The 60,948-nt window shown below is 44.9% G+C and overlaps 1 protein-coding gene and 1 long non-coding RNA gene across 2 annotated transcripts; one reads left to right on the top strand and one right to left on the bottom strand.

Moving 5' to 3' along the window:
* Nucleotides 1–463: 463 nt before the first annotated feature.
* Nucleotides 464–49,176, bottom strand: Adra1b (adrenoceptor alpha 1B). Its single transcript, XM_047556596.1, has 2 exons — nucleotides 47,733–49,176; nucleotides 464–1,123 (listed from the first exon to the last, which is right to left on the bottom strand). Exons 1-2 carry the CDS (start codon nucleotides 48,679–48,681, stop codon nucleotides 516–518), a joined length of 1,557 nt encoding a protein of 518 aa, XP_047412552.1. The 5' UTR covers nucleotides 48,682–49,176; the 3' UTR covers nucleotides 464–515.
* Nucleotides 49,177–50,023: 847 nt separating this feature from the next.
* LOC124987242 (uncharacterized) lies at nucleotides 50,024–56,802 on the top strand. The gene is made up of 3 exons (XR_007109159.1): nucleotides 50,024–50,421; nucleotides 51,168–51,267; nucleotides 55,534–56,802. It is a non-coding gene; the product is annotated as an uncharacterized LOC124987242 (long non-coding RNA).
* Nucleotides 56,803–60,948: the final 4,146 nt, after the last annotated feature.

Here is a 60,948-nt window from a genome sequence, read left to right as displayed (position 1 = left end):
GGAGAAATGATCTTTAATGTCTGACTTTGTTTCCAACCCCATCAAAGTGCCATCATTCAGTGAAGAACAAGGAGGGGCTTAAGAGGTACGAGGTCACGAGACAAACAACGCCCCGGCTGGCTGGCTGGCCGGCTGGCTGTCTCCGGGGCGCACACTCGCTCTGCCCCGCGCGGGCGGCCCCCAACACACGCACACATGCAGACCACACGTACACCGCACAGACACACGCACGTGTACCCACAGTTAAATACATGGAGAGAGAGACTCGTTATATATATACAGAGAGAAGAGAGAGAGACGTAAATCCCGGCCGGCGTCGGGTCCCCCAGGCTCTCAGCATGCTCGGCCCAGCTCTGTACCTGGCACCCATGCCCCTGCCAGAAAAGCAGCTGCCCCTCTCCCGCCCCCCTCCCCCGCTCCCTCGGCCGTGTCCCCGGCGCTGACACTCCCTCCCGCCCTCCGCCCGCCCTCCCGCACGGTGGCTCCTCCCCGGGACAGGAAGCTGCGCGCGGGGCCTAGAACTGCGCGGGCGCCAGGGGCATGTTGCTCTTGAAGCCCGGCTGCCCGTTGGCCACGTCGGCCGCGGCCTCGCAGCCCCCGCTGCCGGCGTCCCCATCGGTCCCGGGGCTCTCGGGCTCCGCCAGCAGCTTGAAGGTGAAGAGCGGGCCCGAGTCGTGGCGGCCGCGGCGGCCGGGCGGCTCGGGCGCGGGCAGGCTCAGGAGCGCGCCGGGCGCCTTCCACTCGGGGAAGGCGTACAGCTCGACGGGCGGCGGCGCGCCGCGGCCCAGGTAGCCCGGGCTGGGCGACGCCGAGGGCAGGGTCCGCTGGCTGCCGCTCAGGCAGCTGCCGCTGTCGTCCAGCGAGTCCTTGCGCGACTGCGAGCGCTCCAGCGAGCCGCCGCGCGTCCACGGCCGGTAGGTGTAGGCGCAGCCGCCCAGGCGGCGACGGCGACGGCGGCGGCGGCGACCGCGGCACTGGCACCCGAGGATGCGCACGAAGGCGCGCTTGAACTCCTTGCTGGAGCACGGGTAGATGATGGGGTTGAGGCAGCTGTTGAAGTAGCCCAGCCAGAACACCACCTTGAACACGGCGTCCGGGGGCTTCAGGGTGGAGAACAGGGAACCTGCAGCGGGGAGGGTGGGGAGGGCGCGGGCAGAAACAGACAGCATCGGTGACTATTGCGGGCCACTCCTAAGGACTGCCAGCCGGCGCCTTTCCTGCGCCCTGGCCTTGCCCCAAGCCAGCGTCTGCCTGGAAGGCCCGCCTTCCCTTTCTAAATCAAGGAATCCGGGCTGGAGTTGTGGCTCAGCGGCAAAGCGCTTGCCTAGCATGTGTGAGACCCTTGGTTCAACCCACAGCACGGCCCCCTCCCCCCAAAAGAGTAAAAAACTGAAGGAATCCTACATCCCTTTGTAGGGAAACCTCAATGATTTCCCCTCTGTCCTGAAACCTTTCCCGATGGACTGTACCCCACTCTACCCACGTGATGATGACAATCACCCATCACTGCACACCTCTTTGAGGGACAGGCTCTATAGTAGGCGCTTTACCTATATTTTAGGCTTCACAGATGCCATGAAATATATGCTGATGTGTTTCCATGGCAAATAGGAGATGTTCAAAAGTCCTAAATCCAAAAGGCAGACTTCTAAAGGTAAAAAAAAGGCAACCTAAAGGACTATCTTTTTGATCTTGGGGGTAAAGAAAAATGACTTAGCACTTCAAAAGGATTAACTACGAGGCAAGAATGGAAAGAAGTTATTTACAGTATCCCAAAGAATTAAGGGATTGATGTTTAGAAGACAAGGAACTCCTTAAACCCACAAGAAATAGCCTTCCCAGGAGAAACATGGGCAAAGAAAACAGCAATTTACAAAATTAAGAAGCCCAAAGGCTAATGGGCATATGACAAGGTGCTCAAAATATTAGGCAGTCAGATGAATTACAGTGAAAACCACAAAGAGATGTAACATATCTGGTAGGCAGGCACACATTAGGAAACCGTATAGGCCAGGGTGTAGGGACATGGGTAGCCTTCTGCATGGCTGGGGACCAGACATTCTGGGGAAGACCTTGGCATCCCTTGGTCCAATTAAGTGTACATTTTGTGACCCAGCCTTTCTGCTCTAGGCTACAGATCTCCATGCATTTTCACAAAAGCCTGTAAGGGGACATGTGCAAGGATGTTCAAGGCAGTGTTATTTGTGGTGACAGGGAGTTGGAGAAAACCTGGGTGTCCCTCCCTGGGAAAGACAAAATGGGCTTAGATACACTCATGGAGATGATGTAGCTCTTAGAGACCCAGGATGACATGTCCACACAGCAATATTGAAGGATCTTAAGTACATTATTCCTTATGAAAAAAGTAGGAAATAGAATGAGATTTATGATCTAATATAACTTAAGTAATTCACCACACAACCATAAGCATTTTGTGAAAACACTCTCAAATTAAAATGACATGTTAAACACAGAATGTTTGCCCAAGGGTGAAGGCAGATGGACATGGGAATGGGGAATGGGAACAAAAGGAAATAAATCAATAAAATAAGAGAGACTGGCATAGACTGATGTGGATGAGATGTTATGAAACCAGAAACACGATTAACTCATCTCTCTGAATTCAAGATCCAAAAACATTTTATGGCAATATCAAATTAAAAACCATTTCCATTTTAAATATAAGGCAACCAAGACTTGGAGAGGGGAAGTGGCTTGCCCCGGGTCACACAGAATGTTTGTGATATAGCTGAGATTTAAACTGAATTCTATTTGAATACAAAACATGTTTTTGAAATAAAAAGACACTCTAAGTAATATCTTTTTGGAAAAATGGGAAAATGCAAAAAAGCAAAAAAAAAAAGAAAACATAATTTAAAAGGCAAACATAACCCTGCAATGCAGAAACACGTCACATTTTGGCAGATATACTTTCAGATTTTTTTCTGTTGTATACACACATTTACATATTAAAAATGGGATTACACTTTGCAGAATATTTTGTATCTTTTTTTTTTTTTTTGCGGTGCTGGGGATTGAATTCAGGGCCTTGTGCTTGCAAGGCAAGCACCCTACCAGCTGAGCTATCTCCCCAGCCCTATTTTGTACCTTTAAACCACGTCTTAACCCTGTCACCTGGCCTGTGGCATATGAACTTTTTCTATTCCTTTCTTAACTCTGGCGGACTGTGAGTTGCCCTAGGATTTGATCTGTGGGATCCATTTCGAGTCCATTTATTGAATGAAGATTGAGCACATCTGGTTAACAGTTGTCAAGACCAACCATTTTGCATATGGACGCAATGGGGCCCTGAGAGTAGCTGAACATTTCACAGGTGGTGGCACATAAGAACTCCTGTTTTTGATTTTGAATTATGCTTGAATTCCCCCCTTGGAGCACTTCATCTTCTGGATTATTTGAGGTTCGGCTATTTTACAGGGAACCCAAGTCTTCTCTGCTTAGCAAGCCAGTGGTAGTAGCTGGTGGGAGCTGACTCAGCTCCTGGTGCGGGACTGAGGCAGTTGGGGATTTAATTTGGAACAAGAACACCCATACTTGTTTCAAGTACTGACCTCTTCTCAACTCAGGAGATGTGAGAGTGGGCAACATTCTAGGTTTACTGTGATGAGGCAGATGGCAGTGCCACTTCCTGGTCTGATTTGTGACAAGGACCGGGTCATTAGGTTTGCGTCCCACCATTGAAGACAGTGTTTGGAATTAAGGCACCATACAGAAAGCCCCAACTGAGATGCAGCGATGGTGTGTGAATACCTAGAAACCCTGATGGCAGTGGACTTTGTCCATGGTGATGGGCTTGTTTACATCACTGCTTCTGAAGAGCCTGGGAAACAGAAGAGGGAGCCTTGTGCATCTTTCCCCGGGTAGATATTGATGAGCATTTGTACAGGTGGCACATCCCCTCGCATGAGGATATATGGGATGGCAGCTGAGAATGCAAAGACCAAAGGTGGGGAGGATCCCAGAGCAGGGAAGCCATGTTTACTGAGAACAAATTCATACCTTTGCGTGGTGCCAACACTGTTGAAGAGGGTCGTGAGATGGGGAATAAATGAATAGCGGGGGTGCATCCCGAGGGATCGACTCTTAAAAGGATGCACAAATAGCAGTATTGCTAACAGCTGCTGTTCATGTTGTGCGTGTGCTCCACAGGATCTGTGCTAGACTTTTCCCACCATTAGCCCATTTGATAATGGAGTGGAAGTGGGAAGGCACTGTTGAGGAAGGTGCTCTTGTGTCCCATTTTTTGGCACCAGGATAGCAGCATATGATGGTGGTAGCTATTTAAATTTTTATACACTCATACATTTTTTTTCTTCATTCATTAATTCTTTCCAGAATTACTGAGCTCCTGATAAGTGCCAGGCACTGACAAGCTGTGGGTATACAGAACTGAGTTTGGGAAGTTGCTTCTGCCCTGTGGCAGCGAACAGGCCATTGCAACAGAGTACACGCTGCAGCGTTAGGATAGGGGCATATATGCCACTCTGTCCCCCTGGGTACTGTGGCATATCTTTTCAGGTTCTTTACTTTCTTTATGCTGAAGGCACCTTGCCAAAGGCAAAAGCGGGTTGAATCTTTGCCTTTATTTTCTTACCAAGTATCCTTCCAGGACCATGACCCTGAAAAGTATTCAGCCGAAGTAAGGGGGTGCAAATAACTTTTCTCTTCAGCATTTACAGCACTTTTTGGGTTTGGGCTCCTTGAGCTGTTTACCCCTCTTAGAAGAAGAATTTTTTTTTTTTTTTTTTTTTTTGTCCTCAACTTAGGCAGTGTGGGTGGGTGCTTGAAGCACAGGGTTTGGATCCACGCAGACCTGGTATTGAATGTCCTCTTTAGGAATTTTCAGTTTGGTTTTAGAAATGTTAATTGGCTTTCTCAACCTCAAGATTCTTATCTGCAAAATGGGGACAATGTCTGCCTTATAGAATGCTTATGAATACATGAAAATATCCATGTAACATACTTGACACATGATCTGACGCCTTGAAAATAATAATAAATGGTGACCATTTTTGAAATATGCAGTTTTCTGGCTATATGTGCAGGGGATTGGTTCCAGGACCCCCTGCAGATATCAAAATCTGTGGATGCTCATATAAAACAGCATAATATGTGCTGATAACACATATCATGTGTACACATCCTCCTTTATGCTTTGAATAATCTCTAGATTATTTATAGTACTAAAACAATACCAACATCATATTAATATTTACTATACTGTAGTGCTTTTCTCCCTTCCTTCCTTGCTTCCTTCCTTGCTTCCTTCCTTCCTTCCTTCCTTCCCTTTTCTTTCCTTCCTTTCTTTCCTTCCTTCCCTTTCTTTCTTCCTTCCTTGGCGCCAGGGATTGAACCCAGGGGTGCTTAACCACAGAGCCACATCCCCAGCTCTTTTTATTTTTGATTTTGAGACAGGGCCTCCCTAAGTTGCTGAGGCTGGTGTAGAACTTGTCATTCTCCTGCCTCAGTCTCCTGAGTCACTGGGATTTCAGGTGTGCCACCGTGCCTGGCTACCCTGCAGTCTTTAGAGAAAATGATAAGTAAGAAAATGATAAGTAAGAAAATGATAAGCATCTCTTCAGTACAGATGCAGTTTTCCCCCTGAATGATTCTGATCCAGATTAGTTGAATCCTTGGATTCAGAACCCACAGATATGGGGTTCATATCTAGCTCAATTAACTTCCATAGAAACTCTGCCCTGGTCAGCCCTAACCACATCAGATCCTGCACCCCATGGAACATGTACGAGCAGCTCACATTTTGTTATTCTCTTGTTTGCTTGTTAATATGTTAAGCCATCCCAGGCCGGCTGAGCCCTTGTTCACTACCCAGGTTGTAAATTCCTTCTGGTCAGGAGCCATATTCACGTTTATTTTCTTTTCCCCTCCAGATTTGTATATTTTTATTACAAAAATGATACATGCTGTGTTAAAAAATTACATGTTACCAAAAAATCTATATTGAGTGAAAATTCTTTCTCCATTCAAGCACAAGGGACCAGAGTGAACAGCTTTATTTTTATTCTTCTAGATTTAAGAAAAAATGGGGTCATATTGCAGTACCTTTCCCTAAATTGCTTTCTTTGCTTTGAGTGTTTCTATTTTCCCAGGTCAGGATATATTGTGCTATTTCACCACCCCATCCCTGTCCCTACAACACTGCATTACATCCTACTATCTGGGTATGTAGTGCTTTATTTAACACCTTCTCTAATGCTAGTCAAATAGGTGATTGATTTCCAATTTTTGACTGTTACAAACCGTAGCAATAGGAAGCCTGAAGCATTTCACATTCTGCATGTTCGAACATTTCTGTAGAGTAAGTTCCCACTTGAGGGATTGTTGGGTCAGCCACACATGTAAGCCCTGACAGCTAGCCATCAGCTGACCTTGCAGCGTGATGTTCTCCCTACATCCCCACGTCTCTGTGTTCCTTTAGCTGTTTTTAGCCCTCGTATGTCTGGTAGGAGGAAAAGGCTTGCCCTCTTGTCTCATTTGCATTCAATTTTATTTTTCTCCTCCTGCAGATCCCAGCATGGCAACCCCCACCCCTGAACAAGCCCTCAGTGACTTCTGACACGGAGTCCCCTTTCTTGTTGGAATGACGCTCTTTGGGGTGGAATTCTGGCTGACTCACCAGCAGCCACATGACTGACAAATTTCATGTTGTCCTTAAGCCCCAGGTTCTCATCAGAAAAATGGGACTTGTAATATTAGTGACCTCCTGGAGTTGTTTCAAGGATTAAGCAGGATAAGCATGTCAAGTCCTTAGGGACACTCCGAACACCAGGTGCCTGCCACCCAATCAACTCTGCATCAACAGTAACTCACCACATAATGATGATGATGCCTCTATATCACTAACTGGGCTGGAAATTTCACGGTAGAAAACCTGTATTTGGTAACTTGCTTTCCCATTCTGGGCTTCGGTTTTCCTGCTTTAATTTAGTGGTTTGAACTGGGTCTTTTCCAGCCTTGCTTGAAATTCAGAGTCTGCGTGAAGCCAGAGGTGCCTTTCCCATTCCTGCTGGGGTATACTTGTTTCTCCAGAGCACCGCAGAGGGGCAGTGTGGGTCAGGGACTGGATGGCCAGGCCACCAGAGTTTCCCCCTCCCTCTTGGCTCTCCCCTCTCCTCCCAGCAACACACTAGCTACTAGGATTAGGGGCCATATTTGCTGCGCCAGCCTCTCCTGGTGGAAGCCAAAAAACTGAGGTTAATTAGAGGAGGTGCTAAACCTCTTTGGCATGAAAGAGGATGAGTGACAGGGATCTCTTTCCCTGGGCGCCCAAACAAACTTTTTCCTGGGGATGAAGCTGCAAGGAGAGGGAAGTAAACACAACAGGAAGTACGGGTTCCTGGAAGGATAGCTCTCCCTGCTGGAAGTTGGGCTGTGCTGGATTCTTTGACAATGTCACCAGTTGCTCTGCACGTCCCTGAACCTGGCTCCACAGCCTAATGATTGACTTGCCAGACTGGGCAAGCCGCCTCCTTTTACCTGGGCTTAATGAAAGTGAGTGACTGGCACAGGTCACTCCACGGTACATAGCAGAGATGTCACCAGGACGGGTTTCAGGGGCCACTCGTCTGATCAACAAATGTTCATGGATTGAGGCAGCGGAGTTTGGTGTTCAGATGTCACAGATCTGGGTTCAAGTTCCTGCCCTGGTTTTCCTGGAGTGTGACCTTGGAGATGAACCTGGTGATAGTTCTGTGTGTGGACGAGGTGAGCTTAGGCGTGGCAAAGGCCTGGCACACTGAAAACACTCAATAAATGGATGTGTTATGATTGCTTCCAGCACTGCTGCTTCAGGACTGCTCTGGCTCTTAATGCCAGGCCACTGTCACAGAGAGGAGAGGATGAGGTTTCCTGCTCACCAGGCATTGGGCTCCTGCCCTGGGGTTCTTTCCCACCAGGCCCTGAGCCTCTGAAACTGATGCACCGTTCATGCATTCTTCTGGCAGGAGGGTCCATAGGGTCGTCATGGTCTTAAACGGGTTGGTGACTCCCCTGAGAGGGCTGTGTCCTCCCTATCTCAAGTCTAGACTTCCTAAGCATCTATCACTCCACCACCTGGACTACCTTTTATTTATGCTTTGCTTTTCTTTTTTCTAAAATATATTTTTTTATCGGCGCATTGGAGTTGCGCATAATGGTGGGATTTGTTGTTACATATTTGTACATGCACACAATATAACAATATAATCACCCCCCACCCCCCGTATTCATGCTTTTCTTTAAATCAATTCACTTTTGGTATCTAAATTGTTTTGAAGGAGGCTTTCTATCACTGTTTTGAAACCTGCATCATTTGTCACAAATGAAAAGTCATGGTAGAGAAAAAACAAGATGAAAACAAAACAATATCAATACTTTCTGAATTGCTCCCGAAGGAATTGAGAGCAGTTGAAGCCATTTTGGGTCCTAAAGCGAGTGGCGTTCCTCTTTGCAGAGTCTAAAGGATTGAAACAGACAGGAACAGAGAATCACCTTCTCGCTGGAGAGCTGACAGCAGCACATAGTAGGAACTAAATAAATATCTGCTCAGTGACTGAATGACTGAAGATGTGACTCAGAGTTTCTTGTACCATCTCTAGCTGTCGTTTCAAGCTATCTTGCACACCGTCCAAAGCCAGCACGAACTTGACCTGCAGGAGAGGTGCATCCCTGCTGGTTCCATATCCCCACTCTGACACCCCCTGCCTGGCAACCTCTAACTTAGAATTATTAAGCAGATCTAAAGAGAAAACCCTTCTGGAAGGACTTCGAGGGGTTGAAGGCTCTCTACCTGTTGAGGCACTTCCATTATTTTACTCTGTGTATGCTGCGTGGGGGGAGTAGGAGGTGGAGTTTGGGGAGAAGGGAATTTGAGTGCCCAAGGGTGATTTAGAGGGATTATGAAGTGTGAGACTCAAAGGCTAATGCTGTGCAGCACCTGCACAGGGAGAAGCATTTCTTGGCAGGACATGGTCCTAGCAGGTCACCCTTAAGGTGCCATCTCACAAATCTGAACAGTGATCAGTGAGTAGTGAAGGTCGCAACCCTGCTGAACTTCCGCTCTTCAGAACCACAGGGTGCGTTGGTAGAACAGTATTTCCATTTAGCAAACGCTTCCTCTGTGCCTGGTCCTGGGCTAAATGCTTGGCCTCTTGTTAGCCTTCCTGTGACCCCTTCATCAGTCCCGGATTCCAAGGGCAGCACCACGTGACTGTGCCCTGCTTGGCTCTAGGTCACCATTCACACCATCTTCTCCAACCTCTATGCTTAGCCCTGGAGAGCATGATTATTACACTCAGGAGAACAGAAGCTCAGATTCACCAGACAGGTTACCTGAGTCACAGAGTTAGTGGGTGACAGAGTTAGAATTTGAATCCTGGCAGCATCTAACAAAGGCCTTTAATCACCATCAGTACAGTTCAGAGGCAAACAGCATGTGTATGTTTATGGATAGAAAGGCCTGGAAGGATATACCCTGGAACATCAGCACTGATAATTCTCAGATGGGAGAATTCTGGGTGGATTTTCCTTTTCCGTGCTTTTTGGTGTTTTCCAGAATTGTCTCCCTAGACACTAACTACTTCTGTCATTGGGAAAATCCAGGGAATATTATTTAAAAGTTAAAAAAAGCAAACTAATCAAAATATGCTGTGCTTAGCAGGTCCTTGTTAGGTGTCAGCCAACTTTCTCTGTCCTATTTCATTTAACCCCCACGGCTCTATGAGCAAGGTGGGATTTTCCCTACCTTATAATAAAGAAATGGACTCAGGTGGGTAGCAGCACGTGACCAGGGGCCCCACAGGTAAGAGAAAGAATGCTTTGAAATGAAACTTTTTATTGTTAAGCCCACAAGACTTCCCTCTTGGTTCCAATGTGTTTGGACCTAGCCGGCTGCCCTCATCCCCTTTCTGCAGGAAGTGAGAAGATCTTTCTATTTCTTGCATATTCTTTCATTTACATATGCATCCATAGGCCTTCACTGAATATGGGTTGGAGGAATGAGCCCATGAACAGGCGTGGAGACAGCATCGAGGAGTGAGGACCAGCAGCATCATTTATCTGGTCCACAGAATGTCAATATTGGGCTGGGTGGTTTCTGAAATCCCTCTGGGTGCTGACATTCTGTGACTCTAGGATTGTCAGTTTTGATCTGACTTATTTCACTGTTAGTGTCTGACAAGCCTATGATCTCAGGGGAGCCAGTGGGTGTGGAACTTGTAAAGCGAGTGGAACTTTTTTTTCCAAAGTGGTTCCTTACTAGGAGCATTTGGTTACACCTTCAGCCAGGTCATGTCTTCTTAGCTGACAGAATTTGGCCCAATAAAAACAAGAAAAATTTAAAAGAGTTTCTAATTCTTTCAGCACTAGCTTTGTAAGAGGAAGTTCCTTTGGATTTGGAAATTCCCTTCGAGGTTTTTCCCATTTTCATTTGCCACTTAACCCTGGAACATAAACTTGTCCAACAAATATAGTGTCTTTGGGGCCAAGAGACCCATATAGAGCTTTAAAGTATATGCTGAAAAACAAAAATAATCACCACAGGCACCATTTACAATAACTGGTTCCTAAACCAGTGATTAGGTAGTGTTTATAAACATTCTCTAAAGCAACCCTTCCAGCAGTCCTGTGATTACAAATTTCATTTTAAGATGAGGAAACTGAGGTTTAAGAGGTCAACAAGATCACGTGCTCAGAAAGGGGTGGCCTAGGATCAAAATCCAACCCTGAAGGCCTGGTTTTGTAATCATAAGAAAAAAATGCTTCCATTCATTTCCTTAAATGCTAGACAATTTTTCTCTCAACTACTGACTTGTCCAAGTGCTTTTTCTAACCCTAAAATGTGGCATTTATTATTTTTTACCTTGAATTATAGTTGCTAAGGTCTATGTCTCATCTTCTCTGATTAGACTGTAAACATCTAGAATAGAGAGTTCACATCTGATTCTCCTCTCTGCTCACGGCCTAGCACAGTGTCTGACACGAGACAGGCACTCAGCCAACATGTGTTGCGTGTTGCGTGAATAACAATAGTAATAAAAATAGTAAAACTGGTGTTAGCCCCAGGCTACCCAGGTGGAGGTTCTCAGATAAGCAGCACCTAGGTGCTTGTTAGAAATGCAGACTCTCTGATCCACTGCATCAGAATCTGCTTTTTAAAAAGACCCAGAGGTGAGAAGTGTTGCCTTAGCCCACATTGCAATTTTATTTTAATAACTTGTTTTCCTGAATATTTTGGGATCCAGGGACCAGCAAAAACTGGGCTGAGAGCCACCACCCCATGGGATGAACTCCCTTGCCCTCAACCCCCAGCAGCTCTTATAGTTAGTAGGATAAAGTTCAAACTGCTTAGGCTGGAATTTAAGACCCATTCAACTTGGCTGCACTTAAACTGATACTTTGCAACACGTGCTGACTCTTCTGGCCCCTTTCCCTTGATTCATGCTGTCCACTGGTCAGAGTGGATGCCCTTTCCCTGTTCCTCCTCCCGTCTTCCTCTCTCCTTTTTCCAGGACCTGTTTAAACCCTGCTCGGCATAACCACTTTCCTCTGGGGTGTGACAACAGAAGGAAGGAATGAGCATGCTGAGAAGTCCTGGGTGACACACATGCTCCCTAATTTCATCCTCGCTGTGGACAGGAAGGTGGGGTTGGATTCTATAGTTCTCAATTTACAAATATAGAAATTGAGGCGCTGCCTCTTGGGCACTCACCCAACATCACACAGCTCGGAAGGAGTAGATTTAGGATTCAAACCTAGATCTGCCTGGCTCCAGGTTGGGCAGCTTCCTTAATACACAAGAATTTTCCCTCAACTCTGAGCGCATTTCTGGGGTAGCGGAAGGCTAACTTTGTTTACTTAGGTCTTTTGTGGTTGTGTCTTTATATATATTTTATTTGGCCATTAAAACTCAAATGTGTATCTAGAAGCCAAGAACTGTGTCTCTTAACCCTTCTAGTTTTTTTTTTAATTAATTTTTTAAAATTTGTTCTACTTGATCCCTTCTGGTTTTTTTAAGCCAGCAATACTGGTTAACCCATTAGGTCTCGAGTTTTCAATTCCGTGAGCACAACCACTCTTACTTCCAAATTACTGTAAATGGTGCATTTATTGCTTTTAAGTTTTTGTAGGTGTTCCATGTCCGGGACAATGAAACAAAAGGTGCCAAGCAGATAATCTAGCACCATACCATTTGAGGGATCCACAGGCCTACTGAATGCCATCCATGCGTACCCCCAAAACATTCAGTCCCTTGAGTAAGAACCTGGGCTACTGTCTCCACAGAGATCTGTCGTGACAGCTGCTGAACTCTATTTAAGGGAGTGTCGCCCTGGCTTGTACCCTCCTTGAGGCCAGGTCAGTCTTCCTCATTTTGTTTTCTCTAGCACTCAACAGAGTTTGACTTTTGCAAATGTGTAAAAATATTTGCTGAGCCTATAAGTCCTCTTTATGTGCCTAGCTCAGCAGCAGGTTCATAGAAATTTGTTTTTTTTTTTCCTTTTAAATGTTTATCTTTTAATTGATGCATAAAAATCATATGTACTTTACTACATGTAATTCAGATAAATTTTCTTATTCCGTCCTTTGTGTCTGTTTTCAGCACTGTGCATTCTTGTTTAGCGATGTTTCCAACATTGACTTCCCATTTGGAATGTTTTATTTTTCACTTCTTTTTTTTTTTTTTTGGTTTTAATTAATTTTTAAAATTTGTTCTAATTGGTTAAACATGACAATAGAATGCATTTTGACACATTGTACACAAATGGAGCACAACTTCTCCTTCCTCTGGCTGTAGGTAGTGCTGAGTCACACTAGTAGTGTAATCATACATGCATACAGGGTAATAATGTCTGTCTCATTCTATCGTCCTTCCCATCCCCACCACCCCACCCCTCCCTTCACTCCCCTTTGCACAATCCAAACTTCCTTCATTCCCCACCCCCCAACAATGTATGAATCAGCATCCACTTATTAGAGAAAACATTTGACCGTTTGTTTATTTGGGATTGGCTTAAGAAGGTTGTTGATTGGTTTTCCTGGTTGTATTTTGCTTCCTTTCTCTTCTTTACTTATCCAAATGGTAACCACATGCCAACACCCAGCTCAGTTCTGATCTCTTTGGAAAACTTCCCTGATTGCTCTAAGCCTCTTCTATTTTAATTTCCCATCAGAGTCCATAGTACATGGTCACTGACTTCATTGTTAGAGGATGTGCCTCTTTACTTTTTAGTCAGTGTGAATGCTACTTAAAGACAGATCTGAGTTTTATACTTCTAGCATAGGGCTGGGCATAGAATCAGTGACCATTGATCACCTGCTGATTAATTGGTGGGTCCATTCCAACTTCCAGTGGGGGACCTACCTCCTGGCAGAGGCCCAGAGTGGGGAGCAGAAGGGACAGAATGATTTCTGCAGTACTCACGGGGCCATCTTTGGTGCCAAATGAAGGTTCCATGCTTTGATCTCACGGGAAATGGCAATTTCCCCATAGAACACTTTTAGAAACTGAACATTGGTGAGACTTATGGGAAGGAAGTTGTAAAATTTTATAAGGGACATAAAAAGAAGACATGTATAAATGGAGAGACATAGTTTGCCTTTGTACAGGAAGTCTGGATCCAAGATAACTTCAGTTCTCTCCTCATTCCCCTGGAAGTTCAAAATGATCTCATTAAAACCCCAATAAGTAGGGAGGGAAGATTAATGATCCAGAATCAAGCATAGAAATATGGAATATAGCAGAATAGACATGAGAAAAATACCCAGGTAAATGGAAATGAAGAGGAATAGTGAGGAAGGATATGGGGGAATGGGTAACTTCACCACTATAGATATTAACACTTTCCATAAAATCATAGTAATTAAAAATACTAGGGCAGAAAGTATAGAAAAAGGCAGAAAGATCAATAAAATTTTAGGGTTTAAAAAGAGACCCAAATAACTGTAAGAACTTTATATGCCATTTCAATGCTTGTGGGGAAAAATAGGTTATTCTATAAATGATGTTGAGGCAACAGGATAGCCATTTATAAAGAAATAAAGCTGGATCTTTACTTTATTTCTTACACCAAAATAAACTTGGACTGACCCATGATTTTAAATATAGAAAAACCATTAAACGATTAGAAGAGGGGGTAGGAAAATATTTTTATAATTTTGAAACAGGAAAGACCTTTTAAAGTATAATAGAAGTTCAGGATCTGAACTTGTCTGGGCCTTTTTATAAGGCTACAGACTTCAAAAACAATGTGAAGAAGAAGAATCGAGAGAAGTATGTGTATCTCAAATAACAAGCTCTCTTTGCAATCAGTGAGAGAAAAACAACTCGATATAAAACTAACCCATCACATGGAGAAGCAAATAGCAAGGTAAGTACAAAGCATAATGAATTGATGCAGAAATAAAATCCCTTTACAATGTAAATAATGCAAGTAAGAAGCAGCTAAATATTTTAGACCTATTAGTTTAGGAGATATTTTAAAAGTTTTTATGCTCCATTAGGCAAGGGTGTGGGAAAACCAACATTTTCATACATTCTGAATGGAGGTATAAATTTGGGGTAGAAAATCTGCATTCTCTGATAAAATTCTTTTTGTCATTATCTGATGAAATTTAACTGAGTATTTAAAAAAAAAATCAGGGCTGGGGATTAAACCCAGGGCCTTGCGCATGCTAGGCAAGCACTCCAACAGTGAGCTGCAACCCTAGCCCCTGGTCACGGCTTTTGATCTAAGTATAACATCTGGGAATTTACTCTCCAGAAGTACTCTCCAGAGGGAGCAAAGATGAAAGTATAAGGAAGTGCAGCACACAGTTCCCCCAAACTGGGAAATAACCTGTATTTCCAACAATAAGGGATTGGAAAGTAAATCATGTAGCAGTCACTTTATGAAAAACCATACATCTACTGAAATGGTAAACTAAGTCTACAATGTAATGATGTAAATAACAGAATTACGAAGGAAAAAACCCCCCAAATTTCAGGGAATTATGTCTAATACAATCTAATTTTTTATTAAAAACATTGCATGTGTGTATATATATATGTGTGTATTCACAGCAAAAAAAAATCTGAGTAAATATGCACTACATTGTAATTGAGGTTACCTCTAAAAAATGGTTATATGAAGATTTTCACTTTGTATTTAGAATCCTTTTTGCAATAAACAACTATTGAAAATATAGGCAGGAGAGGAGTTAGCGCAAGGCTGGAATCTGGCATTTAGGTCTGGTCTTGGCCTCCCTCTGGGCCCCAGTCTCTCTACGTACAAAAAAAGGGGGTCGCATTACCTGTCAGGACCTCCTCCCCCTTGTGCTTACCCTTTGGAGGTGGAATGGAAGTTGGGGGAGAAGTTTCAAGTGCACTTCTGGCCATGCTGAACACACAGGCTGCACCATGCTGGATCCTTCCCTCTGAGGTGGTAGGTGAACCTCCAGTACATTGAGGGGCCCAGGTGTCAGGGATGAAAGATTCCACGAGAGAACAGGGACAATTACTGGCCTTGGGGAGCCAGATGGTAAAACGGAGAGCTTGGGCCACTGAGACCATCGGCTTCACGCTCGCCTTTCATCCCTTCTCTCAGCAGCTGTTTCATGATGTCCTCTTTCTGACTTATCCTTTTGTTCTGGCCTTTGGCTGGTGGAGATCAAAACTTTTCCTGTATCAAAACTGGTCTGTCAAGTCTAGGTTGACCTGGGAACCCTGTGTGGCTCTGCATCTCCTTTCCACCTGTTTGGCCCACTCTTTCCTGACAGGTACCCCAGGGGACCAGGCTGTCCTTGTCATCTGCAGTCCTCAGTTCTTATTAACCACAGCGAGTGAAGCCAGCTCACCATCTCCAGGGTGTTGGTCTCTTCTCTAGAGCCTTCTCTTGCTTAACCACGTCCCAAGAGCCAAGCATGTTGCCTGGCGTCATGACTATTGTCTGATGAAAAGGTTAGTTTTTGCTGCGGATTGGATGTTGTGGTACAAAATTCTAGCAAAATGGGTTTTTCGTCCTGCCTCTCAGCCTAGATCTACAGGCAAGCCATGAAATGACTCTGAGTGCCAAGTTACAGTTCAGGAAACCCTGGTGTGCTGTTGCACAGTGGGGTGACTATAGATAATGAGAATGCACTGTGCATTGCAAAAAGCTAGAAGGAAGGATTTTGAATATTTTCACCATAAAGAAATGATAAATGTCTGAGGAGATAGATGTACTCACCCTGATTTAAACACTACACAATGTATGTATGTATCAAAACATCACACGGTACCCTATTAACGTGCAATTTTTATGTTTTCGTGCATCAGTAAAAAAATAAATTTAAATTTAAAAAATCAAAATGACCCTGAAATTCTTGCCCTCTCTCATAGCTTAAAGGCTGTGCACAGCTGGGAAACCTTCCAGATGGAAGTGCCTGGAAAATATTTCATTGCTCAACTCACAGATATCCTATAGGACACAGAGCTGGGGTGGGCTTGCTGTGACCACAGAATGTTTTCTGAGAATTCCAATGAAAGAAAGTCGGAGTGCGTTCAATATTATTGCCTGTGCTATTTACATATGTGTCACCAGAGATGTTCTCTCTGCTCACATTATGTGGAGGCAGTGATTCCAGAGGAGAAAAATCACTCACACCAAGGGTAATGTGTGTCCTCCTAAAATCCAGACATTGAAACCTCAGCCCCCAGTGCAGTGATTGGCGAGGTGAGTGAGGACTTTGGGGGTGACTGGGTCATGAAGGTGGAGTTCTCAAGAATGAGAGTAGTGGCTTTTAAAAAGGGACCCCCAAGTGATCTCTAACTCTCTTTCCTCCATGTGAGCCTACAACTAGAATTCAGTATCAGGAGGAGGCTCTCACCAGAACCCAACCATGCTGGTACCCTGACCTTGAACTTTTAGCCTCCAGAACTGTGAAAGAAAAGTGTCTGCTGTTCATAAGCCACCCATTCATTCTACAGTACTTTGCTACGGCAGCCTGAGCCAAGACACCAAGCACATCAGAGAAATACTTGAGGCTGGGTTTCCTGACCCTGGCCTTGTCTTCTCCTATCTCTGTTCCTCTCCACCTTCCTCCCAGATTGACCCAGGAAAACCCAAATTTTTATTTCTCTTTTAAATTTTCTTAGATGCCTCTTTTAAGAGCATGTTTGCTCTCATTTCTGGCAGCTTGGGCACCAGCCTTATGGAGGAGGAGGTGACGGTGGGAGATGGGTTTCATCTTCCCGCTCCACCTCTAAATAGGACAGCTTCCTGAAGACACTTCCTTTTCTCCAAGAAAATCTAGATTTTTCATAAAATATGATTTTATCTGCTTTCTTTCATGTAAGCAAAGTCTCCATTCTCAATCTGGTAGAGGCTTCTGGATTGTCACTCTCAGTGGGAAGTCACCAAGCTTTGCTCCACTTTGCGGTAAGTCTTTACTGAGTGTCTCTAGATGACTGCAGCTGGGTTGAGCATCCAGTCACAGAGATTCACCTTGATTTGGGAAGCAAGGAGCTTTCGCTGATTATCTGATCCAGTCCCCCTAAGCTTATGAGGTTGGTAAAATTATTACATCCAGCTTATATATGAAAAAAAAAAAAAAAGATAACTAAGAGTGATCAAGTAAGCTGCTCAAGATTACACAGTGGCAGAGATAAGATTCAATTCCAGTCCTGACCCAAAGCTACTGGTCTTCCTGCTACCCCAGCCTGATTCTCACAGACTGGAGACTTGTATGTCTAGTGGAGCAATTGGTGTGGAGGTATCTGAAAGAAAATTGGGCGTGCTGGTGATACATAGGGAAGGAGAGATATGTGGGGGAGAGTTAGGGAAGGAGGTGCTATTTGACATTTTGCTTTAAAAGAATGTTCCAGAAAAAGTGGTCGCATTGTCACACTTTAAGGGGACAGGAGCTGGAAGGGCAGGGAAGAGCATCTCCTTCGTGGGTGGGGGTGTAGAGGCAGCAGGGCCAGTGTTTCAGAAAAGCTTGACTTAAGAAGGTTACTTAGTTCTTGAGAGAAGTCTGACTTCCTACACAGTGTTCTGATTCCAGAGAAGGCTGGGAAATGTGTGCAGACTCTCGCTACAGCTAGAAATGGTCTTAAGCCTAACAATGTTTTCAGAGAAGATACAGAAAATGGTGATCTGAATTTAATAACAATAACAGCAATAATAAAAGAGGTTACCTCGGATTGAGAGCATAGAGGTGGCAAGTGTTGTAACTCATCCCTAAAGTCAGTTATTCTACATTTCTATGTGGGTGCTAATGTTAACTGTCCCCATTTTACAGATGTTGAAATTGAGGTTCAGAACAGAAGTAATTCACAGAACTATCTTGGGACAACCCATGAGTTCCCCCTCTCCCATCTCCCATGTACTACCACTCATGAGGCCAGGCCACCAAAGAATCAGGTACCGACAGGAAATTAAAGTGGAGCGGATTCCACAGGGGAGTGGAATGTGTAGGTGGCAAAAGAAGAGCTGTGTTTGGGTGTGAATCTGCCTGTTTCCAGATGACTCATCTTCTCTGCCAAATTTGGGAGAAACTGTAATTATTTAGAATTAAAAGGTCATCCTCTGCTATGCCCAGTCTTTGTGAATTTAAGTCCCAGGCCTCTGAGAAGGTGCCTGGAGAAGGGATAATTAACTCACAAATTCTCCCATGATCTATAGATGGGCAATTCAGAGAATGAAAATGAGGATGAGTCCTTGCTGGATGGAAAAAATAAGAGACAACGAGGAAGAGCTAAACCAGGCAATCAAAGATCACAGTGGCCCTCGCTTCATTACTAGTCCTTCTTTATTTCTGAGCAGGATGAGGTTGTCCTGTGTGCAGTGAGACCCCCGACATGGCTGTGGCCCTACAGCCAGGCCAGGGAGGCTCAGATGCCAGTCCCAGTCACTGCCTGCATTCCTGATGTGTGTCTATGGTGCTCTGGTGGCCTGCCCATTCAGCTGGAACTCAGTTCTCCACTGGGTCACCCAAAAAGGGCAGTTCACTCAAGCTTACTAATTCCTCTGTTTACCTCCTTTCTTGCAGGCTGGAAGCAGATGTTCCACACCTAACTCTGAAATTGTCACTGAGCTTCGATGGATCATTATGAAAAACGGCCCCATTTCTCCCAGAGGCACGTGCTCGGGCCAAGGAGAGAGTGCAGAAAAATCTGCCTGGTACGGCAGTATTCAGAGCAGATGGATGGGCAAGGCCCTGGGTTCCAGTCTCCCCTGTCCCTGTGCCCTAATTGACTGCTCGTTATGGGAGGAGGTGGGTGGAGATGATGGAGGTCTGACTGATCCGAGTCAAGGCTTTACAAACCATAAAGCAGCAGGAGTCAGGGGGTCATGAACATCACCAGCGAGAGAAGAAGTGCATTTGGCAAGAGGTTTACAGGTGTGTCCTTCTGAGGTTGCTGAAGTACATCATAGGGGCAGGCTGGTGCTGGCCAGTCCAGCTGGTCTGCCATTTTGGTGAATGGGTGGAGGACAACATGATCTCAAGAGAGTCTGCAATGCCTTCTTCCCTCTAGATGGCAAGCCATCCCTTTATAGTGCCTGGGCATTTTATTTCAGTCTCTCCTGATCTGCTTCCTCACCACACAGGATTGTTAAAAGGAACAATCTGGTAAAACCAGCATTTGAAGAGTGGGTGTGTCAGTTCTGCTTTTAGTTTGAGTTTCAGTGTAATTGATATATCAAGCCTCTAGCCAGCACGGGAGTTCTTAATGGTGTCTGTCAACCACTGAAGAATCAGGGACTATTTGATGTATGTAGGTACATCTCCTCTGTAGCTGGCTTCTGTAAGACTTTCAAAAGGGCTTATATACCAACAAAGAATAAGAACCGTTGATTCAAAGAACAACTGTCTCAATCAGGACCGGTTGCTCATGTGCTCCAAGAGGAGGAAGACTAGGCTGCATTTCTCTAATGAACAATACAAATTTGATAGCACCCTGGGTTGATGCTGATGTAAATACAGGGGTATTCATGCCCTGATAGTAAGAGAATAAATTGTTACATGCTTTCTGGAGGGCAACTGGTTAATAGGACTCAAAGGCCTTAAAGTTTTATGTATTTCGTTTCCATAAAATGACAATTCTAAGAACTTATCTTAGTGGCTAATAAGTGGCTAGCTTTTAACATTGTCACTTAATATCTATGTCACAATGGGTAAGTTACTTAACGTTTAGTCCTCAGTATCCTCATCTGTAAAATGGAGATGATATTATGTATTCATAGGATTCTTAGGAGGATTAAATGGAATAGTAATGTAAAACACTTAGTACAGTATAGGAGACACAATAAATACAAAATTAAGTGTTGATTATGTTTGCATACAAAGGTTTCATTGCCATGTTATTTATCATAACTAAAAGTGGTAATCAACCCCAAATAACCAACAAAGGTGGTTGGCTTATTCCATACCAGTTAAATTAGTGAATTGACTAGGAAAGTATTCACAGTATGTCAAAGGACAAAGAGCAGGTTACAAAATAGTATGTCTGACATCATCCCTCAGGAAAATGGCTGAATAAATATGCATCAAACATTTCAGCGATCATGTTTGAGGGATGGCTTTTTGTTATGTCCTGAATCTATTTTCGTATATATTCTAAATTTTCTACAATGAACATGTATAACTTCTTGCAATAAGAAAAAATAACCTAATAAAGTTCCTTTTTGGAAAAAATGATGACTAGTCTCTGCTGAGAAACACCTTGAGGCCTGGAGGGACCATTTCTGTGAAGGCTCCTTTCCTCATACTGAGAATGGGAGCTGTCTCTTCTGTCCTTGTTGAGATCCTGGGAAAATTAGATGGGAGGGTTCTGCCACACTGGGGAAGTCACGGCTTCCTTGCTGGACGGGCTCTCAGGAAATCACCTGTGATTCCCAGATAGTCCAGCTCTCTGGACTTTGAGAATGCGCTCCAGTCCTGACTAAAAGGCTGTTAGGATCAACTCAGGGGAGCTCAGCATGGATTGAGGATGAAAGGTACCACCAATCTCAGCTACGAAAATCGGTCTGCAGGCAGGATACCAAGTTTAATCTCTGTGAAACCGATGGCCAAGTGTGGCCATGCTTACTAATTAGGCAGCAGAGATGTAATTGATCAAATCAATTCCCTTCATGACGCAAAGCCAAAGAACCCAGGAACAGCTTGAGCTTGGAGGAGCTTCCAGAAAGCCGCAAAACATGAATCCCTCTCCCAGAGATGTTAAAACGGTTAGTCTAGATTGCTTTGCTAATTGCTGGCTCCTTTCTCTATAACCAATAATATAGCAATGCAACGTAGCTTCCGAGTCCCCGATGTGGTCAAAGCCTGGGTGGGGGTGATTTAAATTGTGCTCATTCATTTCTTTCCTGGATTTACGGCAAGCATTACGCTTCATCAGGCTTAAAGAGCCATTGCTTTTTGAAAAGAAGCAGAGCCATGACCACCTCTCCCATTTCATTTATGAATAGCTTTGCCATTAATTTGAAAGCCTGTGTATTAAAAAAGAATGAAAAGGGAACCCAATGGAAGAAACAGCTTATTGCAGCAACCAAGTGTTGAGACCAACATTTTCAATCTATTTAATGCAGATCAAAGGATGAAAAGCACAAGAGAAGCTGCTTTGGAAGACTGAAATGGGATTTAGGGGGCAGACAGAGCTGGTTGTAAGCTCAGCTCTGCCACTTGTAAGCCCTGAGAACTCAGGTCAGTTATTTTACCTTTCTCAGCCTTGGTTTTCTTATGTGTACAATGGAGAGCATTACACATCCTCAAAGGTTTGTGAAGGTTAAATAAGATAACACACTGAAACACCTAATTCAGGACTGGGGACATAATAAGTGCTCAGTAAATATTAGTTCCTGGCCAGTGTCCTGTCCCCTGAAGAGAGTCTTGAAATTGCACCTTCAGTCTCTATTACAGACCCGTGGATCTCAGTCCTACTGTCCATGCCATTGGATTTCCAGACTGTTCTTTCGGACAATTCATCTTACAGGCTCTCCAGACTTTGGGTCACATTTATTTGTGTGAGCTCTGATTCTTAAGAGGATTCAGAATCAAAGAGTGGGAAGTTATACCAAGTTTAAAAAAAGCATACTCAATATTATAGCTAATTTTAAATGTGAAAACGCTGTTTTCATAATACATACCATGGAATGTAAACTTCAAGTATTCTTGTTGGATGGTATAAGAAAATTCCTGGTAGAAGGGAATGCAGGGATTTGGAAAAAGGGGGTGTGGGTTAAGCAAGACTTAGAAAATTAGGGTTTATTTACACAATGTCATTCTAGCAAAACGTGTGACATACACTTGGAATGCTAGAGATCAATGGGAAGGGGGATGAGGGGCTGCAGGGTATTGATTCTTTTTTTTTTCTCTTGTTTTGGATGCAGCTTATGGGGATGTGTTAACTTTGTCAAAACTGATGGGGTCATACTCTATGATTGGTGCACTTTTCTGCAGGTGTGCCTCACTTCAATCAAATGTTTATTCAAAGGAAAACTGTGGCACACACTTCGCACACAATCATTATGAGGTGGGATGTCTCATGAATGACTAAGGAAGGTGGAGGAATTCTCTTTAAATCTGGATCCTGCTATAACCTGGGTAGTCTTGGTTTTTATATGCAAGAACAGAGGGCCATCCCAACCTGCCATTACCTCTCTTCTGGACCACGGTTACAACCTCACAAATGGCCTCTTTGCATCTACTCGCGAGTCTCTACAATTCATCCTCCTATCCAATGAAGTCTTTAAAAGTGGAAATCAGATTATGCTATTTCCTTTTCCAAAACCCTCCAGTGATTTTTCTATTGCACTTAGAGAAAACTCAAACCTCTTTACAATGACCTATGAGACCTTACAAGATGTCCATGCTACCTTCTGTCTGACCTCATCTGTCACCTCCCTCCTTCCTCTTTCCACTATAGTGCTCTGGCCGCTAGTCAAACACAAGTCTACCTTCACAGCTCCTGCTGCCTGGAGTCACTTCCCCCGAGCCTGCAGGGTTGGCTCCTTCTAGTCACTCAAGTGTCAGTCCATGCCAAAAGAGTCCTTCGCTCCTTCTTTTTATTTTTGCTACCCTGCCTCTCTCTAGCATACCAGCCCATTTTATTTCCTGTCTAGTACTTACAATTACCTAATATCTATTTGTCCAAGATTTAAACTTCATAAAGGTGGTGACTTGGCCACTCTCTAACTACTGTGCCTCTACGAGTGTCCGGTACATAGAAGGTACCTATGATCCCTTTATAAACCTCTCACTCTCTGAACCGCAACTTTTACATCTATAAAATTAGGTTAAAAGTAAGACTCTCCCCTTTCCTGCAGGTTGTTGTAAAGATGAAGGGAGATGATCTAGGGGAGGCACTCCTGGCACATGGTAAAAAAGGTGGCTGTGTTCCCTGGGTGCCAACTGTAAGCCTCAGTTAAACTCACCAGAGACCTCTCTGATTCATTTATCATGAACAAGCAATCATCTCCTATTAAGGGCACTTTGACAAAATGGTCTAACATGCCTGCCCAGAGACCAGGTTTCTCAGCACAATTCTGATGTTTCTTTGGCTAAGTGTTAACCATTCTCTGTGTGATGTACACATAATTAATTGATTAACAGAGACCTTGTGCTACATTGGATCATTCCTCAAAAGACAGGGTGGATGGGATTTGCATCTAGAAGAATGAGCAGCTTGCAGGACACCGCACCATAGGCATGCGTGCAGAATGAGCAGCTTGCATAGGCACCGTAGGCATGCGTGCAATAAATGCAAACGCAAGAGCCCGACCCTGAGTGTAGGAAGCAGCAGCCAGCAGGGACAGTGAGGACAGTCACAGCTTTCCACAGTAACAAATGGGGCCAGTTGTTCCTGGGGCATCCTGAGCAAACGGGTATCTGTAGAAGTGTTCTGTTGAAAAAAACCTGCTCCAAAGTTCAGAAGGGGACCCGGCTGTTCTGCTTTAACAGTCCAAGTTTGGAAAAGTGGAAGTGCACACCGTGAGATGCTGGGGCAAATAAATGGAAAATTCCTCGGTAAAGAGCAATAGGGAGCCATTGAAAGGAAGCTAGAAGCTAGAAGAATAAAATTGTGCAGGTGGGAGGAGGGAGAGGAGGAGACAGGGCTGGGAGTGGGGGGCGAGGGGAGGAATGAGTGTCAATTGTGATTGTCAGTCACCCAGGTAATAATATACTGATTGGAAGAAAATCATCACAGAATTGTAGCTACCAGGTGAGAAAGTGTTCTCATGTATTCTTTTAAAATTTTATCCTTTTTTTTTGATCTGAAAAAGGAAAGATTGGGGAAAATTGGTGAAAAATCAAATGAAAAGCAAATCTCTTTCATTCCTCAACTCCTAAAAAAAAAAAAAAAATCTCCTAAATAGGACAAACCACATTCTCGACTGTGTCAGCAGAGGCTTGGGCTATCTGAAGCATAAAAGAATTCCTAGGTGTTTTCTAGGTAGATCTGGTTAGGAAGAGGTGATAGCAGATGACCAGATAGGAAGTCACCCTACTAACTACCTCTAATCAGATTGGAGGTGGGAATAAGGGACATGGGGCTGGCCTCTTTTAGCAGGGGCTTAAACAAGAGGATTAGCCTTGTTTATTTAGGTGTATTTTCAGCCCAAGAGAGCTCAGGGCTAAGCAAAGTTTAAGTTTGTTTCTCTGGGAGAATAAGAGAACTTGATTAACAAACAGAAGAACCAAGCGATGATATTTCAGTAGTTTATTTCTTTGAAATTTGTACTTTAATATATTTCTCTTTATTCCCCCAAAGAGATGAGTCTATTTATGTTTTCATTTTAATAAAGAGAGTTTTAGAATGATTAATTACAACCAGGTGCAGTGGCACCTGCCTGTAATCCCAGTGGCTCAGGAGGCTGAGGCAGGAGGATCACAAGTTCAAAGTCAGCCTCAGCAATTAAATGAGGACTTGACACCCTGTCTCAAAAAAAAAAAAAAAAAAAAAAATTAAATAAAAAAGGTCTGGGGATGTGGCTCAATGATTAAGTGACCCTGCACTCAATCCTTGGTACAAAAAAAAAAAAAAATTGCACATATATATATAATGAATATTTTTTCTTTTAAAAATTAAGAACATACTCATTGATCCTATCCCTACCTAATCTCCCAGGACCTTCCTTCAGCATTAACTTTTGTGATCTTTTTGGTGCACAACCTTCCAGTTTTTGGTTTCTATGTATTTCCATATGGGCACACACTTATAAAAATTAGAATATATGGGGATTTGGGATTTTTAATGTAATATTTCATACTATACTCTGAAAATTGTTTTTTTCCCCTTAAAGTTCTGTCTTAAATATTTTTCTTAAGAAGTACAGATCTAATTCATTCTCTCCACCGCATCAGAGTCCACTGCATGGATGCTTTAGAATCTATTTCTTCACTTGCCTATGGATGGATATTCAGGAGTTTTTCCTCCCAATTTGAATAGTGTTTTTTTTTTTTTTAATAAATGAAACAGTTTCACTGGACTATAAAATGCACATAGCATAAAATCCACCCTTTAAAAGGCTGCCACTCAGTGGTTTTGAGTATATTCATGGAGTTGTGCATTAGTACCTCTGTCTAATTCTGGAACGCTGTTATCTCCCCAGCAGAAGATATCATGCAGGTTAGTAGCTTCCCTCCCCATCCTCTGTAAATACCCTTCTGCTTCCTCTTCCCGTGGGTCTGATGTTCCGGACATTGCATGGTAACGGAATCGTATGGCACATGACCTGAGAATGCTGTTTTCAAGGTTCACCATGTTGCAGCATGCATCCGTACAGGCCGCCCTCTGTCCTGCAGGGTCAACTGCATCCTCAATCCACATGCACATCAAAAGGATTTGGAAGAAATATTGCATCTGTGCTGAACATACATGGACTTGTTCCTTGTTAAAATTCCATAAACAATACAGCATAGCAACTATTATATAGCACTTACATGGTAATTTAGAGATGATTTAAAGTATGCAAGAAGACAGCACAGGTTATATGCAAACACTATGTTGTTTCCTATAAGGGACTTTTGCATCCGCAGATTTGGTACTGTGGTTGGCAGTGGTGGTGGTGGGTTTGAACCAATCTCCTGCAGATACCATGGGACAACTGAACTTCATAATTTTCGACCAAATAATATCCTTTGTGTAGATATGCCATATTTTGTTTATCCTTTATTTAGCTGATGGGTGTTTGAGTTATTCCACTTTTGGGCCCTCTTATGCTGCTATGGACATTTGTGCACAAGTTTTTGTGTGAACATATGCTTTTAATTTTCCTGGATGCATTTATTCTGAAAGTGGGATTGCTGTATCATAAGGCAGCTTACGCTTGACTTTTTAAGGAACTTGTAAATTATTTTCCAAAGTAGTTGTACTATTTTATATTTCCATGGCTATATATATGTATTTTTTCCCCATAGTACTGGTTACTGAATCCAGGGTCTTGCACAAGTTTAGGCAGGCACTGAGCCACATCCCCAATGCTTTTTAACCTGGGTGATTTATAAACAAGAGGAATTTATTTATTTATTTATTTAGCGGTGCTGGGGATTGAACCCAGGGCCCTGTGCTTGTAAGGCAAGCACTTTACCAACTGAGCTATGTCCCCAGCCCTCCCAACCCTTTTTAAATTTTTGATTTTGAGAATTGAACTTGGTATCCTCCTTCCTCAGCCTCCAGAGTAGCTGGGATTATAGGTGTATATCACTGCATCCAGAACGAATATATATTTTTAAGCAAGGAAGAACATTTCATGGAGAAATGGACGTGATTATTGCTCCCTGGACATCATCAACCAGGTTTGGAGTGAGCTGCATAGCACACTGCCTCAGCACTGTCCCATGGAACATCCCGTGATGATGAAAATGTTTTAAATTCGTGCTGTCCAGTATGGAAGCCACTAACTGTGCATGGCTATCAAACACTTAAAATGTGATTACATTTTAAGGGACTGAATTTTTAATTTCAGTTAATTTAGGTTTGATTAGCCTCATGTTGCCAGTAGCTACTGTTGTAGACAGTACATATCCTCTCCTGTCTGCAAAAACTCAGTGCCCAAAAAAGGCCACCATAAAAATACAGGAGAAGTAGCCACCTTCCTATGTGCCTTATGCTTTTGTCACCGATGTTACCTAGAAGAAATTCAGAGACCACCAGACCTTAAATGCACTGTATTGAGATACAGGTAACTCCCAAATTTGCAGGAATGTATTTGGAAAGTTGGCATTTCACGTATCTCCTTTCAGTTCACCAGTTTAAAAACTGTCTTTATTGTCTTGCTTCTTACTAAGAGAGCAACACACATTCGCTGCAGAGAAACATATGAGAGAGAGAGAAAAAAAAAAAGCCCAAAAACTACCATAGATAATTACTGCTAATATCATGTGTGTGTGTGTATGTGTGTGTGTGTGTATGTACACTGTTAAAACACTATTTAGTGGTATTTGTTCAAGCACGATAAGGAAGACTTTATTCATGCTAGGGGACTTTTCTGCCATGGGCACAAATTCAAAAGTCACCCTATGGGTAGTTCTGCATGGTGCCAGTCTTTTCAGCTCTGAGTTCTAGAGGTCATTGTAGCAGCAACGCCCAGTTACCTTTCCTTTCTTTTTCTCTTTTTATATTTCTGTCCTTTGGCGGTAGTAGGGATTGAACTCAGGGCCTTGCACATGCTAGGCAAACGTGGAGGTCCATCCCCCGGTCCTTTATAAAATTTTTATTTTAAGACAGGGTCTTGCTAAGTTGCCCAGAGTGACCTTGAACTTGCAATCCTCTTTCCTCAGCCTCCTGAGTGGTTGGGATTACAGGTGTTCACTACTGTGCTTAGCTACCAAGGTCCTTTTGAAGCAGTGCAGCAGTTTACCTTGGGCTGAACTGCCTCTGATCACGACACACACTCCAGTGCACGTATATGTGTACACACACACACACACACCCTAGTTTAAAACACAGACTCTGAGAATCCAGTTATTTTTCTTTCTCTCTTCTTTCCCAGAACAAAAATCTGTACCAGCAGCCCCAAGTTCTTTGTTGAGTCCAGTTTGTGGTGGAAGAAGATTGGGGGCAGTGGAGAATCCTGCCCCTTGCTAAGGAATTGGATTAATCTCATCTCACATGACCTCAGTTCCCTCATACGTAAAATGAAGCTCTTGGTATTTCCATCTTTTAATGCCCTTTTCTTCTTTAAAATTGTCTGGTTCCTAAGAGTGGTGAGACTTAGTAATGGATTTCCTTGTGGCTGCGCACCATGATTTTGGGACAGTCAGGATAGATATGGACGGGCTGCTCCCCTGGCCTTTTAGTGTTTCCTGTTCAAGGCTGGAGACCCAGTTTTCCAGGCTCCACTGAAGATGTACAGAGTCTTCTTTTGTTTCCAGACTGGACCAATGGCAGCAAAAAACCTAATTAGGACCTCACAAGCAGCTTGCCCAGTGAAAGCTAATTTAATTAGGGTCTTATTAGTTGTTATAACTACTTTTTAATGAAGCCTTATTACATTCATCTGTGCAGATCCCAAGCAATTGTATTAAATGTTGGCAAACGACTCATTAGTCTTTGATTTCACTTCTTTTTTCCAATCCTTCGCACCTATCCTGAGCTTCAGATGCCTGTAGTACATTTTTTTCTCTTCAAAGTCAGTAGCAGCCTTAAAGGTATATTTTCCTTCCTTATCTCATTACCCGTTCTCTGATAGTCCCTGGCCACTGACTCCAGTGACATGATATTGGAGTGATACCAGGGGTGGGAAAGGCTCCCCATTGGCCTTCCACATCCCCTAACATTTCCATCATTAATGACAAGATGGTTGTGAAATTTTGAAGACTAGAATCCCCAGGTTGAAAGGCAAATACTATTTTGGAGGTAAATGCAGAAACCATTATTATGAATTAACACCTCCGGGATTTGCTCATCCTATTAGCTAATTGGTCAATAAACCAGACTTCCAGAGAATCACTCCTGGATAGAGTAGTTTTGGTAGTTGTTGATTTGCAGAGGACAGTGGGAGAAAACCTGCAGTTAATTAGTCTCTCCTGTGCACTGGGGACTGGGCTAGATATGTTCACATTTGTTATCCCCTTTAATTCTCATAACAATTTTGATATGAAAGTAATATTTAAATGGATTTAGAGATGAAATGTGGGAGCTCAGAGAGGTTATGTTAGCTACCCCGTCACACAGCTAGTAGGAAGGAAAGGCTGGAAGATTAGGCCACTAGAGGGCAGTATCAGGCACGAGGGGTTAATGACCAGGGAACCTCAGGACATTTGATTCCAGAGCACTAAATCTTAACAGGGCTCACAGTTTGGTGCAGGCTGATCTGTTTGTGTTTTTTCTCTTTTCATCATTAAAGGTCAGTGTGATGTCACCATGTGATGTCATTGTTAAAAGCAGAGGATTTAGCATCAGGCTAGCACCTGGATTCAGAGGCCGGTGCCATCCCTTTTCTGTAGGTATGACCCCGGCACGTCGCGCAAGTTCTGTGAGCTGTGGTTTTCTCATCTGGAAAAGGACATAATAGCTATTCTCTTTTATTCTTGTTGTGAAAGTTAAAGAATATGTGTCAAGCGTTCTGACACCAGGAACGAGCTGGTCAGCAGAGGCTCCACTTCTGAACTGTCTTGGGGAGCCGTGTGTCTGCCGTGGGAAGCTGCAGGCACACGGGGAAAGCGGGACTTGGCCTTGAACTTGAATGTGCGTGGATGTTATCTGGAGAATTTGAGAAAACCCAAATAGCCTGGGCTGTACCCTTAGTTGCTTTTTTTCTTTCTCTCTCTCTTTCTTTACTCCCTCCCTCCTTTCCTTCTTTCTTCCATCCATTCTTTCTTTTTCCCTGGTCCTGGAGATTGAGCCCAGGGGTGCTCAACCACTGAACTACATCTCCAGTCCTTTTTATTTGCTTTTATTTTGAGGCAGGTTCTTGCTAAGTGGCTGAGGCTGTCCTTGAACTTGGATCCTCCTGTGTCAGTCTCCCGAGGATCTGGGATTATAGGTGTGTGCTACTGCACTAGGCACTGTACCCACAGTTTCTGATTCAGTTGTTCTGGAATAGAGCCCAAGAATCGTCAGTGTTGATGCTGCTGGACGGGGAAACCCACCTGGAAGGAAACCCAGTGATGAGACCACCCGCAGAGGCTGCTCTCTGACCCACACAGGCAGTAGCTCTGATTCCTGGGATAGCCATGGGCAGAACATTCAGAGTCCACCTCAGCCTGGGGCCAGTCAGAAGCAGGACACTGGCTTGTCACCTCTTGGTCATCTTCTATGCTGCCTCTGTGGTTTCTTGAGCCCTTGGAGAGCCATTCTTCATGAACGGGAGCCAAAAGGCATTCTTTTAATTAAAACACCTTATTTATTTACTTATTTCCATGCCAGTCCCTGGGCTTCCTTAGGTGGAAGGAATATTTGTGGTTTAAATGAACCAATTTTGTGGCTGAAAGTGCTGATACAATTCATTTCGCAGGAGAGTAAGGAGGAGTCGGGCTCCGAGGAAAAACTTACAATTAATCTATTCTCCCGAAATTTTACCTTTTCAGTATGTTTACCAATTTGATTTAACAAATGGGACAAGCATTGGTAGAAGCAGCAGCGCGTGCCTCCTATCATTCTTTATATGCAAGAAGGGACAATCTCACTAGGTACCTGTGAGATGCGCATGTGAAAGTGTCTAACACAGAGTCTTCCATGTAAAAATTATAATAATTTATGCTTTTGTTTGTTGAGCAAAGGTTTACGGAGCCCTTGCGAAGTGATGGCATGTTTCACTGTGGGGTTTCTCCACTTGACCAATGTTGAGTGGGGTAATTCTTTGCTGGGGGGACTATCCTGTGTGCTATAAGAAGTTCAGCAGCGCCCCCAGCCCCTCCCATTAGATGCCAGTTGCCCCCCTCAATGTGAAAATAAAAAAGTCTCAGTAGGACCAAATGTCTCCTGGGGAGCAAAGTCACCCTAGGTCGATAACAACTGCTTGGCCTGAATAATCCTATTTCATCCCTGTCATAGCCCAGTAAAGTGGTGTTATTAGTGCCATTTTAGAGAATTTTAGAGAAGAAGGAAAGGTGAAGCAGAGGCTGGACAGTTTTCCACAGGCCACACAGCTAGCGAGGGAGTGGTAGTAGAATCAGAGTAGAGGACTAATCACCCAGACCCTCACTCTTGGTCACTATCCTTGCATTTATTTATTTATTTATTTATTTATTATTTATTTATGTACTTTTGGTATGGGGACTGAACCCTGGGAATTTTACCTCTGAGTACATCCCCAGTACTTTTTATTTTTTTCATTTTGAGAGAGAATCTTGCTAAATTGCTGAAATTGGTCTCAAATTTGCCATCCTCCTGTCTCAGCCTCCCAAATCCCTGGGATGACAGGCCCGCGCTCCTGGCCCTCCTGGCTTTTAGAGTACACATTTAAGGATGTGCAGAGAGTCCGCTCAAGCCCAGGCATGGTGGTAGTTCCCTCTGGGAAGAAGAAGGGATGTGAATGGGATGAGGGGCCGGAGCCTTGTGGATGGATGCATCTGTAACCTTTTTATTTCTTAAGAGAAGATGTGGAGCAGGTTCAGCAAGAAGTTAACACTTTCTTTTCCGAGTAGAGGATTCATGGGTGTCTCAAATTATTTTTTGGAACCACTAAAACGTCTGATAACTCACAAATCACCACGGCAATCTTAAAAAGAGAGAAACGTGAACAGAAATGCTCAAGTGTTCTGTGACATTCTGAGCATGAGACCACCACAGCAAGCCCACTGATAAAACTTCCTTAGCTTTTCACGGTTTCTTAGAGGGGACCCCAACCATTTCATGAGAAGGCGTCTGGCCCATTTTTTTGATTTCTTGAAAGACATAGCTCATTCGTAGCCTTGGCCACAGGCTTGATGGTATGAACCAGGTACTTATGAAATAAATGTCTCCCAAGGTTGAAGCCGCATTAGCGGCTTCAGGAGCAATTCACAGCTCTGTGTGGATATTTATTGGTGTTAGGCACCAGGCTGAGTCCTTTCCACTCATTTCTCAGGTATTCCTCACTACAATTCCACAAGGCTGATGCTTTCAGTTGCATTTTGCAGATGAGTTAACCGAGGCTTAGCCAGATCAGTGGCAGAGCCAGGACCTCAGACCTGGCTCGTTTGATTTCCATGTCCCCGTTCCTTCTAGTACTCGAAGCTGCCACTCCAACAGCAGTCATGAAGGGCTGACAGGGAGGGAGGCGCCAGCCCCCTTCATCAAGGTGAACGACAGGATCTCAGTGTTGAGAGCCTGGTGGCAGGAAGCGCTTTCCTGGTCAGATTCTGAGACTCACTGGCCGAGACCAGGCCCCTGGCTTAGGAGCATCCCTCTGGATCCCCCTGACCTGTGGCAGTGGGTCAAAGTTCACCTTGTCCCTGCATTGCCCTAGTCGCTGGTTCTAACCCCTCTAGATTTAGTTCAGTCTGAAAATAACCCGGCCTCTCCTTCCAGATCAGCAGTTCAAGGTCAGGATTAAATGATGTCCCTGACAGACCAGGACCCATCGAGTCCCTTCCAAAAGCCTCTTTCCCGGCAGAACCTGTTCCTCCTTTCTTTCTGAGTGGTGCTCAAGTGAATTTTCAATTGGCGAGGCTGGCATCTTCCAGGGCCAATTTGAATCTTACCACTAAAATGTGGGGGCCGTGCCTGGCCCCTGTCTAAATATAGGCAGTCACTGCCCTGGGTCCACCCGGCCCCCACGTGGGGTGGGGCCAGCTCACATGCCCAGAGCAATCACCCTCAGTGCAGCAGGCCTGGTTGCTTTCCTGGAGGGTGGTGCCAGTACTTTATTTTGTTATGGTTTAAAATTGGGACGTTAGTTTTGGAACCTCGAACCCCTGATGTGGGCCGTGGTGGGCCTGGCTGCTGTAAGAAAGATCAAATCCGTTTACACTCCGTGGGTGACTGCTTTTTGTTCTCTCATCTGGGGGGAAACACACACATTCCGAGGCTGCCGTGTCCTCTGGTTCCCTGGTGGATGGGACACTGCATTCCAAAAGGACAGCCAGCGAGGCCTGAGCTCTGGAAGCAGGCACCAAATTAGTTGGAAGGATTTGAAGCTTTCAAGCTGTCTTATCACCTCAGAGGGAAAACTGACTGCTCACACGGATGCCCGAAGCCCCTGCGAGTTTCAGGCAGTGAGGAGCTGTCGGTATAAAAAGCAGCTTCTTCAACAACAGGTGTTGGCGAGGATGTGGGGAGAAAGGAACTCATACATTGCTGGTGGGGATGCAAATCAGTGCAGCCACTCTGGAAAGCAGTGTGGAGATTCCTCAGAAAGCTTGGAATGGAACCACCATTTGACCCAGCTATCCCACTCCTTGGCCTATACCCAAAGGTCTTAAAATCACCATACTACAGAGATACAGCCACATCAATGTTCATTGCTGCTCAATTTACCATAGCCAGATTGTGGAACCAAACTAGATGTCCTTCATTGATGAATGAACAAAGAAACTGTGGTATATGTGTGTATATTTTATATATATATATAAAATGGAATATTACTCAGCTATAAAGAAAAATAAAATTATGGCATTTGCAGGCAAATGGATGAAATTGGAGAATATCATGATAAGTGGGATAAGCCAATCTCAAAAAACCAAAGGACGAATGATCTAGCTGATAAGTGGATGATGACACATAATGGGGGGTGGGTGGGAAGGAAGGACTGTATAGAGGGAAAAGAGGGGTGGGAGGGGTGGGGGGGAAGGGAAAAATAACAGAATGAATCAAACACCATTACCCTATGTAGATGTATGATTACACAAATGGTATGCTGTTACTCCATGTACAAACAGAAACAACATGTATCCCATTTGTTTACAATAAAAATAAATTTAAAAAAAAAGCAGCTTCTTCACACACTTAGTAGAAGTGCAAATGCCACACTCTTTCCAGAGGGTCACTTGACAACAGGTGCTGCTGGCCTTTCTCCTGAGTCTACCTTTTGACCTGACAATTCTCGGTGAATTTTTTCCTAAGGAAATTCTGAAGCACGGGCAGGTGAACAAGCTATGAAGGAAAAATATCTATCCAAATATTAATCACATCACAGGGAAAAAATGTTCATCAAGAGGGGAGGGATTACTGTAAGTAGGAAGATGCACTTAACCTCGTTCACAAAATTTTCACCTATTAGAACAGCAAAGGTGAATCATTTTGATAACACTGTTGGTGAATATAGGGCTACCCTCAAATGTCAGTTATGGAAACATACATTGGTCTAATCTCAGTGGAGGACAATTCAGCAATCTTTATAAACTTTAAAACATGTACTCGAAATAATCCACCTCCAGGATTTTATCTTACAGATCTATTTACTCAAGTGGAGAATGATGAAGTATATATTAGAATATTATTTTGAAGTAACAAAAATGTAAGACAATGTGAATGTCCTTCCATTAAAAAAAGAAAAGGAATACTAGGCAACTATAAAAATGAAATTGCTCTGTTTGTACTGAAGTGGAAAGATCTTCAAAACACTTGTACAATAAAAAAAAAAACAAACTAATGTAGGACAGTGTTTATAGCGTGCTGTTTTCATTGAGAAGAAATATAAATGCATTTATATGTGCATAGAGTAATGGAAAGGATATACAAGCAACTAGTAGTTGTCTCCAAGAAGGGGAAATTAAATGGCTAGGATCAGGGCCGTGACAGGGACATACTTTTTATGCTATATTTGCACCTTGTGAATCGAACACCTTGAGTGTGCCTCACCCGCTTTTTTATGTGAGTTGCTTACACATCTGGCTCGGTTATGTACTTTGTGGTATCATCTATTATGGAATTCAATGCAGCATTGAAAAGATGAGAAAAAATAATGATGGGAAAGACTAATTTGTTGATATGGCAAGAAGTTCGTGATTGATGAAAAAAGCAATAGGGGATCCAATTTGTGTGTGTCCACACGCACGTGCACACACACACTTCTGGAAAGTTCCACAGGAAAATATCAAACATGGCAACGAGATGGTGCTGTGGTCTAAATGTTTGAGCCCCCTACTCCCTTAAATTCAGATGTTGAACCTCAATCCTAGGGAAGTAACATTGGGAGACGGGGCATCTGGAAGTGAGTAGGTCGTAGGGTGAAGCCTCCATAGAAGCGTTAATGCTCTTCCACAAGAGACCTGAGCAACCTATTCTCCCTTTCCACAGCATGAGGACACACAGAAGCTGCCATCTGTGAGCAATGGGTCCTTAACAGATGCCAAACTTGCCAGTGTCTCAGTCGTGAACTCTCCAGCCTCCAGAACTGTGAGCAATACATTCCTGCTATTTCTAAATTACCTGGTTTGAGACATTTTGTCATAGCAGCTCAAAGGGACTGAGACAAGTGGTGTGCTTGTGGGTGACTTTTCTTTTTTATATCTTACTGTTAGGTATGAAATTTTTTTTTATGATTGAAAGAAAAGTGCTTGGTTTGAAAAGAATATTAAAAAATCCACAATCTGACAACATGTTTTTTGATCTGGAGGAGTGAGCAGGGTTATAAACCAACCAAAGAAGAGGCCAGAGTTCTAAGTCTTAGTTCTAAGTGTAATTAGAACACTGTAAACTTAGATAAAAAATAACTATGTACAACAATCTTTTTTTTTTTTTTTGGCCATTCATAGTTTCTAAAATCATAAAATGGTGTAATAGTCCCTATGCTACCTCTGTTGAAACCAAATTTGCCTTCATTACGTTTTCTTAATTCAATGTTCTTAATCACAGAGTGAAATAATACAGAGGATATAAAAAAGTTAATAATCTACTCCTGCTCATTTCATCCTACCCCTCAAAGTGGCTAAGCTAATAGCTTTTGAAAATGGGATTGCCCATTATTTGATGACTTCTCTTTTCTTCTGTTTATATCGTGACCACTCTTCCTAAGTGACTGGTTGATTCCTAAGTGATTAGTAGATATAGGGGTAACCTATTGGTTTTAAATATCACTTTATATTTTCCTGATTGTTAATTCTTTATTTAATAAAACGGAAATCAGGTTGAAATCTAAAATACCAAAAATCAGGTTGAAATCTAAAATACCAAATATTCCTTGCCCCAGCTATTCCATTTCTAGGAATTTTTATCTTGAACATGTGGGCATAGGCATAGCATTCATTGCAACATTTTTTTTTGTAGTAGCAAAAGATCAAAAATAAATATCAATCAATTTGGAAAATGATATGTAAAACATGAAAATGTATAAAATGGATTACTATGCAGCGATGAACAAAGACAGCAGTAGCTGTACATTCTAACACAGGACTGTCCAAAATAGGCTGTTAAGTGAAAACATAACCTTTACTGAGTGTTTACAAAGTTGACACCATCAGTAAAAGTAAAGTGTCAATATACACATATCTCACAGGCATACACACTCAAATACATTCACATACACAGGTATATGTATGCTTACAAATAAATGGAATATTTCTGGGTGCATGCACAAATAATCTTGTAATGGTTTACTGCTACTGAAGGAACATTGAATGCATGGGCACCTGGGGTCTGGAGAGAAATTTTTATCCTTGTTCTTTTCTTCTTCTTTCTAATTTAAAAAAAAAATCTGGGGCATTGTTTTCAAATAAAGAAACTAGTTGGTGAAAACAGTTGATACAAGAAATCAAGTAAAATATTTCCCTGTGGTCCTAAGACAGTATTTTTTGGTAAAGAAGAGTACCTCACATCCTGAAGTACACCCTAGGGGGGGGTCCTCAGGCAAGGTTCTTAGTCTGGAGTTGGGGTTCCATGAACGTGGATGGGAAAATACCTTTCAAAACAAAACAAAATAAACCTTTGACTCAAAGTTTACATTTCCTTCCATAGGAATGTAGGCAACAAGCCACAGTAGAATCAGCAGGGTTTGTCACTAAAGAAATCAGATTTATAATATCACATTACATTCGTTGCAGAGATTTTGAAATATTTCCACTTGTCACTACTTCAAAATTATAGTAGTTATTTATTTGACTTGCTGCTAGATCTTGTTTATTTAATATGTTAAGAAGGACATTTTTTTAACTCTACAATAAATTTGCTTTTCAACATAATAATAACTGTATTTCAAAATAATTGGTTTGCTTTGAAATCCTTTCTTTGACGTGTCAACTCTGAGAAGGGGCTTTATGGGATCGCTGAAGTGGTCAGAGGATCAAAAAAATCCAAGAACTCTTGTGTAAGTCCTGAAGGACTGTGGGCAAGGAGTCAGAAGTGGACGCTGTTGGGGACATCCCTGGAGGTGGAAGAAGGGACCCCAGCACAATCTCTGGATGCCAGGGGGCAGTTAATGGCCTGAATATATGAATCGGAGATGTAATTTTTTGTTGCTGTTCCAGTTGGTGGATCGTCCTCTTCTCTGACCAGCTGCCTCCCTGGATCTCTGCCCAGCCCTGAGCTGGTGGTGTGAGCCCCGGGGCCAGGGCCTGCAAATGACAGCGAGCCCGGCTTGCCCTTGGTCCCATTTTAACCTCCTTCTGGGGCCCAGCCAGGGTGCTGAGATCAGCCTCTCAGCCATGCCCATGAGCCTGGCAGCAATAGCCTGGCACTATCTTAAAGAAGAATTTCAAAAAAGCGTGCAGAGCTGAGCCCCAAGTGGATCCCAGCAGGCAAGAGAGAGAGCTGAGAGGGAGCAAGACTCTGTGGGCAGACACCCCAGAAAAAAGTTAAAGGGTTCCGTGAGGAATGGTGGGCTTGCATGTGCTAGAACATTCTGTTTCAGAACATTTCAGCCTGAACTGCTGGTTGGTGGAACTTTTATAGCAGTGTGTGTGTTCGCACCAGAGAGGGGCACCGGAGTGTTCAGAGGGGGCTCAGATGTGCTACCAGTGGGTGTGGCCAGGAGTGTGGGCAGAATCCAAGGAACACAGGCTCCCGGGATGGATTCTATTGCACCGGGGCTGACTCATGCTCTCGTGCAGCAGGGTGATGACAGATGGGACCAAGACACCCTGCCCCACACAAACCCTCAAAACACAGCTCACCTTCCTTCTCCTCTGCCCAGTCTTAATGGCTGCCCACCTTCTTTCTGTCTCCTCTACATTCTGCAGACACCTGTCTTCAATGATACCCTTTGTCTTGTGCCCAAATTGACCCATTCCTTCCCTCCACTCATTGATTCATTGAGTATTCAGGGTCAGCCAGATGTGGATTGCAATTCCTGCTCGGTCACTTGCTCGTGTATCTGGGGCAACAGGGTTAAATGAATACTTTAAAAATTCAGACCAATGTTTACGACAACTCTCGCCCCCAGTGCTTCCCACTAAGCGCGTGCATGGCGAGGTCTAGCCTTCCTTCTCTGGCCTCTTCCAAGGGACCTTCCTCTGGACTGCTGAGCCTGTGGCTGTTGGCTTCTGTCTCCTTCCTAATGCAGGGTTGACATAAAACGGGGGTACGACTGGATGTCCCCAAGGTAAAGACTTCCTCGGAGTTTTAAAATAGGGAGACACTTCTACTGATCAAACCGAGATTTTTGGAGAATAGACAGTGATTATATATGTTACATGATAACGATCACACTTTTATAACACGTATAAAGGGGACTATGTCATTGCATTAGACAGCAGAGCTTTACCAATCGGCACACCGACACAGGGTGTCTTTAGAGTGTTAGCAGATTGGGGCACCTCCACTTTATCTGAGAGATAATTTGATATTAAAGAAAATCAGAGGCTGGAGTGTGGTTCACATACAGCATTTGTATAACACACGTGAGGCCCTGGGTACAACTCCCAGCACCAAAATAAATAAATATATAAGTAAATAAAATAAAATAAAAATAAATTTGCCTTTGATTTCAGAATTTGTTTTTTTTTTTTTTTTGGTACTGGGGATTGAACCCAGGGGTGCATAACCACTGAGCAACATCCCCAAACCTTTTTTGTATTTTTTTTAAAGACAGGGTCTTGCTGAGGTACTTAGGGCCTTGCTAAGATGCTGAGGCTGACTTTGAACTTGCAACCCTTCTGCCTCAGCCTCCCAAGTCACTGGGATTACAGGCTTTCGGCACCATACCTGGCCAATTTCAGAATGTTGTTGGCATGGTTTACATTTATTTCAAGGCTCCACATATATGTGTGTGTATATGTGTGTGTGCATGTGCATGCGTGTGTGTGTGTTTCCATTCAGAATCACATTATTCCTGTCTCTATACCTTGGGTCTCTAAAGGTCTTAATCTGGCCCAGCTACAAAATCACCAGAATGTTTTCTTCCTTTCCTGCTTCTGTGGGGACCAACTCTGATTATATCCATGGCAGAGGGGAGTGGGAGGTGACGGGGTCTAGTAAAGTGAGTGGAAATGAGGGACAACTGGCAATGGGGAGCTCTCCCCCATACAAGGATCCTAAAAGAATGAAGGCACCACCCAGTTTTCAAGCGCATACTCCGGGTCCAAGGTCTTCATTACCCAATCTTTCTTTACTGCCCATGACTGTACTGCTTGGCATTTTGTATTTTTTTAAGCAGAGCGTCCATGACAGTCTCCTTTTAATGTGTTTGGCATTTCCTGGAACGTGTCAAGCCAATTAACCCCTCCAAGCCCATCTCTTTGTTTATAAAATGGGCAAAACACTAATACCTTTCCGAGGGGTTACGGGAGGTTCCAGGGTCGGGGAATTCTGGAACACGCTGCACGAATCACAGCTGTTTTTACTGACAGTCTACTGTGTGCATTTCTCTGGACACAGAGGACAAGAGGAGGACACACACCTGGGCCTGTCCCCTTCCAGGGGTTTGCAACCTGGTAGCACTGCTACCTGTGTGTCCATCAGTCCTCATCCCCAGGGACAAATGTGACAAGCACTATAAACCAGGTATAAATGGAGGGACTGCTGCCAGGAGAAGGGGTGAGAACCAGGGACACCTCATGGGAAAGGTGTCATCAGAACTGGGTGATTACAGGGGGCGGGATTTGGGTTTTCGGAGGGTGTGGGAAGAACACAGTGGTGGCGATCGGGAGGGAACAATATAAACAAAGGCAGAAGGGAAGGAAAAGGTGAAAAGGTATCTGGAAAATGGCGAATACTTCTACCAGGCCGTACCCTAACTCTTCTGCTGGACTAGCCATGCTGTTCATGTTTCATCTATCCATTCAGCTTGTGAGCACCTGGGTTAGGTAGAGAAGAAAGACTGATCACTGATTACAAGACATTTGCAACCTGCAGAGGGGAAAGGGAAGTGGGTCCTGAGGTTGCTAGAGTGAGCATCTTCCAGTATTTGGGTGCAAATGAAGGACATCTACTTGGCCTCTCTCTTCATGAACCTTCCAAGGCTCAGGACTGCCCAAGGACATTACAGTTTTCAAAATAAGGTCAATGAACTATAATCAGTGAAGACCTCAGGTTGTTCCCATGGACTTCCCTCTGCTGCTGTCTCCCACCATTGCTAACCTCATTGGGTGGTGGTAAAGGGCCGTGAGCAACTGGGGGAAGTAGCTAGGAGTTAAGATGCAATTCATCTGGGCCCTGTTGGACATATGTGTGTGGTTTGCAGTCTTTTCATTCTGTGCCCAGGTTGCTGCAAAGTGAAAGAATGGAGTCTAGAAATCCTCTCGTACATGGTGCCCTCTTCCGCAGCCTCATGACATCAAGCAGAAGGACCAGAGGCTGATCTGTGATAGGCGAGTGTCTTAGGGTTCTGGTACCATGTGTAGGTGGGTGGTGGTGGAGAGGAATCCAGTGTGAAATGTATATGGACTGGAAACTGTGACAAAGTCTTCTACATTTTATGTTTTCCCAAATTTGATAGAAATCTTAAAAAATGCATGACTGTACCAATAATAAGTTATGAGGCTGAAAATTTTCTTTTAAAATAATCAACAACAACAGAAATTTTGACTTCTCTTACTAGGAGCAAGTCCCACTTATTTTCTATTCTTTCTATTCTCACCAGGATCCCTTGCCTCTTGGTTGCTGAATGATTGGCAGCTGTCTGTCTTTCCTTCCCTCTTTCTTAGAACAGACTGATTTCCCCGGTTCCTTCTTGCACCTCCTCAAACTGAGGAGACCCACCCTTAGGAATCCTCCTGTGACGCACCTATCCCGTTGTCTGAATTCAAATCCAGATCTTGCCATTGATCAGCTGAGGCCAATTACTCAATTACCTTGAGCTTCCATTTTCCCTTCTGTAATAACAGCCCCCACTTACAAGCCTGTGGAGAGGAGGAAAGGAGAGGCTGTCCAGGAAGCACCCCAGTATAGAGCAGCACTGGTAAGCCGGCCCCTGCAAGACCTAATAAAAGGCAGCTATCAGTATTATTAAGATCAGTCATGGTCAGAGAGCAGGAGGACTGCAGAAGTACCTTGCAGGTATGGGAGACAGCAATTTCCCAGAGCAGGCCGGCGGCCATCAGTTATTTTTATGAGCTGCACACATATTCAGGTAAAACTGTCCTCTGCATTACAGATCTTAATAGGCCCGTCTATGACGCAGGGCAGCTACACATGCATTTGCAGTTAACTCTGTGGCCAGTTTGCCCACACAGGCCTGGGTGCCACCACGTCTGGCCCCCATCCTGTGGATTCTGACAGGTGTAATTGTCACATGTCACCTTTCCAACTCTTTTCCCTCTGTCCTGGGCCACTGAGACTCATGGCAAGGAGGAGGCCAACTCCTTTTTGCCTCCCTTCCTTCCCTTCCTTTTTTTTCATTCTTTTCCTCACAGATATTTACTGTCTAGTCACCATAGTGTTTCCTGTGATTCTAAGACTTAGGAGATTTGCAGGAAAATTAAAAAAAAAAACAAAAACAAAACAAAGGGATTCCTAGGCACAGGGTGGACTGGTGTCATATAGGCTATGTAAGAATCTGCTGAGGACACTTGTTAAAAATTGGGATTCTTGCTTGTCATTGCAGCTACTCAGGAGGTTGAGGAAGGAGGATCAAAAGTTCAAGGCCAGTCTGGGCAATTTAGACTCTATCTCAAAATGTGCTTAAAAGTGCTGAGGGCATAGTTCAGTAGTAGAACACCCCTGGACTCGATCCTCGGTACCACAATCAATCAATCAATCAAACAAAAAAACCAAAACCGAGATTCTTTACCCTATAACAAGAGCACATAGTATAGTAGGTTTATGTTGGGGTCCAAGAAGCTATGCTTTTAAAAATGACCCCCTGCAGATGTTTCTCAGGAGCAGGGAGGTTTGCTGTTGCTCCTGGCTCCTGACTTTTGGGTTTGACATTCTGTCTGTTGAACTCATGGGTATCTGGTGGGCTCATCCCAGCATGGTGTCTTCTGAGCCCTTACAAATGCTCTGAGGAAGAGCCGGTGAGGAATCCTCTTGCTGTACTTGCCTGCCCTACACCCCATTCCCCCCATCTTAGCAAACAGTACCTAGGCAGCTCCATCCCCAAACCTCAGATGCTTCTGGATACATTTCTTTCTCTCACTAACCTTCCTAGGCCACCCCCCACCCACCCCAGGTCCCCGAGTCCATCTACTGCTCAGCACCTCTACTGTCACCAGCCTGGTCTAAGTCACCATCACCTCTCCCTGGACTTGTCTAGTCTGTAGTCTGTTCTTCACATGGTTGCCTGAGTCATCTTTCAAAGACACAATTCAGACAGGATCTTTTGTCTGCTTCAAATCACCCCACAGTAGTCAACACACTTAAGATAAAATCTAAAATCCTTCATGTGGCCTGGAAGTCCCTGCATGGTCTGGCTTCTGCCCGCGCCTGCAGTCTTGACTTGTACCCACCTCCCTTCTATCCTCCAGACTCGGTTAGGCCCCCACATCTCCTACCTCCAGTCTTTTAGGTGGGATTTTCCTTCTGCATGGATCCCTTTTCTACCTGCCCCCTTCACTGAAGTAGCTCTTCCAAACTATTCAGGGTTCCCTCTGCCTAACTCTGAATCCCCCAGGGACCTGGTGTAAGACAGATCCGTTATGTCATTCCAATAGCATCTCATCTCAAGTCACTCGTCACAATCTGCATTCATGTTCATTTGTATGTTGTTCAAAAAACCTGTGTCCCCCACTAGCACTAAATTCTATGGAACAGAACTAACATGCTCACCAATGTTTCTCCAGTGAAATGCCTGGATACAGTAGCCACTCAAAAAATCCATATATATCCAGCAACTGAGTAAACACATGCTTAAAGATGTAGACCCACATCCCTAGAAGGGTAAGGCCCCTCTCACGTTTCCATTTTTGTTGGGGGACTGACCAAGCGCTCAGTCCTCAGAGACCCTCAGCATAAATACTGCAGGAGGTATGGAGAAAATCTAGCCCTGAACTTGGACATGGATGGCCTGCCATGACATTTCATGGGTTGGTCATTTTTCAGAAGTGGGCAGGGTTTTTGCAACAGAAGCATCATAACTAGCTCTTGACAAGGTGGCTTTGGGTTTCCTGGAGAATATCTGCTGTGACAGCAGGTTGCTACCAGAAAGCAGAAAAGGCCAGACATCTCCTAGGTGCAGAGAAACAGGTACGGCCTGTTCTGACGGGTCAGGACTCAACTCTTGGCCCTATCACTTACTTGTCTGGTGACCTTGGACAAAGATCTAACCTCGTCGAGCTTCAGAATGTTCATCTGCTAATGGGGAGCAGTTACTCTCTCCTGTAAGGTAGCTCTGGGAGGATTAATGAGGTAATGGTTCTGGGAGACCTAGCAGAATGTCTGGCATAAAGTATGTGCTCAATAATCACATATTGATTGTGCAGGCAGGGACCACGTTTGCTTTTGGTTTTATGACCCAGTGCCTAGAACAGAGCCTAGCACACAGATCTTTAGGAAGTTTCTCCTTAGGAATTAATAAATGGTCAAATGTGTTTGACCTCAGTAAGATTTCCCTCCTCCAAGAAGAATTCCTGTTGTAAAAATTCCTCCAACCCCAACCAATTGCTTTCCTGTGGGCAACCCAAACTCCTGTGCTTGGGAATCTCAGAGCTGAGGATTAACATGTGTTTGTGGAGGTGTATCTGTCCGAAGTCATGAGTCATCTCGGAGACCCTCCTCCTCCCTTGTGCTTGTGGGGGGCTGGACATTCTTTAGCCCCCATTTGAATGAGAGGGCCAGAGAGTCAAATCAATGGAGCGAAGGATTCTGATTTGGTTCCAGCCCTATAGCGAGCACAACTGTTTCTTTGAAATTGACCTTCATTTATTTGGAGGGGAAAGCAGTTAGTTCAAGAATGGCTTCCTGATGCCTTTCAGCATTTTAAAAGACGGAAGAAAGATCTGGAGCGAGGCAAGGCTCCAGTGTTTTCTAAACAACTCACTAAGCCCGGCCACTAGTTGGCTGCCTAGCACTTCCTGCTTCCCCCCTTCCCTCACCCCCACACTGCAATGCACATCCCTCAATAGCCGGGCCAGTTCTGGGGACCCTGAGCAGGCCTGCCCCAGGCGGGTGGAAGTTGGTCTGTACTGCAGTGCCTTTGGACATCTTCCGCATGGTGGATGGGGTAGAAATACTGCTATATTCTGTTGCAATTATTTCCTGTCCCTCCCTGGCTTAATTCCAGGGGCCAAATAAAGAGGCCTTGTTTGGTGGAGTCCATTCCTGCTCTGGAGTAAGTGAGCACTGGTCCCTGGTCCAACTTGGTCTGAGGCCACAGGGAAAGGGTGGGGAGGAGGTGAGGAGGGCGTTACAGGTGGGGAGGGCACAGCGGGAGACAAGAGGCCCTGCTCCCCCCCCAAAAAAAAAAAAAAATCAAGGGAAGAAGGAAAACAAATGGGGACCCTGAGCAGAATCCTGTAGGGGGCCTGGTTATTTTCCCTCCTTCCCAGAAGGAATCCCAATCCTTCTCTCCTATGGAGAAGACAAACACAGCTATGGAAATCTCATGCCATCCAGGCACCTGAAAGTCTAGCACCAACGGGAAGTCACTCCTACCTGCACGGCTATGTTTGCCCAGCGCTGTCTTCCCCCAGATCTGCTTTCGCCCCTTTTGAGTGAAAAGTCCTTCATGGAAAATTTAGTATTTGGAACTTTCTTCAGATTCCAAAGGACCTATTGTTCTACATCATGCTACTTTTGTTTGAGTGTTGTTTTAACTCAGAAGAGGTAGAAACCTACATCTCTAGTTTGATGGGATGTTCCTCCTAAATTATTAAGAAAACATTAATTATGCACCTTCCCCTTTGGAGATCTTGAGAAGTTTTTGGAGTCCATCCTAAACCCAAGGCCAGGTGACCATGTTCCTCACCTCACCTGTCAGTTTTCCAAACAAGAAGGATGAACATGGAGTCAGCTCAAGGACTGAGTATCAGAAGGTCCCCAGGAGATCATGGCACAAACAATCAGAAAGTTTTCATTTCCAAGAGAGGAGAAACAAGCTCAGAGGAGGGTAAGATGCTCTCACTTCTTGGGCATGGAAACCAAGAACCCGAGGTGCAAGGAGGGCAGGTCTCAGAAAGGCATGGACAGAAAGGATGACAGGATAATGTGAATGGGAACAGTGGGCTTGAGGAGTTGAAGCACAGGACCCAGAGAGGAGCTCCGGGTTGCTGGGGGAAGACCTAACTGTGGCATCCAAGATGTTGATTGAAGGGAGATGACAGATCCTCTGGCCAGGGATCCTCAAAACATGGTCTATGGACCACCTCTCCAGAATCACCTGGGAGCTGATTAAACATGCAGATTCCAGGGATCCATCTATTTAACTGAATCAGATTCTCTGTGACTTGGGCACAGGTGGCCACAGGAATACCAAGTCTCAAAGGCGATTCTGATATTAAAATTTAAGATCCCTTGATCTTGATAAAGTGTTCTTCAAACATGAGATCAGAAGCCTAGAGAGGTAAAGCAACACGCCTAGGATCACAGAGCTAATCGATGGCAAAATTCAAATGAGAACCCTGCTGCTATTGACCACCAGAGCAGAGCAGTGTTCTTTCCATTTCAACTCGCTGGAAGCCTCCTGCCTGTTTGGAGCCATTTCCCCTGCCCAAGTCTGCACCTCTGATCATCTCTGCAACCCGTGAAGGCCTTTTCTTCTTGAGCATGCTCTGATCACAGCCTCTGCAGGCTGGAAGGCAAGGACAGAAGGAAGGACAGAGAAAGACCCACTTCTCTTCTGAGTCATTAGTAACACACGTGGGGTTGGCAAATGAGAAGGAGAAAACATTAGTATACCCTAGGGAGTGATTGGGTTTGGTTTGTAGTACTAATAGCTAACTTTCACTGAGTGTCTGCAATGTGCCAGATTTTGAACTGTCTTTTCCGTGCATTAGTGCAAACTCCGTGGAGTAAACCCTAAGTAGCCCCATTTCATAGATGAAGAAGCTGAGGCTCACACAGGAGTGGTCTTTTGCCTGAGGTCATGTGACTAATAAGAGGCCAAATAAACTCTGTACAACCATGATCTCTGCCATGACCCCAGGCAGTGTGAACCATCATCCACCTGCAAAAGGACCCTGAGACCTTGGGAAAGAGAAGCAAGCTTCCTCGCAGTGGGATGTGACTGCTCCTGGCGTAGAACTTCAAGCCCTTTCTACTTAACAGTCATCATTGAGACTATTTCTCAAAGGCATTAGCCTGCAAGCCTGCCTTAGGAAAGATAATATGGAGAGTAGGTTCAATGGCGTTTCTTTCTTTCTTTATTTTCACAATGGAAACTCTTGTTATCAGTTTGTTTTTCTTTCATTCACCTTCTTCTCCTGAAAGGAGCAATATTGATTGCTTGAGGGGTTTGGTTACATTCAGTTCCGAGACCCAGTGGGATTGCAGGTGTATGTGGTCTATGGCATGTGGCAGCTGACACCTCTCCAGATATCATGGCAAGTCATGTGCCATGATTACCTCCTTCCATTCAGTTTCTGCTTCCCAGAGACAGAAGAAATCAAAGCAGATGGGTGCCTCAGAGAAGGGAAAAAGATTTCCCAAGCCATGTGAACAGCAGGTCCCAACACCGTCCTCTAGGTTTATCCCCAACCAGACCTTAGGAGAAATCAGGAAGCCTTTTGAACAATTCAGTTAGTAGGACCACAATATGAACTAAGATGGACACTTTTTTGTTCAAGGGGAAGGACACACTGCATTCCATCTCGATAGGATTTGGGGTCTTGCAGCTGAAGGTGAGGGTCTACTATAATTTAATTCTGGGCATTCCATAAATCACCAGAGTTGGGAACATTTGGGGATGAAAACCAAGAACGTGTGACCCTCCAGTCATTTTCTCTTTTAAATCTCAAGCTTCAGATAACTTAAAGGCCCACTGGGGCTGTGTGGCTGTAAAAGGTTCCTACTAACTGATAATGAAGGCAGCGCATTGAGATGAAAGACAGCGGTGAGGGAGGAGGGAGAGACTGCAGCCTCTGCAACGCTCCTGAGAAACGTGGTCTCTGCAAGAGCCCTGGAAATGCTGAATGAACACCGCCTTTCTGTGTGTGAGCTGCTCCCCTGCCTCCCAAACGCCGCGTCTGCAGTAACTACAAACTATTTGGTATGCTGCATTAGTGACGCTGCCTAAGCCAGCACATCATCACTACCGAAATAACGCTGGTGTGATGCTCAAGCCCAGTGTCCTTTTTAATTATTAAACCGAGGCTGTCCGAGTGAGTCATCCCTTATCCCAGATTTTCCTCCCAAGGTTCTATTTCAAGTGCCTAGTACCTTAGCGTGTGCCACTGACACCTGAGTTGGTTCGCAGCCAGCTCCCCAATCTGCAAAGCCTTTGCAGAACAAACAATGTTATCCAATCTCCAAACACACAGAGACTGCATAGGAAACAGTACCCACATAAAAACTTTAGAGTAAGCTCATGGGGAAACCCTCGAGCTGTCAATGTTCAGTTCCCCTCTGCCAGTCCCCGACTTACCAAGTGGGAGAGCGATGAAGAAGGGAAGCCAACATAAGATGAACATGCCGACCACAATGCCCAAGGTCTTGGCTGCTTTCTTTTCCCTGGAGAACTTAAAAAGTTTGACAGCTATGGAACTCCTGGGGTTGTGGCCCTTGGCCTTGGTACTGCTGAGGGTATCCTCGTGAAAGTTCTTGGAGTGGATCCTCAGGGTCAGCTCCTTGGAGTTGGACATCTCCTTCATGACTCCCGCCTCCAGGTTCTTGGTGGTCCTTTTGGCCACGATGTAGACGCGACAGTACATAACCAGGATGACCGCCAGAGGGATGTAGAAGGAGCCCAGGGAGGAGAAGAGGGCGTAGAAGGGTTCTTCCGTGACCCCGCATTCCTTGTCGTCGTTGGGCGCCGGCTCCTTCCAGCCAAGGAGAGGTCCGATGGAGATGACCGTGGACAACACCCAGACACTGAGGAGCGCCAAGATGGCCTTCCTCCGGGTGACCAGCGTGGGGTACTGCAGAGAGTAGCGGACCCCAATGTAGCGATCGATGGAGATGGCGCACAGACTGAGAATGGAGGCCGTACAGCACAGGACGTCCACGGCCGCCCAGATGTCACAGAAGATCCGCCCCAGCACCCAGTAGCCGAGCACCTCCAGGGCAGCCGAGAAGGGCAGGACAGTGAAGCTCAACAGCAGGTCGGCAATGGCCAGGTTGACGATGAAGTAGTTGGTGGGCGTCCGCAGGTGCCGGTTGCAGGCCACAGACAAGATGACTAGGATGTTGCCCACGATGGCAAAGAGGATGAAGGCGCCCAGCACCAGGCCCACAGAGATGGCCCTGGTGATGTCCAGCTGGGGCAGTGTGGAGTTGCTCGAGGTCTGGTTGGGGCCACTGAAGTTGGCATTTTTCAACTCTCCCCAGCGGGCAGGTGCTGATGTGTTGTGGCCGGTGTCCAGATCGGGATTCATTTTAGAGTCCGCCCTCCATAGCCAGGGAGGTGATTGGGCTGGGAAGGGCTGCGGCGAGGGCTTCTCAGCTGCCCTGAAACTTTGCTTCGGCGGCGGTGGTCTTCCCAGAGGCGCCCTCCTGGCCAGAAGGCATCTCCCCCGGGCAGCCCAGCCCGGCGGCACGTCTCCTGCCTGCACCGAGCCGATCGCTCGCCTGTCAGAGAGAGGAGGAGGAGAGAGGGGACGAGAAGGCAGCTCCAAGTTTAATGGTCCACGTCAGGCGCGCCGGGCCGGGCTGGCGGGGAGCGGCGGCGGAGGGGGCGGCAGGCGGGGCGCCCGGCTGTGCCCGGCCCGCGGCGGGTCTGCGGTGCGCGGCGCCTCCTCCGCCCAGCGAGCGCCGAGGAGGGTCTGCTTTCAATGAGCCGCCTCTGGGCTGACTGCACGGCGGTGACATCAGGCGGGGGAGCCCGGCGTCCTGACTCCGCGCGGCACTAGGGGGCAATGCGGGTCCAGCCAAGGCGCCCGCAGCCCCGACGCCGCCACCCGGGTCAGCCTGGCGGCCGGCCGCGCCCCCGCCGCTCCCGGGCCCGGTCAGCCGGGGCAGGGGCGGGGGCCAAGAGCAGGGACCTGGGCGTGGGATCCCCGCCTGCCATCCCGACGCGGCCCGCTGGAATTATTTTCCCTCCTGTTCATTCTTCAGTTCCCAAAGTGGGGTGGGGGGTACTTACCTCTAACTGCGGGCGCCTGGAGTCAGGCCCTGGTTTAACGCGAGGTGCAACTTGTTCAGCCCCTAAAGGAGAAAGAATCCAGGGTGAGGCAGGCGGTAGGGACTTGAGTCAGAGCCGAGAGCAGCCCCCATCCTGGATCTCCCAGTTGCAACCTCTATGGTGTCAATAAAACCTGGAGGTTCTCTTCATTCATTCGTTCACTCGCTCCTGCACTTACTCATCCGGTGAACTGGTACTCCAGTACCCACTGCCTGTCGGCTCTGTTCTAGGCTCGGTGGGTGTGGCAATTGAACAAGTACACGCAGGCTCCTGCCCTCCAGGAGCTTCCATTGCTAGTGAGAGGGATAATAAAACAGAAAATTATGAGGTATATCATCTGATGAGATGTTAGGTATAATAAACAAGCAAATTAGGTGGTGTATCATGTGACGATGTGTTAGGGAGAAGAAAGAATAAGGAGAGGGAAATTCAGTGTGTGCATGGGGCAGATTTTAAAATTTTAAATGGGTGCTGGGGTGTCACTACAGTGATATTTGAGGCAGGAAGGAGGAAGGGAAGGAGCTAGTCGTTTATCTGGGGGTAGAGGGTGGGGTGGGGAGAGACAGCCCAACATCTGGGAAAGGGACTTAGGGGACCTGGGTTGTCTTTGGTTTTCTTTCCTTTCTGCCTTATATCCTTGTTGGACCTCTGCTTCAGGGACATATTCCCAGAGGTGGGTGAATGGTACTTTAGGGGAGAAAGTACAAACTGAGAAAAGCCCAGGAAGAGCTCTGTGCTAGTTAACGGTTAAACAACACTTATGTACTGGACAGCGTGCTAAGTTCTCTTTGCATTTTTTTCACAGCCTTATGAGACAAGAATTATTCTCCTTCTCATTTGTATCCTGAGGATGGGACACCTAGTTATGGAGAAACCGAACTCTTTGTCCATGCCTATCCAGCCATCAAGGAGGGGAGCTAGGAATGGAACCCAGCTGTGGGGTCTGCTCCAAAGTTGAGGCTTTAGCTGCCATGAAACCCCCTTCAGAGGCAAGGTAGGGGATGGTGGGACTATTGCAGATAGAGTTGTCTTGTAAGTGGTAAATTTTGGGGTCTGAGCTACTGTGTTGGTTGGAAACTCGCATTTATTGAGCTCTTACTGATAGCAACGTGTTTATTCAATTTTCTTTTCTCTTCATAACAATTCTTTGAGAGGGGCACACTGTTCTCCATGAATAAATGAGAATATGGTGATTTATAGAGAGTTAGCAAATTCCTGAGTTCACATGGTTAGTGACATGTGGCAGAGCAATGGGCAGTAGCAGCTGGAGATTGAAAAGTCAAGCCCAAAATCTCTTTTATTTCAGTCCACAAGTCAACTTCTCCCACCCTTGAGAAGCACTATCGCTTGATATTAAGGTGAAAGCATTAGTCACTCTGTGTGATTTACCTCTGAGCTCTTCAAGTTAAAGGTGTGTTCTTAATCTCTTTTTATTTTTATATTCCAGAGAGGAGGGCAGGTGGTCATTATGCATCTATCTAAGGTTTTATCTTTTCCTACTAAAATATAGCTTCCATAAATGCACCAAATACCCAATTTCAAAGAATTTCCCTCAGGTTAGAAAAATCTGTGCTAGAGACAGCTCTGAAAACAGATTTCTTTTTTCATTTCAATTAAATTGCCCTGACTTACACCTGAAGATTTTAAAATGAGAGATTCACAGGTGTATAGTGATACAGACCTTTAGGAGTTCTTAGAGCTGGTTGGGACATAGCTGATTCTCAAATTCTACTTCTCCAGCTCCTTCCCGCCCCCTGCAGAAGCAAGCCACTCAGTGACTTATACAGTGGGGTGTGAGATGGTACAACTCTCTGCCTCTGCCAGAGATCGTAATGAAAAGGTGAGGTGGTCCTTGGTCTTGGGGCACATGTGCTAATTTGTTCAGAGACAGGGGCTGGTGCAAGTGATCTTTTGAAAAGCCCTAGCTCCGGGTGCTCAGCTTCCCTTGCTGAATAAAATGGACCCGGAAGGCGCCCTGCTGCCCTTTCTCCCATGCATCTTCCACAGTGGGGTGTGGGAGTGGGTGTCAGTCTCTCATTCCCACCATCCCCATGGATTTTCAAGTCTAGGATGATGGAGCTTCTCCTGAACTGCTTTACTCCCAAGGGAAAGTGGGGGAAGGGAGAGAATGCCAGTCAGCTGGCACAAAGCTGTTGATTAACACAGAGGCAGGGATGTGGGGAGGGGAAGGGTAGGACAGAATGAAGAGCAAGTTCCAAGTCCACATTTTGATTGTGGTGGCCCATTTCCCACTTCCCTGGGCATTAATTTCACCAGCTATTGAGCAGCCAGCAACACACCATTGAATTGACAGAGGCCGTGTCTACATAATCACAATAACCAGCTGCAATGTGAAAACTCAGCCTAGCAGACATTTTTCTGTGGTGGCAAAAGGCCAGGAGAGAAAAAAAGGGCAAATACAAGATTCAGACTTGGTTTCTCTTTATTATGAAAGAGGATAATTTGTTGCTTAGGTGAGAACTTGTGTCCTGATTCAGGTGGTAGGATGTGGAAGAGATTATTGAGCCACATAGAGAAATTCAGGTTCATTGCAGGTTTCAGATATGTTGTCATTGACCAGCATCAAGCAGGTATCAACCTTAATAGTAGCCACTAGCAGGACCCCACTAAGCAACCTTTGTGGACGGTCATTACCTTGCTTTCTTCCCTTCCCCTCACTGAAGATGCCTCTTAACCCTTCTGGCTAATTTTTGACCCATGGAACTGACCGTTTGTTTAGGTGTCATGAGGATACAGACAATATTTCATTTTCTCGGTACTCCCTGGGGCAAAGCCAAGCACAGAGCTCTGACTCACTCGAGGCTTGGGAAAGAAGAATCTTTTCATTATCCATCTTATTACATTAGAAACCTCTGAAGTTGCAAACTTCCATTTCTGTGAGCCCTCCAGGAGAAGCTGTCACTGAACTTGACTGGTGGGGAAACCAAGGCTGGCAGATTCAGGGATCTGTTCAGGGCATTTGGGGGAGGAGATCTCTCACCTGTGATCACGCAGTTTTTTGCACAATTCTCTCCCTAGTTCTCAGTTCAACTAGAGATAAATAGGAGCATCTCTTCTGCAAGGTACCACTCTGGGTGCCATGGCTTCAACAGACGTAAATTAACTAAGCAAATGGAAACCCAGTACTGAGCAAGGTGGGAGACCGTGCTAACAGTACTTCAACTTTCAGAGAGTACCTACTATGTACCAAGGGTTATGCTAGAACTGTGTGCAAGGAATTATCCTCATTTTACAAATGAGGAAACTGAGGTTCAGGGAGGTTCTGTGACATGGCCAAGGCCATTCAGTGAGTAAGCAACATTGGTATTCAAAGCATTATTTCCTGACTCCAAAGCTTGTATCCTTCTCTCTGCACCAGACTGAGATTAAAAAAGAAAAATGCAGCAGAAGACTTCATGTTAGCCTGAAGGAAATTACAGCAGGAAACCGAATGTGATCGGGGTCCTGAGTGAGGCAGAGGTCAGGGAGGAGAGGCAGAACGGTCCAGGAGAGAAGGTTCTGCAGAGCCACTCCTTGGGCTAGTCTTCCCTGCCTCCCACACAGGATTCGTTCTGCCAAGGAGTTGAGAACTGACTTGGATTCTAATCCCACTTCCATCCTTAATAGCTGCTAATGTGACCTTGGTAGGAGAGAAGTGTAGAGCCAAAACTCTGGCATCCCACGGACCTGGGTTTATGTCCCAGTTCCACTAGTTCATTATCTGTGTGCCCTCAGGCAAGTCACATAACTATTTTGGGCACCCAGTTCCCTGCATGTGAGATGAAGATCACCATAGTCCCTACCTGTGACACTGTGTATAAAGTACCTAGTGCAGAGCAACGGTAATCCCATCAGTCAGGAGTTCTTGGGCACATAGTAGGTGCTAGGCATTTGTCCAAAGTGTCTTGTGCATATCAGCTCATTTAATTTAATAATATTTTCAGGAGGATGCTATTTTGATGGACATTTTATAGATGAGGAAACTGAGGTTCAGAGTTGTTAAATGACTTGCCTGAGGTCGCAGACTAACAGCACAGTTAGTATACAAAGAACCCAGTAGATGAGACTGAAAAAGCAAAAGGATTTGGAAGTATGAGGCATTGGTCCGTGAAGCATGCTGGGCTCTGTGGGGTCTCAAAAGATAATTTTTGTTCCCCTGTGCCCCCAGATAAGACAGATAAGAAGTGTCCTTTCTTCTGGTTAGGGGACACTGACTGCAGTAGAGACTACCTCCAAAGGCGGCAAGTCAGAGGCTCCTAGGACTGAGGAATTTTAGCTTCCTCTGGGCAAAACTGGTAATTACAACTTGTCACTCTTTGGTGAGCATGGATTCCCCCAACCCAGCACTTCCGGCTACACAGCTTTCCCTGTAAGGTAGAGAACTCAGTAGCAGCTATTTGTAGCAGACTGGTGAAGATTAATTGCCAAGTCATCCAGGGGCTGAATTTACATCCCTTAGTCAAGGAGAGCCCAGGAGCCTTGAAGTGGAGCCTGGGTGTGAGCACATAGGAATCTGCTAGGCCTGTCTCTGGAACTCTCCAGAGACAAGTCCACTCTCTCATGCCCCACCAACTTCTGTGCCAGGGAGCACTGCCAGATTTACTTGCTAGCCACATGTGCTGAAATCACCAAAGGTTATGACAACAGGTTCTTTACAGCTGGCTTTTCAATGCCCTGCCTCTCTGGGCTCCACTGCCACCAGTCAAGATCATGAACTTCTGAAATGTCAGAACCAAAAAACTCTAGACATCATCTCGTCCAAGGTCTGCACACTACAGTCTGGATCTAACCCAGCCTTGTACCAGTTTTTGTAAATAAAGTTTTATTGGCACACAGCCACATCCACTTATTTGTATATTGTCTGTGGCTGCTTTCATGCAGTAATGGCAGAATTGAGTAGTCATAACTGACATCAGTCCAACAGAACCAATGGTTCTTAGACATTTTGGGTCCTCGCGCTTACAGAGAATCTGTTGAAGGCTATGTATATGTGACTTTACCCAACCCTTTTTTTGAATTGCTTTATCAGGGCGCCCTCAGTGCCAAGTTGTTGGCAGGGCCCCTTGATCAATTGATCTCCAGCCTGTTACTCCTTATTTTTCTCTCTCCTGCTAACTCTATCTCAGTGTAACCTCTTTCACTTTGGGGCAACAGAACTAATCCATTGTTTTACCATTTATCATGGAGCAGAACTTGAACTGAATAAAGTGAATGGATGCTGGCCTCCCTTGTCCTCCGGGAGTTTGCAGTTTAAGATGAATAACGGAAATGTGCCACCGAGGATGCATAGAGAATCCTGTCTGACATTGAACAGGGCTGTGGGTTAAATAAGGAGAGAAACAATGCATGACACAGGTCTCCAATTTCTCCCTCCTTTCCCTTCTTCCTCTTTGTGTGCTCTCTGAACCACACCATGCAACCCCTTTGGGAAATTTTCACTTGTGGCGGCCATCAAGTTCAAAAAGGTCTGATGGAAGCACTGGGAATCTTTTCCTTGGGGGCATCTAAAAATTGTATTTGGACAAAGTGTTAGAGCCCAGCTTTGGAGGGAACAGACCAGGCCCCAGGGGAGCCAGGCAGGGAAGTGATGTCACAGGGTGTTTTCTGCCTTCTCATCTCCTTTCTCTGGCAGAAGAGACTGTGGGAGCCTGGGAAGAGCACGGGCAAGTTTGGGGAGTGGTGGGTGGCATCACTCTGGGCATGGGGGAGGCCGGGAGGAGGGTGAGAACGAGGCAGTTCCCTTTGCCTATCTCAATGGTGCATTGAGGAATGCTGGACAGGAAATGCCAGCATTTATTAGCTGTTTACTGGACACCAAATCAAAAGATTTGGAAGGTTGCCTTGGAAGTCCTGAAAAGACAGGAGAAGAAAGAGGGAGAAGGAGGAGGTATCTTGATTTTTCTGCCCTAAGGAAGAATTTCTGGAAACTTCTAACAGGAGCAATCTGGTCTAAGGATAACAACAGTTAGCTACGTGATGTGAACTGCAGGTTCCTGGGAGGGCACCCAGATATCTCCCCTGCCCCTTGGAGAGCTGTACCCTTAGATAGAGCTGTCGCCTGTCTCCCTGGACCACATCTGAATTAACCATGGCTTTCTGAATGCAGGTATGCACCAGGAATTGTGCCAAAATGAGCCACCGGCATCATCTCAGTTAATCCTCCACCATTCCTGTGGTAGACGCCATTGCCTCCACTTAACAGATGAGAAAACCGAGAATAGGAGAGATTTGGTAACTTGCTCAAGATTATCCCGACATGGGACAAGAGCAGAGGTGGTGTGACTTGAAAGCTGATTCTTTTCACCTTCATGATGCCCCAAATTTTGCTGCAGGCTGACTTTTCTGTTAAACAAACAAACAAGCAAACAAAAATCGATAGTAACTTCTGGGCAAGCCTCGACAGACCAGAGACATGGAGTTGGAGAGGCAGAAATGTTCTGGGCTGGGCTAGTGCACAATGAAAATATGGGCCCTTCTCTGAGGTCAGATCTAAGGATTAAATCTCTCCTCCTATAAATAAATGTGTTGTATGGGCACGATGGAATATTTTCAGTCATAAAAAAATGAAATGCTATCCTCTGGGGCAAGGTGGGTGGAACTGGAGGACTTCATGTTAAGTGAAAGGAGTCAGGTGCAGAATGGCAAATACCACGCGACCCCACTGATTTGCAGAGGGTAAAAAGTAGATCTCAAGGAATCAGAGAGTTAGAATAGTGGTCACTGGGGACTAGGAAGGGTAGAGGGGAGGGAAGATAGGGGATGCCAGATAACAGGGGCCAAAATAGTTAGAGAGGAACAACAGGTCCTACTGTCCTCTAGCACAGCAGGATAAATGGCGTCTACAGCAATTTATGAAAAATTTCAAACTGACTGAAGTTTTCAACGCATAAAAATGATAAATGTTTTAGGAAATGGAAATGCTAATTATCCAGATTTGATCATTATGCATTGTATATATGCATTAAATTATCACACTGTACTCCATAAATACATACAAATATTATGTGTCTATTAAAAGAAAAATCTCCCTCTTAACCCCTCCTTGGGAATCTCAAGTGAGCTTATATCAGGCTTCTGCCACAGTTCTTCCAAGAAGAGGATGGGAGGCTTGACCAAAGTCTTATCTTTAAGGATTGGGAAGGTTACTGGTCCCAGTAACCAGCTGTCATCTATCTCTGAGAGAGAAACAGCAAATATAGACTCTGACGACAGCATGAGAGATGCCAGTTAGCTCTACTGAAGTAGCTCGTTAAACACCCGACTGGTTTCATCTGGACAGATCAAATTTTAAGTCCTGCCACTTCCTGGCTTTGACCTTGAGCAAGCTACTTATTTATTTAAGCTTCCATCTGTTTATCTGTAAAATGGGGATTTTAATAGCATATACCACATCAAATTGTTGAGAGGATTAAATGGAACTGTGCCTGGAAACTAGAAAGCTCAACAAATGTTAGTTATTGTTGATATTTTTGTATAATCTAAAAGATACACAACAGATTTCCCAGTATCTGGGATATGTAGGAACAGATTTTCCTAGTTGATCTCTCAACCATCCTTCCGACCTTTTACTTGCCAATAGATGTAACTGATACATTTTTTCCCCCTGATATAAACTACCCTGAACAATCATGGCTAGAAAAACAATAATAAAACAGTAGCCAATATTTACTGAGAACTTATTGTGACCGAGGCACCTGTCATGTGCTTTACACGCATTATTTCATTTTAACACAAGAGTTCTATCAGGTAGGGAGAAATTATATTTCTGGACTTTGAGATGCAGCTTAGGAAATTACCATATTCAGAGAGCCCAGGGTTTTCTGGAAATATTTTATACACAGAGAGAACTCCTAGGTTGGAGGCCAAGCCAGTGTGGGTGTTGGTGATCTTGGGCAGTTGGCCCAGTGAGCTTGCTATGCAGAGCGAAAGAGAAGCACAGTGCAGGTTCACAGCAGATCCGTAGGTCCTTGGCCTATCATTCCTGATCACTGGTACAATTAGATCAACTGGCATTTCCTTGTGTACAGACCAAAGAGGTCCACTCTCCATAAGACTTCACTTCAGACCACTCATATCCTAGAAGGGCAGAGAAGAGATGGACTTTGTGTGAACCTCCATCTGCTGTTCCCAGGTATGGCAGAAAGGACAGGGTCCCTGAGAAGGGGACGAAGAGAAGGGGACAAAAAAAGCAGGGAACCAATACCAGCGTCTGTGTATTTAAAATTAAATTCCAGTTGTTGAGTGGAAAAGAAAACATCAAATAAAATAAATCCAAAATTCAGTCTGGAGCTCTCACGTGAAGCTGGGAACTTACCCTAAAACAGCTGGATGATCTCTAGGTGTGCAAACCAGGCCCTTTGATGTCACCTGAAAACTTGAGAATGTTCCTTTGCTCAGTCTGGGGGACTGCTCATTTCCCCTCTTCTTGATGCTGTTCCATCCAGAGCCTAGGAATTTAGAAAGGGAGAAATACGCAGCCTCTGCGTAGGCCAAGTTTGCCTGTGCAGCCGCGGTGCTCAAACTTCCCAGGGCATAAAGGTCACCCAGAGAGAGCCTTAAAATGCAGATTCCTGGACCCAGATATTCTCATTCCACAATGCTGATGAGAGGTCCAGGAATTTACATTTTGCACAAGTAACCTAAGTGGTCTATTGCAGAAGAGTTACAGAACACATTCGGAGAAACATCATCTTGGTCCAACATCTCCACTTTACTGATGATCAAACAGAGACCCAGAAAGTGCAAGTGACTTGACCAAACATCCCCTAGCAGGGTTCCTGTAGGATCTAGGTGTTGAAGGCAGGTTTCTGATGGCCCAGGCGGCCAGTCTTGGCTCCACTGGACACGTTAAAGATGACCTCCACTTTCTGCAGCTTACTTCTCGCCCAGGGCCCGCCCATTTATTACATGTCAGTGCACTTCCTCAGGTGAGTGGAGACTCCTTTGTCCTCTGCTCTCAGATGACCACATCCCTCTCCATCACAGTGGCATTTGCCTTGGTCTGTGGCTGCACGCTCCTCCTGTGATTCTTTGATCTTGCTCTCTCCGTAGGCTCCAGTTACCAGGGGAATAGGTGCAGCTCGTCCAAGGGCCTAGTGACAGTGTCAGATGGACAGTCAGGGCTGAACAAATGTTGACTAGATGAGTGAGTGAGTGAGTGAGTGAGTGAGTGAATGAATTAAAGATTAAGTTGATCTCAGCTGTAACTGAAACTCAAAATAAAGCAAAATGTGAAACTTTTGTTTATCTACATCTCTCTCTTTGTAGATGTTATTTAGCTATTGTTCTTGCTTCTGACCCAGGCTCTTTCATTCCAACTCTCCGTCCCATCCCCCAAACTAGAGCCTCCGAGTGGAATTGTGTAGGAGGAGGGTTGCTGTGTGGGTCTGTCTCTCTATCGATCTTTATTCTCTATTTCTGAAGTGAGTTTTATGTTGGGAATCCATTCTCCTCTCTGCAACTTTCTTTTCAACTCCAACCCCTTTCCAAGATTCCACCACCTTCATGTTGCATCCAGCAACTCCTAAATGGTGACCTTTCCAACCTTCTGTTCCCCGTCAAATTCTACCAATCCAACATCCCATTTCCCAAAGGCCCAGTGAGTGGCAGGAATCCCTCACAGGGGTGGATTCTTGCCAACAATGGAGAACAACCTCATCTGTTGCTCCGCTTCTTCCCCTTTTAATAGGACCCCGGATCATCCTTTCTTTTTCTTTTCTTTTTTTATGGTACTGAGGATTGAACCCAGGGGTGCTTAACCACTGAGCTACAGCTCCAGCCCTTTTTAATATTTTATTTAGAGACAGGGTCTTGCTCACTTGCTAAATTGCTAAGTCTCGCTGTTACTAAGGGTTACTGAGGCTGGTTACTGAGGCTGGCTTTGAACCTTCTGCCTCAGCCTCCTGAGCTGCTGGGATTACAGGAGTGCGCCACCATGCCCTGTAGGTCATCCTTTCTTAATCAAAGGTGTGTACTCCAATGAGCTGGTCAAACTCAAATTCTATGGAACCCAAGAGGCACTGGTGGTAGGAGAAGGTTCCAATGAGCAGCAGATATTTATTGAGACCACGTTATGACTTGAGGGGCATACCAGAATGAATAGGATTATCTCTCCCCCTTGAGGACATTTATGGAGAGGTGAGTCAGAGATTCATGATCAGTAGTGGTGTGGTAGTTAAATAGCATATCTGGAGATTCAGTATTTAGTTTCTGAACAAACAGTGATGCTGGCAGTGTTATGAATGTAGATGAGACTGGTGTTTAATGCACTTTGTACTGGGCCTGAACATAAGTCCAATAATGCTAATTTTTTTTTTTTTTTCCCAGTGAGAAAGGGATAAATTTTTCTGGGCTGGAGTAGGTTAGCTGGTTTCCACAGAGGAGAAATCTCTCTTTGAGGTTCTGGGAAGCACATTTGACTTGCAATGAAACTTTCTCGACTTGGTAAACGTACCCATTTATGTTCAGGATTGATTTCTACTTAGCAACAATTATTTTCTTTGAGTTCAAGCTGTTCTCCTAGGATCCAAGGTATGTGCACTTTTTTACTGGCTGCGTGTGGATAGGGAAGAGTCGTTCAGAATCATAGCTGGAGTGGACTGTAGATTTCATGTGGCCCTTTATTTCACAGGCAGGGAAATTGAGCCAGACAAGGAACTTGGATGCTCAGAACCAGATCCAGAACTGAGGGCAGTGATGTTCAGCCTGATGGTCTTGAAAATAAATGGACATAAAATAACTATATGCAGGGGGAAAAAACAACAACAAAACAAAACAAAACAAATGAAACTGGGTGCTATGGGGCATGGCTGTAATTCCAGTAGTTTGGGAGGCTGAGGCAGGAAGATCACAAGTTCAAAGCCAGCCTCAAGAACAGCGAGGCACTAAGTAACTCAGTGAGACCCTGTCTCTAAATAAAGTACAAAAACGGGCTTGGAATGTGGCTTAGTGGTCGAGTGCCCCTGAGTTCAATCCCAGGTAACCCCCACAAACAAACAAATGAACAAATGAAAGTAGCTTTAAAAAGATTATTAAGGTAAATTATGCACATAGCAAAACTATGGAAACAAAAGGGAAATCAATCTTCATCCTACTACCCGGAGAAAGCAGCACTGTTAACATTTGGCCAATTTTTCTAGATTTCACACACACACATACACACACACACACCAGTACATTTTGTTTGTGTCTCTGTTTAGACTCTCTTTGTAAGAGCTGCTGTCCCCTGAGTCCCCTGCGTCCCCTGCCTCTGAGACCCAGGTTGATCCTCCTCTTCAGTCCCAGGGTTGGGTACAACCCAATCAGAGCCAACGAGTGCCCAGGGACTCTTCTGATGTGGGATTTGAGGCTGAGGGGATGTAAAGTGGGAAGCGAGGTCGGGAGGTCCTGGAGGTCATGTGACCGTAGTGAGGGAACCCTTCTGGGCACATGGAACTGAATGGAGACATGGGTTGTTCTTCCCACACACTCCCATGGGAGTTACCAGAATAATCTTCCTTTAGGGTAACTACATGGCCACTAC

This window comes from Sciurus carolinensis, chromosome 6 (assembly GCF_902686445.1).
Source record: "Sciurus carolinensis chromosome 6, mSciCar1.2, whole genome shotgun sequence".
Classification (NCBI taxonomy): domain Eukaryota; kingdom Metazoa; phylum Chordata; class Mammalia; order Rodentia; family Sciuridae; genus Sciurus; species Sciurus carolinensis.
The sequence above is the reverse complement of the archived record's forward strand: the minus strand, read 5'-3'. Positions and strand labels throughout refer to the sequence as shown.

Bases quoted from the DNA above. Each gene is read 5' to 3' on its own strand.
- Adra1b (XM_047556596.1), bottom strand. From the start codon at position 48,681: ATGAATCCCGATCTGGACACCGGCCACAACACATCAGCACCTGCCCGC. The intron at 1,124-47,732 runs GTAAGTCGGGGA...TCCCCGCTGCAG, and splicing joins CTTCATCGCTCTCCCACTTG to GTTCCCTGTTCTCCACCCTG.